Source organism: Dipteris shenzhenensis, chromosome 20 (assembly GCF_047967505.1).
Source record: "Dipteris shenzhenensis isolate YYH24624 ecotype China chromosome 20, Dip_SZ_1.0, whole genome shotgun sequence".
Classification (NCBI taxonomy): Eukaryota; Viridiplantae; Streptophyta; class Polypodiopsida; order Gleicheniales; family Dipteridaceae; genus Dipteris; species Dipteris shenzhenensis.
The window spans coordinates 39,571,699-39,643,787 of record NC_141615.1 but is presented as its reverse complement, the minus strand read 5'-3'; the positions used below and the strand labels follow the sequence as shown (position 1 = coordinate 39,643,787).

General features: G+C 39.8%; 1 pseudogene across 1 annotated transcript; it reads left to right on the top strand.

Annotated features, from left to right (window-relative positions):
* Positions 1 to 43,094: 43,094 nt before the first annotated feature.
* Positions 43,095 to 50,699, top strand: LOC147889647 (cysteine-rich receptor-like protein kinase 25; annotated as a pseudogene). The gene is made up of 11 exons (XR_015542864.1): positions 43,095 to 43,842; positions 44,711 to 44,929; positions 45,065 to 45,293; positions 45,563 to 45,708; positions 47,296 to 47,338; positions 47,577 to 47,674; positions 47,824 to 47,955; positions 48,060 to 48,270; positions 48,448 to 48,694; positions 49,014 to 49,152; positions 50,224 to 50,699. The product of XR_015542864.1 is annotated as a cysteine-rich receptor-like protein kinase 25 (transcript).
* The last annotated feature ends 21,390 nt before the right edge of the window (positions 50,700 to 72,089 follow it).

The window sequence follows — 72,089 nt, the reverse complement described above, 5'->3', positions numbered from 1 at the left end:
AGTCGATGAAATCCAACGGTCATAGGATTCTCTAGGGAAACCCATGAGTGTGGGAGGATGCTTAGGAAGATAAAAAAGAAGGATGTGGAAAAAGAAGGATGCTTGGGAAGATGAAAAAGAAGGATGTGAGAAATAGGAGCATGAACAATGAATGTGAAAATGACTTTTAGTAATGCACTTTATATAAAGGGGCCATTGCCCTAAAAATAAAAACAATAAAGATAAATTTCTCCCCTCTACTCTCTTCGCCTGGCCCCTTCCTTTCTCTTTTTGTCTCTCCCTCTCTCTCTCCCTTTGATTCTCCCTCTCCCCCTCTCCCTCTCTACCCCTCCCTTTCTGTCTCTCTCTATCCCACCCTCTTCCTCTTCCTCTCCCTCTCTTTCTGTCTCCCTCTCCCTCCCCCTCTACCTCTCTCTTTCTGTCTCCCTCTACCCCTCCCTCTTCCTCTCCCTCTACCTCTGCCTCTCCCTCTCCCTCTCTACCCATCTCTTTTTATCTCCCTCTACCCCACCCTCTTCCTCTCCTCTCTTTTTGTCTCCCTCTCCCTCTCTTTTTGTATCCCTCTACCCCTCCTCTCCATTCCAAAGGGAAAGGCGATCAGAAATGCAGCTCAACAAGTTCCATGTGGGGAAAGAAGAGCAAGGAGAGATAGACTTGTTTGGCACGTTAGACTTGGATGAAGCCATTGATGTAAATGCTCTTCATTGACTTTTTTCATCTCAAACTTGGACATGAATATATATATGAGCTTCAAAGGCTTGATGTACATGCTCTTGTACTTTTATTCTCTCAAAGGATCAAACATGTATGAAAAGGGAAAAAAAATTGTCATTGGGAAAAATTATCTTTTAAGGTCGGTATGAGAAAAAACACTCTCTGTAAAACGTTGCTATAGGAAATTGTCTCAGTGTCACTATATAATGACCATTGACAATTCTAATAAGTGTCACTATATAGCGACGCTTTTTGAACATCACTATATAGCGACGCTTGTATAAAGTTGCTATATAGCAACACTTAATGAATCCCACTTTGATTACCGCAATGATTAGTGCCCCGTGCCTGCTAAACATCAGTGCTTAAGCATCAGAATAGGACTCGTGTGTAGTAGTGTGTGTGAGCTTTCGAGCATTAATTCTCCCAATGTACCTTCCCCAAATAGAACATACAATTTTTTGATTGATTTAGCCCACGACCTCCACTATCGTGTCCGCAACCCTCGCCACCACCTCTTGGCATAGTAGATTGTGGATGCTCCTGATTTCCTTGTGTCTTGGCATAGTAGATTGTGGATGCTCCTGATTTCCTTGTGTAGTAGTGTGAGCTTCCGAGCATTCATTCTCCCAATGTCCCTTCCCCAAATAGAACATACAATTTTTTGATCGATTTAACCCACGACCTCCACTACCGTGTCCGCAACCATCGCCACCACCTCTTGGCATAGTAGATTGTCAATGCTCCTGATTTCCTTGTTCCTAGTCGGTGGATGCTTTTTCTCGAGCGGTTTATGAAAACTTTGAAGGGATTTGTAAGACAAAGAGCAAGACTAGAAGCAAGCATGGCAGAGGGATGGCTTGTGCAAGAGTCATTAGTATATATCACGGAGTTTCTTGCATTTACGGATCCTGATATGCCGCAAGCTTGGCATAACAAGGATGATGATTGCATCATTGGCGAGGTTTCTCAAGGAAAAGTGATTGAAAGAAAGATGAGCGAAGAGCAAATGGAAAAATTCAATAAGTTTTGTATCCTCAATAGCAAGGAGATGCAGAAGTGGATTGAGAGACATGAAGCGGCCAAAGCAGAAAGAATAAATGCAAGGACGAGATTTGGAGTAATGTACAGGCGATCACAACCATACTCCCCACTGACATGTCACATGTGCTACAACTGGCTCTACATAAAGCCGAACACGATGGAGAGACAATAAACGAGCGCGAGCAAGAGTTATCATCTGGATGTATGGTGCATGTAAGTTTCTTACCTCTTGACGTAATTAAGTAATTATTTGTGGCAATATACACTATAAAATAGATGCATCTTCATTGTTTTAATAATGCCCTTTTGCAATACAAAAAGTTCAATGCATTATGGTCATATGGACGACATTTTCACGTGGAACACATCGATTCAAAGAGAGTCACATATGATTGTGGAGTCATGGCTAACTTCACACAAGATAGCCGAGCAAGTGCTTCGGATACCAACAGTCTTTTTTAAAATTATACTTAATATAAAAATTTCAATCTTAGAAATGTTTTATCTATTTAGAGGAGGAGGAGAAGGAGGAGGATGAGGTGGGCATAGCTACAGTAGAGAAAATAGGAAGCTTATCTCAAGAAAACAAAGCTACTCTCGATGTCCATCGGACGAGGCAAGAAAATTATCATACCTTGCAGTGGATGGGAAAGTCATTTCATGTTAGGTTTCAAGTTTGAAAATAACCTCTTACTTTTTTATTGGATGAAGAGGAGATTTTAGTCCTCTTAAACCCCAATAAAGAGGTTAATGACAAATTCATAATAGCCATCCTCAAGTTTGACACAAACTTTAAAGAACCATTATTGACCACACACACAAATAACTTAGAAAACATATGGGTCATCACCCCTGTCAAGATTGACTTGGGTGGTGAAATCAGTGAGAGATTTAACATCCTTTGGCTCTTCTTCTTCTTCTTGCTCTGCTTCTTCCACAAGGTTTGCTAAATATTTATTCTTTGCATAGCACTCTTTCTCAAAATGTCCAGGTTTTCCACAAAAGTTGCACTTCTATTGGGATAAGTGTTATCAAGAGCTTGCTCTAAGTGCATGTGTGCATCTAGGGGAGTCACATGTGTGTGTGTGTGTGTGTGTGTGTTGTAGAAGCACATCTAGTGCTATGAGGTGTCTAGTGTGTGACCTAAGTGATGATGTAAGCACAAAGGCCCCCACATGGGAGGTTCCTTTGATTTAGGCTAGTTCCACTGATGTAGGGGCTATTTGCCACTGATATAGGGGAGGTGCCTACACCATCCTCTCACTCTATATAACAGAGAACGTTCCTTCATTCTAATACAATGGATTTTGCCTCACTTGATATTTCTCTCTTTGTGCCATGATGCATCTATTCTATTCCACTCTTTTCTACATTTGGTATCAGAGCTCGTAAGCTTTGGAGAACTCATTTTGGTAGTGTCACCTCATCATCTTCTCCATCACCTCTTTTTTAGCTTTCTTCTCCCTTCCTCTTTAGAAATGGCTTAGCTTTGTTCTCTTCATCTGTTGTGTCTTTTGCCAAGCCCTCCTAGCTGAAGACTCTACCCTATGGGGCGCACCTCTGGCTCAGAGCATTCCTCCAGAGATGGGGACTATATCACCCGTGCTGATCCAAAAAAAGTCAATTCTGCCTCTATGCTCATCTATTGCCAGAGCCCTTATAGCACAAGTTGGTCTATGTCTAGAGCTTGCTGCTGGTGAATTTTGAAGGCCAATGCATGCTCGAGCAAGGAGAAATCAAGGAAAAGATAGCCGAAGAAGGTGCAGCTCTCCCAGACAAGATGGCACACTATTTCACCTATGCTTTGTGTTGAATCTACCTTTGGTATTCAAGCTTTAGTTTTGCACAGAAAGCCCTCTCAAACTCTTCTCTAGTTGTGTGAATTCTGCCCTCCAAGATGAGCTAGTATTCTACAAATCTTTTTTGATAGTTTTGGAAATTTGATGCTAGAGTAAATGCTAAATTGATGTTTGAGGATTGAAATAATGCTAAAGTACAAATCAAAGAATGCAATTTCAAATTGAAATTCAGTTGGGACTGATCTCTTGTCAAAATGCCAAGCTCTGAAGGTTCTTCCAATGCTAAGCACTTGAAGAAGACTACAAGAAGGACAAAGTTCAAAGTGAAGAAGACCCCAGCCAAGAAACTTTGGGAGAAGCCAACTGGGTATGAATATGCTAAACAATTAGCCTTTTCTGAATTTATCTCTAGCAATCTACATTTGTATGGTGAGGGAGATTTCTTTGTTCAACAAGATTAGTCATTTTGTAAGAGAGTAGACACTCCCTGAAAAAGATAAGACCCTCTAACTCCTACTTCACCTCCTTTATGGTCTATTGTTTGACAACCCTATGTAGCCATTATGGCTACTTTATATCTTTCTCTATCAACTTTATTCCCTCCATGGCTTGTCTAAGAGATTGGTGCAACAGTCTTGACTACTTCATTTTTCTATTGGTCATAGCTCCTCATGTCTTTATGTTCTCTTTGCCCCCTATCGCATCTCCCCCTCTCCCCTTTGATTCCCTCATGACAGCTTTTGTTTGACTCTTGGGGTGGCACTACTAAGCAATCCTAGGTATCACATGTGTTCAAGGGGTATTTAAAAAACCCCTCAGCTAAAATGTTTCCATCAATAAAACTGCCCCTCTTTACTTATAAACTAACGAAATTTTCTCTAAATCTAAATTAAAAAACCCCTCCTATTATTGTATTCCTATTAATTTTTTTTCAAAAAGGGGATTAAAATACACCTTCGTTTGAAAGCATGTGGTACACTAAATGTTTTTGAGGTGAATGCCTCGAGGTTCGACTCTGCCTAAGTATACTATTACATTCGACCAAAGCTTTCTTAACACAATGGCAGCTTTGGTGGTTGTGTTTCCTTTACTTTGATCATGGTGATGCTCTTATACATTCCCTTCATGGCAATGCTCATAGACATGCACTTCTGGCAATAATAAGCTCTTTCCTTACCTTCTTCCTATTCGTAGCCAGTAATTTACTCTCTCTCTCTCTCTCTCTCTCTCTCTCTCTCTCTCTCTCTCTTGCTCGCTTTTACTCTCCCTCCTTCTTGATCCTAGTGCCTTACGCTCTCTCTCTCTCTCTCTCTCTCATATATACATATAATGTATAGTCCTACATGTACAACTACATATTTGATCATTTATTTATACTTATATCTTTTTTTGTATATATGTACATATACATACATACATACATACATACATATATATATATATATAAAAATACATTTATATTTATATAATATGCTCCACCCCCTTCTTAATTTATTTAACATGCTATCCCCCTCTCCTATTTCACTCTCTCTTTCTCTCATTTATCATATATAAGTACTTATATGCGGTTATTGGATTCTTATGTTTAATTTTCCTTCCTATATTTACTTAACACTTTTATGTTGATTTACATTCCCCATATTGTTGTACCTTCTCTATGGTTAGAAAGGGATTTTTTATCTTTTAAGTTGCTCAGGGGGGTCACTATGTATAAACCCTCTATATCACGTGCGTTCAAGGCCTATATTTAAAATCCCTTATCTGTAAATTTTTTCATTAATAAAATGTACCCCTTTTCTATACAAATCTATAAATTTTTTCCAAAACTATTTTAAATAGTCCCTTATGTATATTTATTTCTGTAAATTTTAGAAATAAAAAATATCCATCTGTTGAACTCACGTGATAGGGTTACATACGATGAGTGACCCCCCCGAGTTAAGTTGTTAAATGTCCTCCTTTTTCTTTCATCATCTAATGTGCTTCACCCTTCTACCCCCTAGCCATCTATCCAATTCAATTTAACCAATCAATTGTGTTTAATTTAATTACTTTATTTAATTTAAATTTAGTCATTCAATTGCTTTTATTAGATAAAATGCTTTACTCAAATTAATTTGATCGTAATGCTTTTCAATTGTTGTATTCAATTCCTTATGAATTGTTTTAGACTCATTTTTTGCATTTAAACTTTTACTATATCTCATTGATTTATATTCATATCAGCTTAATCGATTTTTTTGAGGCTGTGGAATAACCTCCTTCATTGATTCTCATGTAACGGTGTGGACTATCCCCTTTTAAATTCTTTTAAAAAATCCTAAGTAGGTTCTCACCATTGAGTTTAGACTACCCCCCACTTGGTATTTAGGAAGTCTCTTCAAAAAACCATATGCTTCAGAATCTAGATGGTTGTCTAGTTGTTAGGTTAATCAATAACAAGCTAGGGGAAACATGCATTACATGTCTACCCCAATGAAATTATGACGTTCTAACACCTAGTTTTGCTTGGATGGTGGCAAGTAAGTGGAATCTCACCTCAAAACCTCGACTACCTGATGCATTGGACATCCTTACACCAGTCTTAGATTTTCTTTTGCAAACTATATATTAAGAAAAGGTCTCAATTTTGTTACAATTTGTCAAAATATTTGTTTCAAATATTTTTGTTCATGTCTCATATATAACTTTCATATCCAAATGATGGAAAAATTAACGGTATGGATTCATTGAATTAAATCTAAACACACAAATGCATGCAAGCATGCATGCACACACATTAGACTATGTTTGCATGCATGTGTGTGTGTGTGTGTGTGTGTGTGTATGCACCCGCACGCCCGCCTGCATGTGTGCATGTGTGCCTGCATGATTGCACGCATGTGCATGCCTTTGTGCATGATATTATCCTAGTTTGTTAGCATGGATGGTTAGCATGGTTAGTGGTATTCTTCGTAGGGTAGAGGTGATCTACCACATGGCATGAATGCGTGCATGGGAGCTACGTGGAACTTGAGTTCTCAGCCTTTATTAAGGGTTGACTCCTCTCTCTTAGATTGGCTAGTGTCTCTCCATGAGAGTCAGAGTAGTTCTTGGCTCTTCCTTGGATCGTGGACCTAATAGCCAATAGCCTCTGGATCTCTCCATGACACCAGTACATGGCAGTGATTGGATGGCAAAGCTAGCAATACCTCAAGGCAATTTCTATGCAAGGTCTTTATAATCAATGATGTAGTTGACTCTACTGTGTCAAAGGGATTCTCATAGTTGTGTGTGCTTGGGGGGTCCACCTGGGAAATGTAAGTATACTATGAGAGTTCAAAAGAAGGGGTATTTTTATTCTTAAGACTTACAAAAATATATTTATAGAAGGGGTAATTTTATACATTGTTTTAAAATTAACAGGTAGGGTGTGTTTATTCTCATATCTAAAGTTAAAGTTATTTTTTAAATATTGTCTCATCTAGGATGAGGTGTAAGAGCACTCACATCTATTTCGCCCCCTCCCCCCCCCCCACCCTCGTTTTATATCAAAGGCAAGCACCTTTTAGAGGTGCGCCAGATGCGCCAAATCTCCCCCCAAGCTTGGGGAGCATCCCACCCTTGGAAGAAGGACACCCTTTTAATTAGCTCTAAAGCAGCAAGTAGCTCCATCACCGCACAATGAGTAGAATTGAAATCAAAGTCCTCCTAGTGTATCACTAGTTCTTCACCTTGAATCATCCACGGTGTATCATCCCACCCGTCGTCTCCTTGAGCAATGCACTGTACAATCAGTTGTTGAAGATCGACATGAAGATCAAGAAAGATATCTCGTCCATTGGTAGTTGTAAGGCACGGAGGACCAATTACCAAATCCTTAAACTTGTCGAGAAATGACATAAATATCCACCCTCCTCGTGTGGCGTGCATCCAAGGAGTGAACTTGAAAAATTTCTGAATCTGTGATTTAGTAGGAGATGTGAATAGAGCACATGAAATGAAATACTTTTTCTTTTTACAGCAAGAAGAAACTCCCCACGGTTAGAGAGTTACAGTTCTCAAGATTTCAATATATAAGCAAAAATCATTACATTTTCATCACTTCTTATCTGCTGGCCCAATGATAAGTTTCCCTTTTGTGAAGGGGGAGGTATTGGGTTCAAATCCCACTCTTTAATAAAAAGAGAGGAGAGGAGAGGAGAAGGAGAAGAGAAAGAGAAGAGAAGAGAGGGGGGGCGCAGGATCTGTTACAGTTTTGTAGAAGCCGAAAAAAATTATCCACGACCAGAAGACACAGGAGCCCAAAAAACCATCCCGATCTATCCGCGTGCGCACGGGTGTACACGGTATGCATGCGCAGGAACTCAAAGGGAGCACGAATGTTACAGTTTTGGAGCAGTTTTGCAGATGCGACTGGTACGAGCAGAAGATTTGCCAGCCAAAATACACGTAGGAACCACGAGTAGAAAGCAAGCAGACTGGAAGTGCAGAAGCAGGGAGGTTTTGCAGCCATAGAGATAAGGAAGGCATGCAATTTGGAGGTGTAAAAGTAGAGAATTGCACAAGAAGAGGCCACAAAGCTACACCCAGTCGTAGGAGTAACAGGTTTTATACCACTAGCCATGGAGATTTCGATCCTAGCAGCCACACCAGTTCTGTTAGCCAAAAAAGAAATCAAGACAAGAGGCTAGAGGATAGGTATGGCGATGCACGAGGGCCATAGAGGAATAGGGAACGTGAGGGGAGAAGCGTTAACCTAGGTGGGGAAAAGACACTAAGAGGGGAGGGAATGAAGGAGCGAGACTATGGCACAAGGGGAGAGAGAGAGGGGAAAGAAGAGCATGTACATGATGGGAGGAGGAATGTAAAGATGGAGACATCAAGGGAAGAGGGCCATGCTTTATTTGGAAGGAAGGGAAGGGGGAAATCAAAGTACTAGCTAGGTGGCTTTACAAGAATGAGCGTGTCCCCTCAAGGAATAGCCCCCTCCTTTTATAGTTGAGAGAGGGGGTCTCGCCCAATAAATGCATCCTCCCACATGCATGGTGTGTGTGGAAGAGTCTCCCATGTGGGCTAGGCGGTTATGCACTCTCAATTGTGTGCGATAACGCTTGGCCACAATTTTCCACATATATCAACTCCCATATCCCAAGTCTATGATACTCCCTTGGTCTCTTCCCAATTTTATAATACGTTCAAACATCTAGGAGGACAAGTGGAGGGTTGGCACAAGGAATCTTGCCACCTCATCCTACTTTCCCCATTATTTAACTTGCATTCTTGGACCTTCTATACCTCCCCCACATGGGCCTATCCTATATGGAGGGAATAACCCAATATAATATCCATATCCACCTATTTTATATTACTTCTCCCATGGACTTTGGGCCATATCTCACTAAATGCAGGCATGGGACCACCTAGGTGGAGGGGTGGCACATGGAGGAACCATGCCACCTTACATGTTATAATATTACTACCATGGATTATACCTCCCCACTTTCAAATCTCATCCTCTCATTGACTCCCTTTCTCATCTACTACACTTCACTTGCATCTCTTTTCACTTGTTCATCATCACCATGCCTCCTACGAAACCTAAAGCCCCCCTCATATTAACGTGATCCCCATCTTGTGTGCTTTCTCTTACAAGTTGATCATCTTGAAATCTATAGGAATTGACATGCCTATGGTTGTGCATAGCCTTTAGATTCTCCATTGGCTCCCCAAAAATATCCACATTGACACCTTGGATGGGACGTACATAGTTGGCCTTTATCTAGTTGTATTCTATGGATACCCTATAGATGTTGATGAAGGGATAAGGATTTTTTTCAAAGAGTTTTCTCATTTTTTGACTTTGGATTTTTCCCAGGGGGTCACTAAGAAATATGTAAGCATGTGTGATCAATTAAAGGGGTTTTGTATCTTTATGGAGTTACAAAAAATGTACATAAAAGAGAGCTTTTTAATTCCAAAAGTAAAAGAATTAATATAAAAGGGATACTTTAATCATATCAAAAGTTACAAAAGGGTTGTATATAGCCTATAAATTCGATAGGTAGGGGGTTTTCTAATACCCCTTGATAGCATGTGCCCCCTGGGGGATTTTGATGCCTGCAATTGTGCATGATCTTCAGCCTCTCCATTACATCCCCAAAAGTCTCCACATTTCCTCCATCTTCTCCCCAAGAATTTCCATGTGGAAAGTTGGTCTCTATGAATACGACAAATGACATTGTATTGTTGTCTCTACTATCAGTAAGACACTCAATGAGGCTCTGAGCAATGTTGGGTGTAATATCGTCTTTGGATGTAATATCTTTTGTTCAAATTTTGCTCAATGAGGCTCTCAACAATGGCTGAGTTGTTATCCTTAATGGATGTAATGACTTTTGTTTCAACTTTAATATAATACTATTAGGGAGAAAATTGTATTTGGATGTAATGTCTTTTGTTCAACTTGTTTTGAATGAGACTCTCAGCAATTGCTGAGTTGTTATCCTTGTCAGATGTAATATCTCTTATTTCAACTTTAATATACTACTATTATTGCAAAAAAACTATTTGGATGTAATCTCTTTTGTGTAACTTTTGCTCAATGAGGCTCTCAACAATGGCTAAGTTGTTATCCTCATTGAATGTAATCCTTTTTTTTTCAACCTTAATGTAATACTATTGTCGAAAAAACTATTACTTAATGAGTGAAAATGGTTTTAAAGAAGCACAAATTGTATACATTTGCCCTCGTTTAGGATTTATTACAACTAGTGTGATTGTTACGAGTCATAGTCATCACACAAGCAAAGTTACATAAGAAAGTATATTTATCGGATGCGTCAATTTTACGAGCAAAAACCTATGAGCAGGTTTATCTGAGCGTGTTTTTCAAGAGATTTAAAAAATAATATTTCTTTAGGAAACATGGTATTTTCACTTTTATTTTATACAAACTAGTCACTCATTCGTTTTTACATAACATAAATCTTCTTATTCATAGACATCCATTTGTACCCTTGTTATTACCTTAAAAAAGTGTTGAAAAATAATTCCTTTAAGAAACATCCCTCATAATCACTCTCAATGTAATAATATTATACATAAATAATTACTTATTAAACACATTTATATCATATGGCAATATCTTTTTTATAGTATTAATAACAAGATATTTATGGACATGTTTTTAAAGAAGTTTAAATTACTATAAACAAGTACTAACTTGGTCTTAAATATCACTTTCATAAAATACATGTAATATTTAATACTATATATGCAATTTTTTCCAAAATATAACTCCATAGATGTACTCAAATGGGGTTTTCCGATCAATTTGAGTGGCTGAATGACTATATTTGAACATTGGATGTGAAAGTTATGTCATTTTTAAAACTGCTGTCCAAGGTAGTTTCACCAACGAAACTACCTTGGAAGACTACTTGGCGAAACTACCTTGATGACTTGCTTCAATGACTTTAATTTGGAGAAGCCCTTTCATGAAAATAGGTTGAGAGAGATTTTTCAATGTCACCCCCTATTAAGTAAAAGTTGTAAGAAGGATCATAAGGGAATTTTCATGGAGAAGTCTACTCTACATGTGGGTTTCTTCAAAAGCCATCCCATTCTGTTCTCACCATTCCCAAAGATTCACATAAAGATTCGTGTATAAAATAGGTATTGCTATAATACTTTGCATATTTCTAAGTGAAACTATGTTTACTTCCGATCCATTTTTGCCATATTTTTGCATAGTTGGAAGCTTTTTTTTTCCTTCGCTCAGATGCTCGGAAGATTTTGCTCAGAAAATGCTCGTCCCCTATATTTATCTTAGTGTAGGATCAACTACAAGTAGCAGTAAAATAGCTCCAAGAACCTGTGTGGTAGTTGCTCAAGGAAATACATTTGGCTTAGGATTAACTATTAACCACTTATTCAAACTATTAATAAAGTATTATCCACTTGGTTTAAACTATTAATAAACCATGAATCACCACCACGGTTAATAGTTCATGCACCTGCCAGGTTAAGTAAAGAAGTAGAAATGGATGTGATCAGGTAGGCAATATGATATTTGGCTTGGAGAAGTATGGGCCCAAGTGCTTATAAAATGAGAGTGATAGAGGTGCAAGAGAGTAAAATGTTAGCTGTCCCTTCAAAAGGTGGAATGTATAAATGGCCAAAAGTTTGACATCAGTCTTCATTGTGTACTGGCAACTTTTGTAATACAAGCTCTCCCATTCTCTTTATCTCCTTGTGACTCATACTTCTTGCTTTCCATTGTATGTTGTTGATTATCCAAATAGTACTTTAGATATATTTTAGCATAGCTTAATGCATATAGATACGAAGGGTCATCACCAGTCAGGTGTACCTGTTCAATCCAAGATTGGGAATGTAAGAGAACCAAAATGTGATGGTTCGAGATGATGACGGTGGAGAGATTTTTTGGATCTATTGTAAGCATTTTGCATTCTGAAATGGATATCACTCCTCTTGTATTTGTTGATCTATTTTGAGCAATTCAAATGGTGTTGTGAGTTTGTGATTCTAATAAATGTATTCTCTACATTATTCATAATGATATCCTGCATTCCATATATGAACTGTGCATTGCACTTTGAGTTTTTGTCATGGATGATTTTTTCAAGTTAATTTCGTTAAGAAGCTAAAATTTTATATTGGCATCGAAAGTTTGTATGCCCTAATAAAAATGAACATTTGAAACATTCACCAGGATTTGAAACTTTTATGTTAAAAAAAGTAAAGTTTCAATAGTATTTACATTTTTTCCTTCAAAATTTAAAAGAAAATATAGGGAAAAGTACTAAATTCCACCGATATTGTGAAACTAAAAAAAAGGAGCTTGAAAACTTTCACCAAGATTTTATATTAGTCTATGAGCATAGCTTCAATAAAAACATCCCTAGTTTTTGTTATTCTGGAATACTTTGTGGGTTCCAGATGAACCCCAAAACATTGGCGATCTTGTTGTATGTGTACCTTGCCAACTTCAAGACCATAATGGCCTAAGAAAGAAAGGTTCTGGATAGATGAGGATGGGTAAATGAGGAAGGATAACATGCATAGTTCTATGGAAGAATCATATCTACTATGGAATTGATGAAGATTTGATATGGGAATAAGGAGAAGCATCTGTGAAAGGAAGTTTAGAATATAGGTTGAATGGAAAGTAATGAATGACGGTCTGCATGTTAGATTTCATAGATCAATTAGGACCCATTGTGTCATGTATGTAGTTGTAGCAGCGTTTGCAAGAACTAGATGCATAACCGCATGCTCTTAAAATAATAGTAAGAGAAGAATCCTCTAGGGTGGACGGTAACATCCTAACGGCATCTCAAGATGACGTTGGCATGGCTTCGCTGGATGAACGTTTGTGCAGCGGTCTCTAGTTTTGGTAATCAAAACTGTGGCATTGGCGCAGTGTCGAAAACCAACCGTTGCTTATGGTACGATCCACATCAAGTTGGAGGGACTAGACAAAGGAATCCGGCCACAAAATTTGAAGATGAGGAAATTTGTATGCCAATAGCAAAGGGATTGCAAACCATAGCCAAAGAAGAAGCCAAAGAATGCGATGATGATCAACAGTTTAGTAGCACTCACAACAGTCTGTAGTATTCGAATCTAGCATCAACCAAAGCAGCCACTAGAACCATCACCCTTCAAGAGGTACTAGATCGGACCAAACAAGGGAGAAAGGAGAGGCTAGCACAAGATAGTAGCATATGTAGTACTGGAAAACTTAGTACAACTGAGCACCAAATTGAAGCCATATAAGGAGTTCACTTTAAATTTTGCAAGTTTATCCAATCTAGACAAGTAGAAAGGTCCGGTAAGTCATTTCTTCTCATCAAAAGTTTTTAATCCTATACCACTAATCCTAATGGGCCAAGAAAACTCGGTTTCTCCATGGAATACAGAAGCTTACATAAATCCAAAAATACTAGTTAATCCAATCATCTGGCCACAGTGCTACTAGTGCTAGTAGTGCTAGCAGTGCCACAAGTGCTAGTACTGCCAACAATGCCACAAGTGCCAGTACTGCCAGTACTGCCACAAGTGCCAATAGTGCCAGCAGTGCCACAAGTGCTAGTAGTGCCAGTTTTGCCACAAGTGTCAGTTTTGCCACAAGTGCCAGTTTTGCCACAAGTGCGAGTAGTGCCAATAGTGCTTGCAGTGCCACAAGTGCCAATAGTGCCAGTAGTGCAATTTCACTGAGTTGAAGGGTCAAAAAAAGGACAAACCAGATAGCCACATAGCACAATTTGAGACTCGATGGTGGGTGAGAAGTTTTGACACAATGTTTGGGGATTTTAAGAAATTGCAATAGTTTGTAGGTACCTTGAGTGGCAGGGTGATGAGCTGGTTTATGCCGTATGGCCTTGCATAGTTTGCAAAATATTCAAAACTAAAGACAGCTTTTGTACATAGGTCTCCTGAACAAAAAACCTAAATGACATCTACAAAAAATTGCAAGAACTCTAACAGAAGAAATTGATGGTGGAAGATTATGCACAAAAATTTTGAAACCCTAGGTTGGATGTAGCGGAAAGACCCACAATCAAGACATTGGCAGAATATTTTCATAAAGGATCGAGACAAGAGATACATAGCACATCATTGGAATTCCAAGGAGCTACAGCTTTAATAATTTGATAGAAGCAACTAAAAGAGTAGAATAGAGATGCAAAACATTTAAAGGTCAGTCCAAGGGTGATGATTTAGACTGTGAGATTGATTTTGACACAGATGAATCCGGAAGTGATACGGATGAGGATACAGAATCCAGAAATCAAGACTCAGAAAGTGACTCAAAGGATGAGGATGAAAAGTCCAAGAAGAAGTGGAAACATGAGAAAAATAAGTCCAGCAAGAAAGAGACAAAGAATTCAAGAAAGTAGAAGAAGAAATTGAAAAAGAAAACAAGTGATATAGAGAAACTCTTGGATGAGAAACTAAAGGGTTTAGGATCACTGAAGTCAGTGGCTTAGCCACCACAGTGTGAGATATGCATGAATAATCATCCAACAAGGGTCTATTGGTATGACCCCAAATGCTCGAGTGAATCTCGAGTGAATCCAACACACCATGTACCTCGACTACCAGTAAGAAATTGGTGCTAATCAAGTGGCCATTAACCCAATAGTAGCCCAGAATGTGACCCATATTTAAAAAAGGAATAATTAGAGAGACACTTGGAGCTTAAGGGGGAATTGGAACCCGCAAGGGATCTAGGGCCAACAAAATTTTCGCATAGATAAAGACTGCAGGTACTATTTGGAGAACAAACATAGATAAGGCCTAGATTTCCCACTGTGGTGCAAACATAGAATAGAGTCAGGTTTGGAGATCACACCCAAGCCACTAAGGTAGGGACCGCTTCTAGAGGACCAACGATTGGCACAAACGAATGTAGTACTGATTGGAGAATGGGGGCACGTGAATCTAACTTTTGCCAAGCTAATGCAAATATCTCCACACTATCATGACTTCTTTGCTCATCACATCAAGGAGTATCCGAGCAACCCAAAGGAAGTGCAATCCTTAGACACTATGATTGTGATTTATACTCTAGTAGTTGATGAGGAAGTTTTGGTAAGAGTTTGGTAATTACTCTTAGGATTAAGAAGCAAACCATACTAGGTGTAATAGTGAATGGAGGATTAGGACTAAATATTATTCCTAAAGAGATTGCAGAGAGGTTGAAGTTTAAATCATATAAGTCATCACCTTTTGGAATGTGCATGGTAGGTCAATGATTGGTTGAGCCCAAAAGTATGTTGCAAGATGTAGTCATATCAATACGCAACATCTATTGTACAGTTAGTTTCATTGTGATTGCTATGGAACAACATGCTTACCCAATTTTATTGGGAGTCCAAAGGTACTCCATGATTGGGGTACATAAGAAATGACAATCAAGACAGATGGCCAAGATCTATGTATACTAACCAACTATGAGAAAGTCTCACATTATTGTTGACCTAAGAATTTGGAAGTCCAAGATCTATGTCTGTAGGATGTTAAGTCTTGGTTGATGAATTGCAAATTGTATCTATTGGTGAGGTAGAAATTTTCCAAGTGGCTACAAACATCAAGCATAATTTAAAAGATGAGAAAATTGCTAAGCAAAAGGATATTTTTTGAGCCATTTCATGGAGGACATTGAAGGAGAAAGTGAGATTGATGAGATACCATTGACTATCACTCGACTTGGTACTAAATAGTTCCAAAGTGTACACAACAATTGAATCTTGAAAGACAATATCACTTGGCTATGGTAGTGGTGAATGCTAATCTTTCTTTTGAGCAACTTGGAATGATAATATATTTACTTGTCAAAGGATGCTTTATTGAAGCCATTGACAAATGTATGGTTTGAAATCCATTTTATCTCATCGAGAAGAGTTTTGTTTTCTAGAATGGATTGTTGGGTTTTAAGATTGGGGAAATGAAAGAAAAATCTTTCCCAAAAATGGTGGGAGAGATTTGATTAGTAAGTGGTGTAATCCAAGTTGAGAGTGAGACAAACATCTTGGAAGGAAAGAGTAAGTGATTGAAGTGCAGCACAAGGATCTAAGGGGGTAATGGGAATGTGATTAAGGCCAAAATGAATGTGAGAACAAAAAAAGGGATGATGAAAGAAGTTGGGGTCAGAAGTGCAAATGTGCAATTGATCATCAAAAAGTTTGAAGAATGGTGTAAATATCTTGAGTGAGCTATAGTGACAACTAGAGTCAAAGGAATTAGCTAAGAAGGTGAGTTTGGGTTTGTAAAGTAAGGACTTAAGGGGTGGAGTGCATGCCCAACTAAAGGAGAAAGAGTCAAAAGTGTGGAGAATATCAGAATAAATTTTAAAGTGTAAAACAAGTGTATCTCTAAAAAGAGATTTAAAGGTAATTTTAGTTAAAATTTTATTAGAATAAAGAACATAAAACTACTTCAAACTTTTCTGTTTTGGAATCTACTGAAAATGTAATAACCCATTATTGAGTATTTTGGCGGTACGTACCTAAGGAGCATCAAAGGGAGTGATCTGCAAAAACCAACAAGTTAAGGATGATCAATGTTTATCACAGTCGATGGAGTAGTGTGATATATCATCATTCTCTAGTGTTTTTCTTTTGGGAGAAGAGGTGGTAGAGGAGTCCGGTTGGGAATATTTTAAATGGAAGGTGAGAGAGGGATTACTAAGTGGGAATGATGGGATACTTTTATGGAATTTAGGGGTGTATTTTGTGCGGGATCTATGTCTTATTTTGGGTGGAGGGGGGTTGATTTTAAGAGTAGATGAAAGGGAGAGAATGTTGAGGGCTAAAGAGGGACTTGGGACATTGAGGAATGCGGAGGGGAGGGAGTACTCAATTGAGGGGGAGAGAGACTTTGCTATTTTAAGGAGTAGGATCCTAAATTTATTAAAGGTGAAAAGGGAGAAAATTACCTCTTTAGGTAACTGTGACATCCAGTTTAAGAAGGCAAAGAATTTGGATAGCAAGGAACCAATAGGGAAGAAATTTTCTAAATAGCTGAGTATGTACCAGACAACATGATCAAACTAGAGGATAGAGGACTTGCAGGACATGTTTATCTTTTTAATGAGGCAAGTACATACTTGATATATGGCTTGAAGACATTCCAACAATTCTCAATATAATAATTTTCATCTTTATATTAAAAGTTAGCATCATTACAATTAGCATCTTTTGAGTGAAAGAGCACTTATTTCATGAAGCCACATTTTGAATGGTCAATAGAGTTCAGAATAAAGTGGGTGTTAAAGAAGTAGTTTGAGTTAAGATGTTGACTCCCTTGATAGGAATCTTCCTTGCATTGATCGACCTCTTTTGATGAGAGGTTGCAAATGAAGGCAAGGGACTAAATGGAAAAGGGTTCTAGAAACTGAGGTTATCAAGACACCAAATCTTATGATCAACAGAAGGAACTTTCATTTCAATGTGTCTGGAAGGAAGAAGGGGCACATAAGGACCAAATTTCTTGACTTTTCGGCTGTCAAGAGGCTTAGACGGTTGCAAGAGAGATTGGGAAAGGGTTACGAAGGAAGCCTTGTCTTCAAAGGATAAGAGATCAAGGTTAATAAAGCCGTGAACACTAGTATTGGAAGGGGCTAAACTAGTAGGGATAGGGAGTGCAAAGGCACCGTTGAGAACAAGGATGTCATTGGCAAGGCTAGGGATGATAGTATGATACTCATTCAAGGTACTAGTATCATTCAGATTAATAGCAACAAGGTTTGAGGCAGCTCTTTCAAGTTTGGCGAGGGTGCCATCACTTTCGCTACACGAGAATTTAAAAAGTTTGATCCAACTATTAAGGGAGATAGTTTTAACGAGTAGCGGCGAGATTTTTTAAAGGGCTTCATGGTCATGAGTTCTAATCAATGAAAAGAACTAATGTTGCTAGAAACATGAAAGCCCTGCTTGGGAGGTGGGAGAAGGAGTCAAAAGTGGGATGTTTAGAGACTTCGATTAGAGTGTAGCATCCCGAGAATACTTCTGAAAAGATAAGAAGAGGATTAATAAAATAATTAAAGTAAAATATAGGTAAAACAAGTTAAATGAAAGGATTCAAAAAGCAAAAGAAGGCCTTAACGACTTAAATGTACTATGTGCAACCATCCAGAGTTGTAGCGGAAAGGACATGTGTGTGGAAGACAAGACAAAACCCCTTTTGCATAGTGAATTGACAAAAAGAGAAGACAACAAAGGAAAAGAGAGAGAAACTTATAGAGTTAAGGAAGAGTTTCAAGTACATGTAGGTAAAAATCCTGCTAAATTTTATAAAAAGTACATAAGAGTTTTGGTAAGAAAGGACAAAATGTTTTTGCAAATAAATTGCAAAAAACATTTATCTTGTAGAAGTCCTGGCAAGCGTCACTTTTATTAAAGAGGAGAGTTTGCATACCTGCCACCATCCAACAAGGAAACATGATAAGAACTAGCTTAACTTTGGTTGGGAAGGCAGGTGTCATAAACACTCCTCCCTTATTATTAGGGTCACAATAAATTAGAAGCTTACCCAAACACTTAATTAGCTAGATGTAAAGTAGTAGATCTAAATAGATGTGTTTTCTCATCCTTGCATTTATTCTTTCTTCTTTGGCCGCTTCATATCTCTCAATCCACTTCTGCATCTCCTTGCTATTGAGGATACAAAACTTATTAAATTTCTCCATTTTCTCTTCACACATCTTTCTTTCAATCCCTTTTCCTTGGGAAACCTCGCCAATGATGCAATCATCATGCTTGTTATGCCAAGCCTGTGGCATATTGGGATCCATGGATGCAAGAAACTCGGTGATATATACTAATGACTCTTGCACAAGCCATCCCTCTGCCATGCTTGCTTCTGGTATTCTTCTCTGCCTTACAAATCCCTTTGAAGTTTTGATAAATTGTTCGAGAAAAAACATCCACCGAATATGAACGGTACTTGCAATGGCCACTTCATCAACTATGTGCATAAGCAAGTGAACTTGAGTTGTCATAATGCTCGAGGGAAAGTGCTTCTCAAGCAAGCACACGGCTTTGATGGAGTCCACCCTAGCCTTATTGATGCTCAATATGGAGATCTCTTTTTGAGATATTCACCTATTTTACGTGCCCATGTAAGATTCATAATCTTTCTATAGATTATTCAACTTAAATTGAAGAAAATGTAATCAATGTGAGTTAATAGTAAGCATACCTCACAATACCACTGACCTTGAATATAGCATTTCTAACATCTTCTTGTAAGCACCCTTTCACTGTAATTGGGAGGATGAACTATCCAAGCAACAAACAAGTCATGTCAATAATATAACATAATCATAATAACACTAATGCATCACAATTATCGGTACACTAATCCTACAACTTAGAATACCTATAAGACCTTGTGCCAATCATGGTACTTGAGCCCACTAAGATTATTGTCCTTTGAAAATGATCCTTTCAACAAGCAACACATGTATCCTATCAGTGTGCAAAAAGAGGCAATGTCCGCCTTGACCGCTGCCTTCTCTCTCTTGGAGAGGATCCATGTTGCTTTCGGCAGGACAACTTTATGACCACGCACTTGGGGCCACAAATGAGGCATCCTATCCATAGCGCACAAGTCTTCATGCACTCCTCTCAAGTCTTTGTCCACCAACCAAGTGTGCCCAAATAGTAGCTCCCAAACTCTTGAAGATATGCATGGGATCCAAGAGACGATTGATTTGTAACTGACCCCGATAAGGAAGCTCATGAAAGATGGATAGCCTCTTCATACCAGGAGGAGGCTCCTCTCCATTTTCTCTCCAAGCCTGAATCAAGTCACTTGCCTTCAAAGATGGTGGCAGTGGATCAAGATAGCCTTCATGTGCGAGATGGTCTAGCGGAAGGTATCGAGCATGACCTTCATAAACCATTTTCCTCATGTGTTTGGACTGTCGTGCAAGCGCACTCAAACCCTTCCCACAAACAGGACAAGCATGGTACCCACTTATTACAAGTCCTAAATGCATGCATGAATGTGTTAGTATAAGACATGCACTAGAAAGAGAGTCATAAAAGTATCATTATACACTTAAAGACACAACCAAGTACTAGCGCACTCTCCATATCCTAGGTAGTCATGCATGGTCCACATCAAAATTCCCCTGACCAATATTTCATTGGTATATGTAGGAGCTCTGGAAATTTCAAAGACTCGTATGCCTCTCCAGAAGATCTGTAACTCCTCTATCAAAGGTGCCATGTACACGCCCATATTTTTGGCCTTGTACTTCCCTGGCACAAGCAGTGCAAGCATGAGGTGTTCCTTCTTTATTGTTAGCCATGGTGGGATATTGTAATTCACCAAGGCTATAGACCATATCAACCAAGATGTCAAGCGTAACCCGAAAGGGCTCATGGCATCCATGGCAAGCCCAAGATGTAAGTTGCGTGGCTCCCTCACAAAGTCCGCCACTAATTGTCTATGTACTTCCAAGAAGCACAATCTGCAATAATCCTCAATGTATCATCAGTGGACAAATGTGTAGAATGCCAAGTCATCAACTCCGCTATGGATTCGCATCAGAACATGTGTTGTATTCTAGCAATGATGGGAGAGTGTCTCAAGACCTTTACTGGGATCTGCTCACCTTGCAAGTCATCTCTATATCATTGTTCCCCATACTCTGGACAACTAGCCAAATCTCCATGCTCACGATAAGAGAGAATACAATCATTATGACAAGCATGGATGGTATCATAATCCATACCCACCTTTGTCAGCATCTTCTTTTTTCATCTCTTGATGCGGGCATGGTATTTGGTGCAGGCAACATCTTTTAGAGCAACCTATCACAATTCAAACATACATATGATTCCAATAATGAGAAACTATGATGATTGTCAAAACAATCAAGATCCAAATTGAGATAAATTATGCACTAATCTCATTAAGGCCGAGACACTTGTATTGGACCACCCATACTTTTCTTATAGATTCAAGATTGAGAGACAAGCCCGTAGCCTAGCACCCTCATACAACTGTGTTGATTGCAACTCTCACACCACATGGCCTCAGACTCGAACATCACGTGTACATGTGATGTAGTGCCCCTAAAAATAGAATCCATCATGTCCACCATACCCTCCTCATTATCTAGCACATCCAGGAGAATATTCTTCTACTCAAAGTGTGAAGGTATACGTGCTCCCTCTCCACCCTCCTCATCCTCTGTCTCAAGGTTTCGTGTAAATACAATATCCTGTCTCAAGGTTTCATGTAAAGTACGCATGCAATATGAATCACATGAACTCAAATCGCATTGACTTATCGATGATCCATCACCACGTGCACCACCAATGGTCGGTATTGGTGTGAGCCCCTCCCCATACATCCGCATGTGGCACATGATAATATGGTCTCGCTTGCAACATTGAATGCAATGACAATACAACCTCTCGGTAAGCTACTCTATGCTCCCGGGCATTGGCACATCATCTGATGAGCTTCCAGTCGTCCCTTCCATCTACACACCTCCAAAATCACAACACAAAATGCAAGAAATCCACTCAAGATCCAAAAAATAGCCTATTGTTAGCTTTTATGCCTATTGCTAGCTTTTATGTCTTGTACCGTCGGTATATACCAACTTTATGTCCTATTCTGCCGGTATATACTGACCTTTAAAGGATACTTAGAGTTGGTATATATTGATGAAAAAGCGTCGATATATACTGACTCTGGGAGCTAAAACCTGCAACCCGCGTTGTTGCCCCTCACAATTTGCAGAAAAAGCAAAAACCTCTCCTCCTTCCTTACCTTCGGTGACCTCACCTTCCTCTAGCCTCTTCCCCACACTCCTCACCCCTACCCAGTCCCTCTCCCAACACCTGTGCTCCCTCTCCACCCTTTGCCCTCTCTACTCGCGTGAAAGGACATTTTCCAAGAAGGTGTGTCTATTTAAACAATGTAGGTTTTTTCATTTCCCAATTCCATTTTGTGAGTGTTGAAGCATGTTTCTCCTTGCATTGCTAAGCCCATGTGCTCATTTTCATGCTTGATTTTCAGAGTTGAAGGACAAAAAATGAGATTTGGTGAAGGAAAGAAGGCTCGCCTCTTCTTTTTTTGGTATTTCTCTACTTTCCCTTCCTCTAGTTTCACTTTCCCTTCCTTTTTCTAAAGTTTCTCTCCTCCTTCCCCTTCCTTTTTTTTCTTTAAAGGTAGAAACAATACACAAAAAACAATCATGAAAGAGAAGAGTATGAAAGCTATACCTCTTGTTTTCGTGCTTTCTCCTTGTTAGTAAGCTTCTCTTTGTCTCCTTAATCCATACCCTTTGGAATGTTGCTTCTCCAACCTCCTTATTTCACTAATTAGTTTTCTTAAAGTGGTATGTTTCCTCTGTTTTATAGGGCTAGGACAAGAAACACCTCCTCTTCCGAGCGGGATTATCCGGTGCCAGGACACATCATTTCCAAGTAAGAAAGTGCTTCCTCTCTTTTTCTATTTTACTTTTTGTGACTGCATTGGCTTGCAGCTAGCGCCTTAGGTGCTAGCTGCGATGATGGGTACGTGTAGGAACTCTTCTCCTCTCTTCTCCCATCTTCTCCTCTCTTCTCCCGTCTTATTTCCTTTCCTTCCTCTCTTTTCCTCCTCTTTTCTCCTCTCTCTTCTCCTCTCTTCTCTTCTCTCTTTTCCTCTCTTCTCCCCTCTTTCCCCCTCTTTTCTCCTCTCCTTCCTCTCTTTTCCTCTCTTTCATTCTCTTTTTCTCTCTTTTTCTCTCTTTCCTTCTCTCTTCTTCTTCTGTTTTCCTCTCTTTTCCTCCTCTTTTTCCTTCTCTATTTCCCTACTCTTTTCTCCTCTCCTTTCCTCTCTTTTCTCCTCTCTTTTCCTCCTCTCTTTTCTCCTCTTTTTTCCTTCTCTCTTTTCCCCTCCTCTTTTCCTCTCTTTCCTTCTCTCCTTTTCTCTCTTTTCTTCTCTTTTCCTCTATTTTCCTCCTCTCTTTCATTCTCCCTTATCCTCTCTTTCCTTCTCTCTTTTCCTTCTCTTTTCCTCTCTTTTCCTCCTCTCTTTCATTCAGACTCTCTTTTCCTTCTCTTTTATATATAGTGCACTTGCCCAAACCGCAACCCCCCTCCCCCCACCCATGCCACCCGCTTGAGAGTATAAATAATATGCATTAGCAGTTGCTACAAGTAAAGAGAAAAATTTTGATTCATTCACATCACAATGGTGGTCACTCGTTCTCCAACTCATTATGAGCCTCTCTAAAATTTGGGAATTTTAAACAATCCAATCCTAAACCTCTTGGCTTTTTTATTGACAAATTTTATGTTGTATGACGAATCTAAAGGCTAGTTTTGTGTGCAGATGTGGACATTATATCAAGGAAATCAACAATTTGAAGTGTCAGCAGACCCTAGATTAGGAAGAAACTTCTCTACACATGAGATCATTGAAGTGGTACATGTGCCACTCGTGTGTGTACAAATGCATGTAGAACTACAGCCTTCAGTATGTCACAGGTTGTCTATTTTCTCACAACTCAATCCATTCTGAGTGACAATATCCTAGACATTCCCACCAATCCAGCCTTTATTGGAATCAGTAGGACATTGCGACCACTTTGTAACATAGAGACGACTACTCAAATGTATGTGCTAGCAACTTCTATCATGTCTTCATCGACATCATCCTTAGATAGAGTTCAAAAATTACCTCTTCTAACCACCTCTGATGATGAAATCCCCAGTAGCGCAGTGGAACCTCTATGATAGCTAATCGTACATACACCACTTAGAGGAACATTGTCAATATCATTTCTTTATAGTTGGAAATATAGATTATATTTTCCCCATAAGGAATCATAAATGATGTGGGGGGCTTACTTTTTCTTATGCATTTCTAGTCCATGTCATTACTAGCTAATGATTTTTGCAAGGAGAATATGAGAGAGAGAGAGAGAGAGAGAGAGAGAGAGAGAGAGAGAGTAATAATCTTAAAATATGTTGTTTGCTCTAAAAAGAGATTTTTTGAGTATTTTTTGGTGCTTTCTCATTAGAATGAGGTATCTATACAAGACTAAGTGATGCATAACTTTTTATGCTTTATCATTAATGAGCTATCTATAGAATAAGGAATGTGTAATTTTTGCGCTTCCAAACTTGATATGCCTTAGCATCATGAAGACTAATCAAGATTCAATGCTTATGGAAAAGTGATCAATTATAACACTATTGTTTGGCACCTTAACCCATTTACAAATTTTAAACTAAACCAAGATTTTTTGGGATCAAAGCTTATGAAAAAGTGATCAAATATAAGACTATAGTTTTGCTGTGCCACAATTCCTTTATCACAAAGAAAGCCTTTAATTACGGGTTGAATTGTCAACTTATCTTCATCTCATGAATAGGCCCCCCAACGAGAAAAAAATGCTTATTAATTAATTTGTTAGGGACCACGATGGTTGATTAATGAAATTAAGCTAGGGGCCATGATGGTTGATTAATGCGATTAAGCTAGGGTCCATGATGGTTGTAGCATGAAGGAGGGTCTGGATTCTTCGAGAATCCTCTGACCTCTAAAAGGTTCTTGCCTTTGATATAAAACGAGGGTGGGGGGGGGGGGGAGGGGGGGGGCAATAGATGTAGCGGCTTTTCCAATCCAAGGAGGAAGAGAAGGGGAGAAAGGGGGAGAGGAGTGTGAAGGAGGAAAGAGGGAGGGGAGGAGGGAAGGAGGAAGGAGGAGGGGAGGAAGGAGGAGGCAGGAAGGAAGGACGAAGGGAAGGAAGGAGGGAGTGAAGGAGGGGAGGAAGGAGTTAGCGGGAATACTTGCCTGTCCTTATTTTTGACCTTACAATTTTATCTTGTAGGATCGAGAGCATGGATTACTTTGATATAGAAACCAGAGGGTTCCATTTCATGATTATTGTTTTTGCATATGGCCCAAGGAATTTTGGAGTTTTCGGTTACTCCCTTGGGAATTTTTATAGCATATTTCATGAACTTGTTGATAGCCAACCTCTGTTTACTTTTGGAATATTAAAATTCCAAGATTTGTTTATTGCTAATCTAGATAGAGTGACATGGATAACAACTATGTGCTGGCATTGACGCCTGGCTTCCACAACAAGAATGTATTGTTCTAACTTGCATTTTGTTGTGATGGCACCAGGTGAGTTGGCACACCTCTCCATCGGATTTGGAATAGGATCTTGGGCATGACATTGTGGGGACGGATGTTGGCAACCTTGAAGAATAAACTTGGGTGACTAATGATAAGAGACACAGTATTCTCAACCCTATTGTACATGCTTACATAATTGTATCGGTTTGCAATGAGAACTAGAAAGTGAACTACCAAGGAACTACCTCAAAGCTTACTCAGTTCAAAAATTATCTTAGGAATTTACCATAGGAGGAATTGATAGGAAATTGTTCCCTTGGATTCTCTAATGAAAATGCAGCTAGAATAATCAAATGGCTTTCTCTTTGCATGGTGATTCTCTTTGCTACCTAAGCATAAAATTAATTGTGAGCATAGTCTTGATAAAGCAATGGTTGCCAGTGGCCTTGCAAAGCTTTCACTAAGGATGTGGAATAGTTAAGATGTACATTCATTAAAGTAGTAGGTAACACACACACACACAACCCTTATTTCTTCCTATTCCATGTTATATCAAACGGTTAAGTAGAGACTCATAGAGGGTTTGCATTGAATTGATTGAGGGATATTAAGCACGTTAAAACTTTGAGACACCCATCAACAAATTATGAGTGCTCTTACACCTCATCCTAGATGAGACAATATTAAAAAAATAACTTTAACTTTAGATATGAGAATAAACACACCCTACCTGTTAATTTTAAAACAGTGTATAAAATTACCCCTTCTATAAATATATTTTTGTAAGTCTTAAGAATAAAAATACCCCTCCTTTTGAACTCTCATAGTATACTTACATTTCCCAGGTGGACCCCCCGAGCACACACAGCTATGAGAATCCCTTTGACACAGTAGAGTCAACTACATCACTGATTATAAAGACCTTGTATAGAAATTGCCTTGAGGTATTGCTAGCTTTGCCATCCAATCATTGCCATGTACGGGTGTCATGGAGAGATCCAGAGGCTATTGGCTATTAGGTCCACGATCCAAGGAAGAGCCAAGAACTACTATGACTCTCATGGAGAGACACTAGCCAATCTAAGAGAGAGGAGTCAACCCTTAATAAAGGCTGAGGACTCAAGTTCCACGTAGCTCCCATGCACGAATTCATGCCATGTGGTAGATTACCTCTGCCCTACGAAGAATACCACTAACCATGCTAACCATCCATGCTAACAAACTATGATAATAGCATGTACACAGGCATGCACATGCGTGCAGTCATGCAGGCACACATGCAGACAAAAGATATACATAAAAGAGGGCTTTTTAATTCCAAAAGTAAAAGAATTCATACGAAAGGGATACTTTAATCATATCAAAAGTTAAAAAAGGGGTGTATATAGCCTATAAAATTAGATAGTAGGGGGTTTTCTAATACCCCTTGATAGCATGTGCCCCCTGGGGGATTTTGATGCCTGAAATTGTGCATGATCTTCAGCCTCTCCATTAGATCCCCAAAAATCTCCACATTTCCTCCATCTTCTCCCCAAGAATTTCCATGTGGAAAGTTGGTCTCTATGAATACGACAAATGACATTGTATTGTTGTCTCTACTATCAGTAAGACACTCAATGAAGCTCTGAGAATGAATCCATATAGTTAATTTTCCCATCATTTGGATATGAAAGTTATATATGAGACATGAACAAAAATATTTGAAACAAATATTTTGACAAATTGTAACAAAATTGAGAGCTTTTCTTACTATATAGTTTGCAAAAGAAAATCCAAGATTGGTGAAAGGATGTCCAATGCATCAAGTAGTCGAGGTTTTGAGATGAGATTCCACTTACTTGCCACCATCCAAGCAAAACTAGGTGTTAGAACATCATAGTTTCATTGGGGTAGACATGTAATGCATGTTTCCCCTAGCTTGTTATTGATTAACCTAATAACTAGACAACCATCTAGATTCTGAAGCATATGGTTTTCTGAAGAGACTTCCAAAATACCAAGTGGGGGGTAGTCCAAACTCAATGGTGAGAACCTATTTAGGATTTTTTAAAAGAATTTAAAAGGGGATAGTCCACACCCTTACGTGAGAATCAATGAAGGAGGTTATTCCACACCCTCAAAAAAATCGATTAAGCTGATATGAATATAAATCAATCAGATATAGTAAAAGTTTAAATGCAAAAAATGAGTCTAAAACAATTCATAAGGAATTGAATACAAAAATTGAAAAGCATTACGATCAAATTAATTTGAGTAAAGCATTTTATCTAATAAAAGCAATTGAATGACTAAATTTAAATTAAATAAAGTAATTAAATTAAACGCAATTGATTGGTTAAATTGAATTGGGTAGATGGCTAGGGGGTAGAAGGGTGAAGCACATTAGATTATGAAAGAAAAAGGAGGCCATTTAACAACTTAAAAGATAAAAAAACCCCTTTCTAACCATAGAGAAGGTACAACAATATGGGGAATGTAAATCAACATAAAAGTGTTAAGTAAATAAAGGAAGGAAAATTAAACCTAAGAATCCAACAACCGCATATAAGTACTTATATATGATAAATGAGAGAAAGAGAGAGTGAAATAGGAGAGGGGGATAGCATGTTAAATAAATTAAGAAGGGGGTGGAGCATATTATATAAATATAAATGTATTTCCATATATATATATGTATGTATGTATGTATGTATGTATGTATGTATGTATTTATATACATATATACAAAAAAAGATATAAGTATAAATAAATGATCAAATATGTAATTGTACATGTAGGACTATACATTATATGTATATATGAGAGAGAGAGAGAGAGCGTAAGGCACTAGGATCAAGAAGGAGGGAGAGTAAAAGCAAGCGAGCGAGCGAGAGAGAGAGAGAGAGAGAGAGAGAGAGAGAGAGAGAGAGAGAGAGAGAGAGTAAATTACTGGCTACAAATAGGAAGAAGGTAAGGAAAGAGCTTATTGTTGCCAGAAGTGCATGTCTATGAGCATTGCCATGAAGGGAATGTATAAGAGCATCACCATGATCAAAGTAAAGGAAACACAACCACCAAAGCTACCATTGTGTTAAGAAAGCTTTGGTCGAATGTAATAGTATACTTAGGCAGAGTCGAACCTTGGGGCGTTCACCTCAAAAACATTTAATGTACCACGTGCTTTCAAACGAGGTGTATTTTAATCCCCTTTTTGAAAAAAAATTAATAGGAATACAATAATAGGAGGGGTTTTTTAATTTAGATTTAGAGAAAATTCCGTTAGTTTATAAGTAAAGAGGGGCAGTTTTATTGATGGAAACATTTTAGTTGATGGGTTTTTTAAATACCCTTTGAACACATGTGATACCTAGGATTGCTTAGTAGTGCCCCCCCAAGAGTCAAACAAAAGCTATCGTGAGGGAATGAAAGGGGAGAGGGGGAGATGCGATAGGGGGCAAAGAGAACATAGAGACATGAGGAGCTATGACCAATAGAAAAATGAAGTAGTCAAGGCTGTTGAACCAATCTCTTAGACAAGCCGTGGAGGGAATAAAGTTAATAGAGAAAGATATAAAGTAGCCATAAGGGCTACATAGGGTTGTCAAACAATAGACTATAAAGGAGGTGAAGTAGGAGTTATTGACCTGAGAGACTATCGTGTAGAGGGATTACAAGGGAGCAGAGGGCTGTGAGAGTGATGACTTCAGTGATAGCACTGAATCTCATTTAGAGTCATCGTATTCTTGTACTGCATTTGCATCTGACGGGTCAAGTCTAGCCAAGTGGTATTTAATAAAGAAATGGCTAGGATCAAGGATTGTGATACATTTTTCAACATCATAGCCATTCTTCTTTTTAAAACTTCTAGTCCTCAATTTGCAGCAATGAATAATGCTACTCACTTATACCTCTTTTAGGCCCTCTTTATTTGGAACCCATTCATGTTTCTTACGCAAGAAAGCCTCATAGAGTTGCTTTATTATATATCTTTTTGGGAGACCTCTCAATAGCTTTGATTCATACCATAAAGCTGTGAATATAGGAATTCTATTTTCATCCCTTACTATCTTAGTAGCCTTTGCCACCCAAATCGGTCCACCTTGGTCATCCAACTTTGGATCTGGATCAGACTCCCAAATTACAACAAACAACCCACATCAATCTCATCATATGGTACAAACTATTGTAAGAGTTTGTCACCCTTTCTGCCATAATATTTTTGAGGTCAAAGGCATTGCTCTGTTTCTTCCAAATCTATTCTTACATTTATGTCCAATGCGGATCCTAGTGACTCAGCTCATTTTGGAAAAAAAGACTCGAAGTATTCAATGCTCATTAGGATTTCTTAAATTTTTTAAAGATTTCACAATTGCCTTAATTGACTTGATTATCACCAAACTTTTACTTGACTTCTCATATATTTTTTCACATACTTTCAAGATTTTTAGGGTCATTGTTTGCTTGGGTGTATCCATTTTGGGTGAGGTTTAGGGACTTTTCCGTATATAGGTATCTTGCATGACCCATAACTTATGCATTGCTCAACAAAATTCGGCAAAATTTGTCTTCAATTTGTAGTACACATTCCAAACTTGAACATGAGAGCAAAAAATTATGGAATAAGGATCTGGAACAAGACTGTTAAAGCATTACAAGTGCTATGTTGCATATGAAGAATGCATCTTGAAGACTATAGAATATAGCAATTTATTCAAAAACATAAAACATTTGTTCTATAGATACATGCAACCAAGTAATCATTAAAAAGTACACTATGTGAGCTTCTGATCCTCAACCCAAGGAGACACCTAAATGAAAACATTAGGCATGGGTTAACGGGCGTCCCATGTTGTGCTAAAGTGATGCATGCCCATTTGAGGGCACGCTCCATAACTTCCTTTGACTAGTTGAAAACCAAAATGGATTAAAAATTTGGAATCCAAACTAGTGGGATTACTACATGATGGTCTTAAAACATTGATAGTTGTTAGTATTGGTATCTAGATTCACCCTAAAATGGAAGAAGTTGAAAAAGTGCAATTTGTGCATGTGCAAATATATTTTAATAAATCCAACACTATTTATAATTTTAAATTATTTCTTTTTCCATGCACTTGCTTGCTATATGGTTCATAAGCATGCCAAAGGTCATTGCATTTCATAATACATAGCATCAAAGCTGATAGCATGCCCTTTGGCCTATTTGTGTTTTGAAGCATTTTAGGCCACATTGCACTTGTTTGGGATATCCAATTCTGCAAACGTGTATCGTCGGAGGGGGGAAAACCAACGGCTGAAAATTTTGCTACTCCCACGAATTTCAAATTTTCACACCTCTCGCTCATCAAATCTTCGAAGATTAAGTACCTGCAACCTGCCCCGCCCTACATCCCGCACGCACCTCGACATGACCTTGCGCATACTTTGGTTTGCCATTTTCTTCTTTTGGGTAAGTTGTCTTCTATTCTTTGCTTTCTTCACCAGCTAAGTTCTCTAGGTCTATTCTTGTCTGATCGTGGCCATGGCATCAATAGTAACATGCAACTCGCCATGGCTTGCAAGAGAAGTAGACAAAGGCTATGAGATAGGAAAGTTGAAAAGCTAGGTCAAGGCACAAGGAACAGAATGCGGGTCGAGGAAAGCACTTGCACGGTATCGAAATGGCAACGAAAGGCACTTTTTCAATATCTGCTATTGCTACGAAGGGAGAAACAATGAGAAGAAAGAAGACTCCTTGTAGAGCAGCAAACAAGAAGTAGTTGCAGATGCACACTTTTGATCATTGCCATCAGAGCGAAGAACATGAGCTATGGTGTCACGATTGGTGGAAGCATTCAAGGCAACAACATCAGGCCATTCAAGTGATTACCAATCTCGAGTCTTCACAAGATTTAGCCTGCACCCTAAAGTTCATAGAGTAATAACCCTACCAACACCTTGGGAGATTTACTAGTATACTAGGAGGCACTTCCCACGCACATGTGCACTTTTGTTCCTCATATTTGTTTTGACCCATAATTACGCTAAGCTTGTGCATGACTAGTCTATTCCAGGCATGGGTTAAGCTTTTAGACCTATCTCTAAGAGGCTTTTATTTTTTGTTTTGAATTCACATTAGATGTTGAGGGAGGAGAGAACAAGGGTGCACATTTCTTCCCCCAAAGGTTTAGGAAACTAATGAACCCGTAACTTTAATTCCACACAAGCGCTATAATATACCTATAGGAAACCATACAATTTGTAAATGACCTCCCCCCCTCCCAAATTGAGTAACCCCTACCCCCCCCCCCCCCCCCCGCCCACCCCCTGCCTCTTTAATGCCCCTCTTTCCCTCCAATATTCCCTCTTTCCAGTAATTGGCACATGTCCCCTCCCCCCTTTATTCCACCTCCCCTTAGTTTAATCATGCATTTGCCCACTTCCTTTTCACCCATATTTTCTCCACTAGTTATCTCCTTTTCACTCAGCAGATATGTTTACAAAGGCACTTCTCGTCCCAAGTTTGAAGTCTTTCGAGAGGATTTACACTTGGTTCCCTTTGTTACATGATCTTGCTACCTTGTACATTCATAGGATGCCCAAGAGGCAATGCTCTCTAACCTGAGAAATGGCCTACAGAAAGTGAAAAGGATGCACAGATTAGATCAACTAGCTGCAAAGAGGGTGACATTATCTATGTTGGTGTCCCGTGAAACAAAGGAGAAATGACTTGGGCGCACAATATCGAAGATGTTGTCAATCAGAAGGACCAACATGGCTCCAGCAGTTTAACATAGAGTAGAAGCAATGCATGATCATCCCAATAACACAGGAAAAGGAGAGACAACCTAAGTGCGGAAGTCATTGCTACAGTGACGATGTTTTGGCACGAAAATATGAGAGTTTCTCCAAATAGAAAGGACATCTATGAAAAGCGGACGGGATGCAACCCAAATGGCAAATCCACTTACATCATCTAGTTTCTCACCACAAATAGCTATAATAGGAAGGCACAATTAATCTACCCATGACTTGGAAAGTGGTAAATGACAATGTCTACATCTTGAGGTTGCATCTACAAACACCCCAAAGCAAAACACATGCAAAGGGGGGCCACACTAGGGCCATTAGATCATGCAATCATCTATGTGTACCCATGGTAGACCAAACATGTGAAGAGGATACTCTTTCAATTCAAATATTGCAGCTGTCAATACTATAATCTGACCCTATACATGAGCAAGCTATTTCTTGATTTCTTACTGCCTCATCTTGAGGGTGTGGACATTCTCCTAAAACACCTCCACTTGCTTCTCACTCTCTACATAGCTCTATCTGATTCCATTAGCTCCTTTCAAGACATCGTTTAGTAGTGTCTTTGTAGGCCTATTTCAAGACATCCACTCTATGTTGGATTTCAATCAAGGTAGAAGATTGATTTTGAAAACTTTCAAGAGCCATGGCAAGCTTATGCATATCCCTATTGTAACTAAATTGCAAGAAATTGTACTTATCTTTCCAATATTGCATAGTCTTATTATATTCTCTACCCTTGCTACTCTTTGCTGGTTGCTCTCTACCCAATTTGTATCCTTCCTAGCCTCAAAGCTCTCTTCATCAATGTGATCATGATTTGAGGTCCAGTCCCTATAAACCTAGGCTGAAACCCATATTAATAGGAGAGCCATTTGTAGCTAAGTATATCAATGGTTAACTAGACCCTCACATGGCACATACTAGACCACATGGGTAGAGTTGAAAGATAAAGTGATTTATACAATTCATGGAAATTCATACAATCTTATATTACATGGAAGCACTATAAATGCAACAATAACATTAAAGAAAGTCCTCAAAGACCATGCATTGCCACAGCTTCATGTTCACCAAACAATGCCACATGGAAGTGTGGAATGCTAACAACATCTTCCTTTGGGAATAACAAAGAGGGTTGTCCTTGAAACTGTCAACAAAGAAGGTTGTCCTTGAAACTGTCAACAAAGAAGGTTGTCCTAGAGCATGATATCAAGGTGAACCATCAAATTAAAGGATGTCAAAATGTAAGACATGTGATGAATTGAAAAATGAAATTGACCATCGTAAATGTGAGCAACAATGTGAAAGATATATAAAATAGCAAAAAATCCATTCATGTCATGTGTAGGATGCTAGAATGCTATATACTTCTTGGAGGAGAGAGGAGGCTATTGCACATGTTGATAGTCCATGTGCATCACCATTGATGGCATGGATGAGCATACAACATCTTTGCCAAGATATAGATGTAGTCAACCTCCATTGGAGGATAAATGTAGACTACAAACACACTTGTGTGGAGTATTCGTACATGGATATTGAATCTTTTGCGATGTATGGATCGATACTTTGGATGAACACGGTAGCAACCAAGTGGCATCATCTGTCATGAAAGCAATACAAAAGGTTTGAGATGCATGTGGATGTTTACCTCAAACCTTGTGTATACAAGTTGATAATTACTAGAGAGAAAACACGAATAGATATATATTAAGCTCTATGCTAGTTGGTTTGAAAATATTTGAAGAAGTGGAAGTTGGTTTTCTTATTGTAACCATACACAAGAAGACATAGATCAAATATTTAGTGTTATCTCTTCCAACAAGTTGAAGTCAAAGGAGGTTTTGACAATGGATGATATGCTATTTCAAAGTGGAAAATAAATTGGAGGTTTGCAAAAAGAAGAATCAAAAGTGGAAATCTTAAAGAGGATGGTAGATTGGAGAGCATTCATAGAGCCGTATTTAAAACAAGGAGATGATGCACTAATAGGATACACAAATCCACACTATTTTTTATTTAGCATGCATAATAATGATGCAATGGAGGCACTACTTACTCAATGGAGACAATTTATGGAGTGAACCGTATGCTTTATTACAACGAATAATTCCATTGGAGGAAGCTAGATTTGTTGTCGCAAATAACAAAGCACTTTCCATAGATGAAATGAAAGACTTAGAAGCCTTTATTAAAGGGGTTCAATGTTTTCTTGGGTGTAGCCAATAGCGGAACTATTTTTGGGTCCACTTAGAGGCCATGACGCCATGAGCTCCTGGGTGAATATTTACCCGCACTCTCGCCAGAAATTTTCCCCACGTCATGATGCCGCACTAGCATAATAATGAGATGCAATCTATTTATTCTGAACACCGCGGAGCTCGATACATGATAGCTTTGCACTACAACGTGCATCTCTACACTGCTTCGCACAGTGCAGTCTCTAGCATGAGCCGCCTAACCACTTATCATCATGTAGTCTTTTACCACAACTTTGCCACCTATCCCAGGGCTTCGCACCCATATTGATTCTTAAAATTCAAGGTTGTCCTGGAGAGACCACAGTGTTGGTTCTTGTCTTAATATAATGAGATGTAATCTATCATTTTGAACACTGCCGCCGCAGCACTGACCACCTGTCATCGCGCAACCTTTTGCCATAGCTTTGCCCATGCAAATCATAGGTTGTCTCGTAGAGACCATTGTGCTAGTTTTTTGTGTAATATGAGATGCAATCTATCAAATTTTTGAGTATTGCCTCAGTGCAGTCTCTGGCCTGATGACCTGTCATCGCCCAAAATTCAAGGTTGTCTTGGAGAGACCACCGCGCTAGTTCTTGGAGTTCTAGTTCCATTACCAATTTTTACATATTATAGGAGAAGGTCTATGATGACGAGCATGCTAGAAAACAGAAGGAGATCTATGATAGCCACCGCGCTGGTGGTTCTTGGCATTATATATTTGTGTACCAAGAAAAATGTATTTCCTAGTGCAACCAAGCAAAATGCAATTGATGATATGGCCCTTGAGGGGTCCCCTTTAGGTGCAAGGGCCAAATCGACATGCCATTTCTATCTAGTGGCATCCTAGATATTGTATAATGCATGTTGATATGGCCCTTTTCCCTAGAGGGGACCCCTCAAGGTCCATATCGTCAATTGGCTTTTTTGAAAGTTTAATTGTATTTTTCTATATGTATCTCCATGCAACCATAACGATGGGTTGTTGGAGCTATTTTAGTGCTATTTTGGTCATAAACTAAGGAAATTGTAGTCCTTCTTTACTAGTATTTTAGTCCTTGTTATAGTAAATATAAATGAGATAAAAAATACAATTCATCGAGTGAAAATTGAGCAAAAGAGATTACAATATTCATCTACATCCAATAACAGGTTATATAAAAACTAACAAATTATACCGAGCAAAAATTGAACAGAGGATCTTACATTTATAAAAACTCAGCAATTGCTGAGAGCCTTAAAGGAAAAAAGATTACAGCTAGCGACCATAACCATTCAAATATAAAAGTTAACAATAGTGCATACTGAGAGCCTCAAATTGAACAAAAAGAGATCACATTAATGTAATAAAAACTCAGCAATTGCTGAGAGCCTTAGAGACCAAAATATGACATCCAGTGAGCCAAAAGATTGTTGAGAGCCTTAGAGGCCAAAAGATTGCATCCATCCATTGTTGAGTAGTTATGAGCCTTGTCTGAACAAGAGGGAATTTGTACAACTCAATATTTCCGCAAGTCTAGCTTGTTGCATTAAAATGTTTTAGGGAGCCAAAGGAGGAGACCATGGAGTGGCCTAAGACCATGCACATTGCCAAGACTTAGATTACGGCACCCCCAACAAGTTGATAGTACTTTGCTGTGAAAATATTGAGGCCTTCGTTGTCTCTAGGGGGAACCCATATAGAACAGCCATAAAGAGGTTGGAGGTGAGTATGTCATCTAAGGTGGTGACATATAGATATGGGGGGAATCGATTGTGGGAATGAAGGGTCTCCAGTATTGACATCATTTCTACTCCAGGTGAGTGCAATACAATCACCTTATATGAGAAGGTAGATAACATTGGGATCACAGTGCATCGAGGGGGGTGGTAGTAGGCATGGTGAAGATGAGTAGGTGAGCAACAGATGAGTAGGAGAGCATATGAGTGACTAGAGTTGGAGAAGGGAGCATGGATCAAAGTAGAGCAGGGGCAGAAAAGAGCTAGAGGAAGGGTGTGGAGCAAAGTAGCAAAGTGTGTGGAGCAAAGTAGTAGATCAGGGGCAGATGAGAGCAACATAGTAAAATGCCCACAAAAGTAAATCATGAAGCCTTATCACCTCCAATCACTCATTAGTACTCTACTAATCATGCAAGCCCAGTGACTGGTAATTTTTATTATTAGCACTCATAGTGTTAAGCCCGGTGGTGGGTGAGCAGGCCATTGTGATGGCTGGTAATTAATTGCGAGCCCAGTGGAATCATAGCCATGATAGACCTGGCTGATGAGAGCCACCACCACCGAGCAATAATTCCCACAAAAGTAAATCATGAAGCTTAATCACCTCTAACCACTCATTACGACATGCATTCTAGTACTTTACTGAGCATGTGAGCCGGATGACTATTAATTTTTACTACACTCGTAGTGATCATGCATGCTTAATCCTGGTGGTGGGTGAGCAAGCCACTGCGATTGGCTGGTAATTAACTGCTAGCCTGGTGGAATCGTAGCCATGAAAGATGTGATGGATGAGAGCCACCACCACTGGGTAGTAATTCCCACAAAAGTAAATCATGAATCTTTATCACCTCTAATAACTCATTACCATTCACTCTAGTACTCTCCTAAGCATGTAAGGCAGATGACTGGTAATTTACTAAACTCATAGTAATCATGCATGCAAGCCTAATGGTGGTAACTGGAAGGTGCGGTGGCTGGTAATTAATTGCCAGCCCGATGGGTCTTACCCACCACCACAGACATGGCTTGGAATCTTAAATGCCACCTCCTCTAATCACTCATTACCATGCAAGGTAGTACTGCCTTCTTGAATTAATCAAAATTTGGGCCAATCACCGCAGTGCTCTCACTTTGACAGTGTAGTTGGGCTACAAACTTAAGCCTCTGCTATTCTATTCCCTTACCTATTTTGTCTTCTATCCCTCTCAACCGTTTCTTTCTCCCTTGCACTTAGACTTCAAACTCAAGCCTCCACTATTCCATTTCCTTCATTGTTTCATCTTCTACCCCTCTCGACCATTTCTGTCTCCCTTGCACTCTTTCTGCAACTTCTATCCCGTCTAGTAATGGACCCTACACAGCAGTCTGGGAGCTCCTCACACAATCTTTCCTCCCCCTCTGCAGCACAGTGTGAGAGCCTCTACCCCCTGATCTTTCCTCCCCCTCTGTAGCACAGTGTGAGCCTCTCCTCCCGTGACATATGGGAGCTCCTCTCTTGCTCTTCAAAATCCCAATTTGGACGCTCTCAAAAACTTCATGAGGATGGTATAGGAGGTGAACATGAAAGAGGGGCAACTAGTCAATCAAGGTCAAAAGATTACCATCATTCAAAGCGTGATTGAAAATGCACTAGGCATTCCTAGAGGAAATTTGCAAGCACACTTCTTCGAGAAGCAGTGGAAGAGATAGGATATTCTAGATGTATACCCCAACACTCATATTAGTAAAGATGGTGGATTCAAGCTTTCTAGCTTGCCAACAGAGCTCCAAGATGTGCTAAATAAGACCATTCACTGCTTTCCTGATATGAGAAGAACCGTGAAGTTCTGGCAGGTTCAAGCAGCAGTAGAGCAACTAAAAGGATGTGATGTATCTTTCTCAAGGTCGATCTCCAATAGTGTGATAACCAACGTGAAGAATTGCATGGATGGCAAAACCCAATTGTCATCTTAGCTCACTGGAGTTGCAGTGCACCAGATGGCATCTACCCACAAAGGGATTTTTTAGCAATACGATAAGAAGGTGTCTCAAAAGGTGACTTTTCTACAAGAGAAAGCCACCGATGTAGCAAAGGCAATGCAACGTGAGAAAATTCTCAAGGAAGATGCAGAAGCCAAGGTAGAGGAGCCACAAGCAAGGGCCTTACAGGAACAAGAGCAAGCTGAGGCCGCTACAACAAGGGTCGGCATGGAAAGGCATAGAAGAGAAGTAGAGAAGCGTATCACGGAGCTCTAAGATAGGCTTGAAGAAGTGAGAAGTGTGCGGACATTGCATACAAGGAGCTAGCAATGATGTGAAAGGAACTTGAAGATCAGAGAGCCAAAAAGGAGGGTCTTAACTCGGTCTTAACAAACGGCTCTGCAACATGCAGAACACATTGAACATTGAAAAAGACCAGATGATGGAGGAGCTAAAAAGGGAGAATGCAGAAACGAGAAAGATGATGCAGGAACTGCAAGAGAGCTTCAAGGCTAGGAAGAATGGGGCAGAGAGAAGCCGGGGTGGAGAAGACAATGAGGTAGCTCTCCAGGCTAGAAAGGATGCACAGAGCAACCATAGTGGAGCAAGTTCTCAGGGGGGTCACTATGTATAAACCCTCTATATCATGTGCGTTCAAGGCCTATTTCTAAAATCCCTTATCTGTAAAATTTCCATTAATAAGATGTACCCTTTTTCTATACAAATCTGTAATTTTTTTCCAAATTTGTTTTAAATAACCCCTTCTGTAAATTAACTTTTGTAAAATGTAGAAATTAAAAATATCCTTCTGTTGAACTCACATGATAGGGTTACATATGATGAGCGACCCCCTCGAGAGTAAGTTGCACCAGCAGCCATGGTGGAGCAAGTTGCGACAGCCACAGTGAGGGTTTTATTTTTCAAAACACTGTTGGAAGTTCAAAGAGTAAGCTAAAAGACCCTGCAACAAGATTGTGATAGGGTTGTGCATGAGCTTACCATGCTTTTGATAGTTTTGAAAAGCAGTCTGTCATCCTGAGAGATTTCCAAACTAGAGTGGAAGTCTTTGAAATGGCCCATGTTGATGTTTTTGAGCAATTTAAGTAGCTTCAATAGATGTTGAGGGATTTAGATTAAGCCGTTGCACAGAGTGAGCAATAGTGGAGGAGATGAAGAAGAACATCCATAGCCTTAGGATGAGGGAGGAAGGAATCAAGAAGAAACATCATCATGTATAGAGAAAGACTATGGTATTGATGGTCACAATAGTTAAATCAGATGCCTATCCTGCTATGCAACAAGGTCCGAAATGCATGGTCTGCCATACCCCTATTATAAATGACTCCATGATCGGACGGCCTGCATGCTACCACCTTGTGCATGTTTTTTGCTTTGGGGTGTTTGTGCATGCAAGATTTCTATGTAGAGAATGCCATTTGACATTTCCCAGGTCATGGACAGATCAAATGTGCTTGCCTACTATAGCTATCTATGATAAGAAAGTAGATGATGCAACTTAATTTGCCATTTGGGCAAAAAATGCAAAAGACAAGGAGCTCAAATTGAAGAAGGCCAAGACCGACTGCGAGGAAAAGAAGCCTGAAGGGAAAAACTAGCCCCATTCAGGAAAGGAGAAAGAAGAGCCAAGCAGTGTGTGAGCCATTTGGATTGGTGGCATGTGATTAATTTGAACCTCAAATTTTTATACTTGTATGTGGCTCATGATTATTTGGATGGCGCCACCAGGATTTCATGCAATTCATTACCGTAGTTAATGACCAATCTCGACTTTTGGCAGATCCTTCATGATGATTTGGGCGGGCTTGCATGTGATTTTATGTGCCCATTGAGAAGTGATATTTTTTAATTATTTCTAGGGCAATTAATTACCTATCACCATGGTGGCATATGAATAAATAGCATCGCATGATTCTATAATTGGATGGCCTTGCATGCCAGTCATCGGGGTACCCCCAAAGTTTTTGGAGCAGGGGGTGTTGAATCATGGGAGGTCCAATTTGTAAGTATCGATCTCAAATTATATTGTTTATGTAGTTTATTAGGAGGTTGTTTCTTTGTACTAACCCCTCCGCAAATTGTGTCATCTTACAGCTTGATATCGTGGGCAGATACCCTACTCCTGTCGAGACAGCCTACCACTGCCACCATCGCAGAGGAGATACATGGAAGCACTTTTATAATGATGGGTTGATTACTGAGGAGCAGTATATCCGAGCTACTGGAGCGTCCCCCGAGGTATTTGAAAGTAATTAAATAATGTCAATATTATAAGTAAAGATTTGATTTTTCATACATTGATATATGTTGTCCCTTGTTTACATGCCCCTGCACAAGAAGACGAGGAAGAAGACGAGGAAGGAGGCAGAGAAGGGAGTGCAGAAGGGAGCATAGAAGGGAGCGAGGACGTGGAGAACTTAGATTAGTCGTAGAAGTAGTGCTAGCTACTCTTTTTTGTACTTAAAGCCACTGGCTTGGCTTCGTGCCTCTTGTTTATACACTCCTCTTATTTTTTGTACTTGAAGCCATAGGACATGGCTTAGCTTCGTGCTATATGTACATACAAGCACTTTTTGAGCTTTCAATTTTCTTGTGCAACGTTCTATCAATTAATTCCTTGTGAACTAAATGTTTTGGAGTTGTAATGTTTCATTTGGAATTGTAATTGTCGGCTATAGACGTGCTTGCAAGAGTGCTAATTAAAATGCGGTTGGCTGTAAGAATTGAATTACACAATGTGAAAATGGGATTCCTGTAGCTACATAGCATACACAACATACATAGCATTCTGTAAATTTAAAAAATATTATGTAGCGCGTCTATCAAACCGTCTATAAATGCATCTATATACGCGTCTATCTGTTCGAGGAGCATCTATTTGCACGTCTATAAAAGCATCTATAGGACCGTTTATAAATGCATCTATACAAGCGTTTAACGATGCGTTTGTCTGTTTTTTAAATTTTCTAGCAGAGCGTCTATTTATGCGTCTCTATGGGCATCTATATGCGCGTCTGTCTGCTATATAAATGCGCTGTTAGATGCGGGTCTCTAGATGCGGCCCGTGACTTGTAGTGACTCAAGCACATTATAGTCAAAAAGCAACAATAAATTCTTACATCCAATAATTGGCAATTTAAGAGCAAATGCTCATGGATAGTGTCCTTTTATCATAGGGCATTATAAGTCTAGCATGCTATATCAATAACAGATGGCAATGCATTGCATTCAATAGACTGCAACAAACACAATCATAATCATCATGGTAATTGACCAAAAAAATGATTCATAAGAGAACTAATATGCAAAAACTCTTTGGGAAAGTTAAAATTGATTACAACGGTTTATTTGAAATAATTGCCACATCACATTCCTTTATTTTGATAAGCTTAGGAACATCTTACACAATTATGAGAAAATCTCCATGCTAAGAAGTGCTGAAGGTATAGGAGTAACATTTCAAGAGATCCTTATCAAGGAAACTTGAATTTGCACAACTTTTGGTATTATATATTAAAAGGATGCATTTTGCATGAAAAACATAAATGTGACAAGCCACGAGGACAAGCCCTATTGAAGGAGAAAAATCATGCTTAGCATAGAAGTGCTAGTGAGAAGGTCCAAATGAGAGAAATGGTAAGGAAGTGATAGTCCCTTTGGAGGTTAACTTTGGAGTCAAGGAGTTGTTCTTTGACTAGGGAGGCTTGCAATTGAACTACCAACTCTTTGCATGCACATAATAGGCCCACATTGAAGGTTGCTCTCCATAGCAATCGGTGAGGGGACAGTTGTCTTAACTTCTATTGTATGCCTTTTAGTGGAGTGTGATTGAGCGCAACTCCTTCATTACCTAGGTTTGCATGCAAAAGAGGGTTGAGTGTAACTCCGAGCATGATCAACATATCTTTCATTTTGGTTTTCTTCAGTTGCTAGTGGAAGCAAAGGGTGAGCCCATACTATATTGATTTCTTTTCCTTCTTCCTAGAATGAATTGGTGGTTTTATGGAAGCTAGTGATTCATGTTGCTAAATGTGCGCGTGACCAACTATTCTGGATGGAGACCATTGCATCATGGTGCATAGAGATCTCTGAATAAGTGTGACAATTTGATTTTATATGAATCTTACTAAACTATGATTCATATCCACAAGATTGTCATTCATTTTGATCCATGTCTTAGGGCTCACTTGATTGTTGTGCTCAAACTATCTGCTATATAAAACAAGTATGTCACTATCATCTACTTTCAAATGCAACCCATGGGTCTATTGACTAGTAAGAATCTCCATTGGAAGTTGTGGCTACATTTTTTCAAGTAACATGCACGTGCACATCCCACATCTACAAGCCATTAGAAGTTGTGGTAGCCTTGGATATAATCTACCCAATGGTAGTTCTTGGGGTGGAAGTAAGGAAAACATGAGTGTAAATAAGTAGCCTTGAACAATGAGCTTGATGACTAGCACATTGAGAGTATAAAGGCAATTGTTTAGAGCCTGTTTAGAGTCTACACCAAATGTCTCTCATAAGGACTAGGGTTGAGGAGAAGAGAGCCTGCAAATTGGTTGGTTGGATTGCTACTCAATAGAAAACCAGCCTATTAGAATTTTTGACTTTTCAATCATATTGCAAGTGAATATTCTATCAGAATTTTAAACTTACCGTTTAACTCCCATTGGAGAGGCAAAGGGGGGGGGAATCGCCATTGATTCAGAGGAAACTACTTATTTAAGCTCCGCCCACCCCACCCATGAAAATTGTAAAGGCAAGAGGGTGAAACGAGAGAAGTGTAGTGGTGACTTACGTAAAGGGCGAAAGGGAAAGGTGGGAAAATTAACATTTTTTTCTATGGGGTACGTACAAACTTTTGGGCAATCAAACTTTTCTTCTAAGGGGTACGTACAAACTTTTTGAAATGTGGTGGTGAGCCTGGGCTACTCGTACACCAAATGGTCCAAAAAGGGAAAGTGAGGAAGTCTACATTTGCTTTCAAACTACTCGAAAGATGTTTTCAATTTGAGCAAAATTCATCCCATCCACGATCCACACCCACCCATCTAGCTATCGATTTTGTTGCCTTCAATTGCTTCATCAGCTTCAATTGCTTCAATGGCTTCAATTCCTAGCAGCTTCAATTGCTTCAATGACTTCGATTCCTAGCATTGCTTGAACCTTGCAATTGCAAATTCATCACTTCAACTAACTGTCGAAAATGATCACGTTCGTTAATGGCTTCGCCTTGCTTCTTCTCTTTCCCTTGCCTTGCATCTCCTCTGCTGTTGCTCAGATTCCCACCACTAACCTACGTTACTTCCTTTGCAATGGCTACAGCTTTCACAACAATAGCCTTTTCCAACAGAACTTGCGCACCCTCCTCGGCAGCCTGCACAACCAATCTTCCTTTTCCCTCTACAACATCACGTCTTCCGGCACCGGTGTCAACCGAGTTTATGGAATGTTTCAATGTCGCGGCGACCTCAGCTTGCCTGACTCTGACTGTTTATCGCAGCTTGTGAGCACTGATATCTCAGAGAATTGTCCGAGTGGAATGGGCTTGCGGATCTGGTTAGATGGCTGCTACTTACGGTATGAGAACTTCACTTTAATCTCAGATGTGCCCGATTTCACTTTGGTTTGGGACCTTCCGACCTCCGAGAACAATACCGATGAGACATTCAGACAGAATCGGGACTCCGTGTTGAACACGGCTCCTATCAATAATGGCTACAATTCCTCGTCCGCAGGGACGAATGTTTCTAATAGAGTGTATGCTCTTGCCCAGTGTTATGGGTATCTTTCCCAATCGGACTGTGCTCAATGTCTCGGCCGTGTTATCGGTGATGCTAAGCGTCTAATGAATCTCAATAACGGAGGGGAACTGACCTATGCGAGTTGTTACTCTCGTTATGAAGTCTATGATTTCATCGTACCTCCACCTCCACCTCCACTTCCACAACAAGGTATCATTTGAACCTTTTTTACGCACTCTTGCTGTCTTGAGCGCTGGTATTTCTGAAGGCCTAGTCGTATGTTTGCTGCTTCAAAACGAACATGGGTGATTTGTCTTGTCATTAATGTGCGCCTTGAACTTGAGATTCGGTCGGCTTCACAAATGAGCACATTAGGCTCAAAGGCAGTAGAGCGCTTGACAACTATTGCATCACGCTTGGAATGTAGAGATCGTAGGACAGATAAGTGAAGTCTGGCTGATAGCCTTTCTTCACATGCGAAGGGAATATCGGAGTTTGTGGACCGTACCACCAAGAGTAGAGAGTCGGAGACTAATATTTTCTTTCGTGCCTTGCTTTTCCATCAATGTGGAGAGGTATCAGATCATAAAAAAGAAAACGAAACTTTAGTAGTGATTGGAGCTGTATTGGGTTGTTTGATGGCTATCTGCTTTGTGGCATTGACATGTCTAATTTGGACACGACGTCGGATACATTCGAAGAAGAGTACCGTTTGTTCAAACGTAGGGTTGATATGCTGCTAAATTCCATGAACATTCTAACACTTTGACCTGACAGCCCACCAGACCGTGGGAGATAACCCAGAAAACGAAGAAGCTGGTATAGTGCAGGAAATAGAAGCTGGCCTCCATAGAGGGCCTCGCAGATGACTTTCATCATGTAAACAAACTTGGAGAGGGGGGGTTTGGCCCTGTTTACAAGGTAATGATGTGAATAAATCTTTGCAACGTTGCGTTAGAGTTTTCTGTTGGTGGATACTTTAGGCAATACGGTTAAGCACTAGTAATTTCATCTATGCGCAAGCTCTTTCATCAGTTCCGTCTCAAATTCTCAATCATTAACTTTGATCTGTCTGTAGGGAACATTGGAACATTGGAAGATGGGACAGATGTTGCAATAAAGAAGCTTTCATCTACAAGCCGCCAGGGAACACGACAGTTCTTAAATGAGGTCAGGCTCATTAGCACAGTACAGCATCGCAATCTCGTACAACTGTTGGGATGCTGTGCTGAGGGATCTGAGAGGCTACTTGCATACGAGTACTTGCCAAGGAAAAGTTTGGATAAGCATCTGTTCGGTGAGACAGACTTACAAACTGCTGCAATGTTAAGCTAGTTCAGGTGCCTTGCATTAACAATCAGGTTCATAGACATAGTTTTTTTTTAATGGACGAAAATAACTCATTTGTTTCGGTTATGTTGGGAAAGCTCAGGCTCTTCTATGATTCTGGATTGGAATACTAGGCGAGAAATCCTTGTGGGCACAGCCAAAGGGCTTGCGTATTTGCATGAGGGCTCTAAAGTCCGCATAGTGCACAGAGACATCAAAGCTAGCAACATCCTCTTAGATAATGAGATGAACCCAAAGATTGCACATTTCGGTTTGGCAAGGCTATTGGCCGAAGATATTTCGCATGTCACCACAGGAGTTGCAGGGACAATGTGAGTGATTGGTATGGAGTGATGTATATGTGCAAATTAGAATTTTTATTTATGTGATTAGCAACGAATAATGTATCCGAACAAATTAGCATTCTTATTTGTGTGATATGAAACTATGCAACTATCTGCCATTAGTTTTCATATGGACTTGAAGGGGCTCCCTTGCACCTATATGCCATACATGGACACTCAACACCTAGCATTCATATTTGTGTGATGTGAAACCATGCCACTTTTTGCCACTAACATGTTTTCATATGGTGTTGAAGGGGCTATGCTGCACCTCAGTATGCCGTACATGGAAAATTAACAGAAAAGGCACACTTTTAGCTTTGGCCTACTTGCCCTTGAAATTGTGAGTGGACGCAAAAACACTGATCCCCAGCTTTCAGAAGAGCAACTCCTTCTCCAATGGGTAAGCATACATGCATACCTTCTTTTCCATATGACATGTATATGGCTACATATCTTATTGCCCTTATGTCATGCCCCTAAATTTATCTTATTATTTGGCTAGAGACCTTCTTCTCAAAAGCTTTCAGTTCTCCTTCAAAGGATACAACCCATATGCCCTTCATATTCAGTGGTAGTAATATTAAAATGTGTCTTTAAACTTCTACAAAGTTTCGTATACCCTCTCCTTTGTTATTTGCACCTCAACCCTATTGGTTTTGGTGCTAGGAATTAATGGTTTAAAAAGACCTTCACTTTGTTTCATCTCCACACCCAATGGTTAAATTCACTTAAATCAATGTTGGTTCTCTACTTGGTATTTATTTAAGGATGTTTCTCCTTTTGGGTTCTCTTATGTGAGAAGCAAGAATGAAGCAATGGGGAGGGAAGGCAGCCAGGGGGGGGCGGGGAGGCACAAAATATCATTTTGTTTATAGAATAAGCTCTATAGGCTATTGCATCAACCACAATGAATACATCACAATATAACGTATCAGATATAATACATCAAAGAAATCTAGGCTCGTGATGCTGAATAAGGTGTAATGACATGAAACCTGCGAAAAGGTTCTATCAGTGGTTTGTGTGTGTGACTCACTATGGCCTCCTAGCAATAGCTCTGTGTCTAACAAGGTCCACTATAACCCCAGCCATGCCCCTGATCTAGTGAACATGGAGTGAAGATCTCCAAGCATGACCTGTGCATCAACCTACTATCAAGTTTGTCATGTCATTGGCTTTGGATCTCATCCTCATTGATCACCCTTGATCTACTAGTCGTACCCAGTGTACTATGTGGAAGGAGAAAAGGTTTTAATACCCCTCTATGCGAATCAAGTTCGGCCTAACACATATCGAGCGCCAATCAAGTGGTATGGTTGTGGAGAGAATCATCGAATCACATAGTGCCCTTATCATGGTAGTCCCATTAATTTCCAACCACTCTACAGAGATGGTGGCATTGGCCATGCCTATATGGATTTTCCCATGCCTGAAGGTGCTATACTCTCTTGCATTCTAAGTTGCCATGTGTCAATTCCTACTGGAATCCTCTTATAGAATTGTCCCAATCTCTGGGAGAGTTTCAAAGGATGGATTGAATTAGCAAATCCCCGTCCACTTATGGAAGACATAGAAGATATCTCTGTGCGGATGGGTGAGAGATGACATACCCAACATCAATGTGTCTTTGATCCATAAAGCATATGATGAAGTTCAAGCCATAGGGGATGGTGGAGTAGGTGTACATGTCCTATCCAAGAAGCTCTATGATGAATTGGGTCTCCCACCAATGCAAAAGGCTAATTTCAACATATGCCTTGATTAACCTATTGGAGTTGCTACTCTCGCTACGAGATCTATGATTTCATCATTCCTTCAGCTCCAGCTCCACCATCACCTCCACTTCCACTGCCAACACCATAGCAAGGTTACCTTCAAGCCTTTCTCTTGCACTTCATGTCTTCAATTATCGTATATCTGAAGGGCTAGAAGTTCACTTAATGGGTAATCTTTTGTTCTATCATAGGCTTGATGTTCTCGTTTATAGACTTTCAAGCCGAAACGAGCAACGATGACTTCCCTCATCATCGGTCTGCATCCCACTAACCTGAGGTTCCGTGGTTTCTTAAATGCAAAGGATGTACTAGACAACCAGTACAATAAGATTAAAATTTGTAGAGCATGGCACAAGATAATGAAGTGTTTCCAAATTAATCCCTCATTAATCCTTCTTCACATGCAAGGGAGTATCGAAGCTTGTAGGCGTTACCACTGAGATATATATCTGAGCGCTAAAAGCTAATATATCTTTTCATGACTTACTTTCAGCTCAGAAAAAAAAAGCCAAAACGTCAATCGTGGTTGGAGCTGTATTGGGTTGTTCTATGGCCATTATCATTCTGGCCGCGTTCATATATCTAATTTGGGTAAGACGTCGGAGACATTCGAAGAAAAGTCGAAGCAGAGGTATGTTAACATACATGTGTTCAAACGTAAGGTAGATATGATGGTTTCAATTTAAGTTCTAACACCTTAACGTGACAGCCCACTCGAGCGTGGGAGATGAATCTCAAAGGGTGTAATTGAGGTAGAAACTAGACTCCTAAGAGGGCCTCGATTATTTTCTTTCCAAGAACTGAAAAGAGCTAGAAATGATTTCCATCATGAAAACAAACTTGGACAGGGAGGATTTGGTCCCGTTTACAAGGTACATGTACGTTGTGTTCAAGTTTTCATATTGGATACTTTGGGCAATAAGCTCAAGCATTTTCTTCATCTATCCCTCAATCGTAAGCTTTGATATCTCTTTAGGGAACATTGGGAGATGGGACAAATGTTGCAATAAAGAAGTTGTCGTCTACAAGCCTCTAGGGAGCACAATAGTTTTTAAATGAAGTCAAGCTCATTACCACGGTACAACATCACAATCTTGCAAGATTGTTGGGATGTTGTCTTGAGGGGTCTGAGAGGCTACTTGTATACGAGTACTTGCCCAAGAAAAGCTTGGATAAGCACCTATTCGGTAAGACTAACTTACTCTAACTATTGTGATGTTAAGCTGGTCTAGGAGCTTTACTCTAACTGTTGTGATGTTAAGCTCGTCTAGGAGATTTACATTATAATAATCATGCTCATAGACATGGTAATCTTGAATGGAGTAAAATAACTAATTCGCTTCAATTACCTTCGGTAAAACTAGGCTCTCTTGTGGTTCTAGAGTGGCATACTCGACGAGAGATCCTAGTGGGCATAGCCAAAGGGCTTGCATATCTACATGACGACTCTAAAGTCTGCATAGTGCATAGAGACATCAAAGCAAGCAACATCCTCTTAGATGATGAGATGAACCCAAAAATTGCAGATTTTGGATTGGCAAGGCTATTCGACGAAGACATTTCACATATCACCACAGGAGTTGTAGGAACACTATGAGTGATTTGTGTTGAGTGATACACCTGTAGCAAATGGGATTCTTCTCACTAGTCTGATGTGACACTATGCAAAGCGTTATTTCTATGTTTATGCTTATGTTTAGAGAGACAGTGTCTGTATATATTCCTAGAACACAAGTTTCTATAAATGCTTTAAGAAACCAATATGTTTAGTATATCGAGATGAAGTAGCTATGTTGAATGATTTACTTTTTGCTGGCAAGATTCATTTGTATATTTAATGATTTACCTTTTGCAAACAAGGTTCATATTTATGTTCTATGCAACGAAGTAATTAAAATCACTGACTACTTGTTTTCATGTTGTGGTGAAGGGGCTACCTTGCACCTGAGTATGCCATGCATGGACAGTTGACAGAAAAGGATGACACATTTAGCTTCGGGCTAGTTGCCCTTGAAATTCTAAGTGGACGCAAAAACTTGGATCCTGAGCAAGAACCCCTTCTCGAATGGGTATGGCTGCCAACTATATCCTTAATATATCTTCTTTTCTATATGACATGTATTGTGTTACTGTGGGTATATTGTGTCATACTATTGTTAGGATGTAATATAATAATTTAGTCATATGTCTTTGATAAAGCATCTAAACAAGATACTAACATTATGAGATAAAAGAAATAGGTCATTTGCTTATAAAATTTGAGAGAGCGTATGCTTCTCGGGGGGTCACTCATCATATGTAACCCTATCACGTGAGTTCAATATAAGTATATTTTTTATTTCTAAAATTTACATTAATAAATATACATAAGGGACTATTTGAAACAGTTTTGGAAAAAAATTACAGATTTGTATAGAAAAGGGATACATTTTATTAATTAAAAATTTACAGATAAGGGATTTTAAAAATAGGCCTTGAATGCACGTGATATAGAGGGCTTATACATAGTGACCCCCCCTGAGGTATGCTTATAAAGAGTAGGGTCATTTGCTTATGTACCCCAAGTTGATTTTTATCAAAACAATCATCCTTAAGCTTATAGCTTAGTGCTTTGCATAACTACTATGGTGCTTGAATGTGTGCTTGTTCTTTATTCACCATTCATATTCTAAAGCTTAGTTTTACAAGGGGATAGGAAATGTGGTTTGCTAAGCATCCCATCATGATTTGGTGCTACAAACCTTCGATTTATTGCATCTCCATAAAGTTCATGTATGTCATGGAAGTGGTCTAGTGAAGGGATGTTGTGTCCCTAATTGGAAATTTTTTGGATGGTGGTACACCAAGGGTACAACCTTCATCTACTACTTGGAAGATTCTCTTATTAAGTGATCTGATTTGAGAAGCAAAAATATAAGAAGGGGTAGGGAGGAGGTAGAATATCATTAGCATAAAGCCTATATATTAGGGTTGGTAAAAGTAAAGGGTAAGATTACATGATTCATTCACATAAAATGTTGGTTAGATTGTGCTCTAACACACAATGGAAATTTTAAACAACCATTGACAAATTCACTCCTAAACCTCTTTGCTTCTAAATTGGTAAGAGTGAAGACTCTAAAAGTTGGTTTTGTGTATAGGTGTGGACATTATATCAAGAACACCAACAATTAGAAGTGGTTGACACTCGATTAGGAAGCAACTTCTCTACACATGAGATCATTCGAGTGGTACATGTGGCACTCTTGTGTGTACAAATGCATGTAGGGCTACGACCTTCCATGTCACGAGTTGTCCATCTTCTCACAAGTCAATCTGATATTCTAGACATTCCCACCACACCAGCCTTTGTTGGAATGAGTAGGACTTTGCAGCCTCTTTGTACCACAGAGAGGACTCCTCAAATGTATGTGCCACCAGCAATTATCACATCTACATCAACATCTATCACATCTTCCTCAATCTCCTCCTTTGATAAAAGTCCAGAATTTCCTCTTCTACCCACCTCTCATGATGAACTCCCCATTAGCTTAGTGGAGCCTCAATGATAGTTAATCATTACTCACACCACCTATAAGAGCCTTGTCATTTTCTTACATTGGGAATATAGCATATATCTTCCACATGAAGAATCATCAACTACTCAAAGAAGTTGCATTTCCCCATGGCATTACTAGAAAAATTTATGATCAACGAGAATACAAGAGAGAGAGAGAGAGAGGGAGAGAGAGAGAGAGAGAGAGAGAGAGAGAGAGAGAGTACTAATCATAAAATATGTTGTTTTCTATAAAGGGTAAACTATGGAGTATTGTTAAAGTTTTTTTCTACTTGTATGTGTATTAACACACACGTGTGTGCACACACACATGTGCATGTGATACCGCCCACACATGCACATGCATGCATGCACACATATTCACTCGTGCATGCACACACACACACACACACATCGTTCCATGTGTGTGTGTGTGTTTAAAAAATAGAAACCTATTAACAACATGGCACACGATGCTTAGATAAAGGTGGATAAATTTATTATTATTATTATATGGATGCTCATAACATGAGTACAACTGGTATAAAAAGTGTCAAATCCATTCAATAGCCTAGGCTCCGAGGTCAAGGTCCACTTACTTGTCACCATCCACAGAAAACCATGTGTTAGAGCAAATTTTGGCATCATGTAGGAAGATAGGTAATGCATGTGCTCCCCATCTTGTTATCACTTATACCAAATAGACTTAGAACTACTGAAAGATTCTAAATGTATTTAAAAAAATGAGCTCGATGCCAAAAGTTATCTAATGTTTCACACATTTTGCTTTTCGATACAAAAATGGTTGAGTCCTATTCTCTTGTCCAATAGTTTCCATTTCCCTTTGTGCATCCTCCATCTTTTGAGAAATAAAGGCCATTTTGGCAAGGTCTGTGATTGCAGAAATCCTAGCAGTCCTACAGAATTTGTTTGAGTTCTTCACTGGAATTTCCTATCAAATTCAATTATCAACCAAATTAGGGGGGGGGGGGGGGGGGGGTCCATCACCAAGGTAAAAAAGATTATTAAAAAGAGTGGTTTAGTTCATAATCAAGATTCAGAAACCAAAAGATTATGTATGAGTTTGTGTAAGATGGGGGTTCAAAAAGAGTAAATCAATTCGAGAAGGGGGTTCGTCGACACCCTTGTGAAAAAAATACAGTTAGACATTTCCCCTTGAATCTAAGTGAAGCAAATATCTTGGGGGGTACTGTGTGCCAATGTAAAAAAAGAAACAATCTTAGGGGGGTAATCCACTCCCTTATTTGAGAAAATGTTTTTAGAAATGGGTGGTATTCCACACCCATGCACTAAACACGAAATTTACAACGTTGAAAATCAATCATTAGCAACAAAAATATATTACAAATTTCCTTTGAGCATGGGGGGTATTCCACACCCATATGCTCTAAATATTTTACACAAGGTAAATAGCAATTAAATTAAGTTAAAAGAGCATCATGTAAAGCTTTTCTTTTAATTGTTTTATTTTTTTTAAAACTAAAAGGGATCATTACAGCATAATAGGGGACAAATCTAAGTATGAGCACAATTGTGTGTGTGTTGCAATTCATTAATTGAATAAAAGCCAATAATTTAATAAGGAAAAAGCAAATGAATGAAGAAATTAAAAAACACTATGATAGATTAGGAATTGATTTAATAAAAGAGAATTATAACTTAAAAAGAAGAACATGATTAAACAAATTACTATGAATAAAAGACTTTGAAAAGTTTTTTAGCCAAATGGAGAGGGGGAAATGGGTAGAAAAGTTAGAATAATCAAATAATTTTTCTTAAAATATAGAAAAAGGAATAAAAGAGATTAAGTAGACAGTCGATGTGTTAAAAAGAGTGTAACTAACTAAATAAATATATAAATAGCTAATTAAAAGAATATGTCAAAGAAAAAAGTAATACGATAATGAAGAAAGGGGAAAGTGACAATGATACATAAATACATATATGTACATGAATTATATATATATATATAATATATATAGAAGAGTTTATGGAGGGGCATGGAAATCTCTCTCTCTCTCTCTCTCTCTCTCTCTATATATATATATATATATATATATAAAAGAGTCTATGGAGGGGTAAGGAGCTGGTTATTCCGCGGATTAGGGGTAATAACAAAGTGAAATGCTAGCGAAAAGAGTCGTGATATGTAACATAATCGACATAGACGTCTAAAAAGTCTTCCATATACATTTAAGTACAAAATACGTCAAGCAACCGAAGCTACACTAGTTCATCGGTGTAGCATCATAATACAGCATAGACACTGTGGGGAAATAAGAACAAACAAACAACGCATCATCTAGTGGAAAATACAAAGAACACAACAAGATGATCACCACAAAACTGTGTAACTCTGTGTATATCTTGGGAGCAATAGCTCATATATCATAGAAAGAACAGAGATGGAATGCTAGTAATAGCATGCATACAAGAACCGACTATCAGGTCAATCATAGCCTTGGAAATCATTAATGTAAGCATTTATATCATCCTCCTCATTAGGAGATTGTGTTCTTGGCCAAAACTCTCTGTACACTCCTATCTCTGAGATGTTTTCTTGTTTGAGCTCACCGATCATGGTTTTCCAATAGTCTATCACTGTCCTAATGTAGGACTCATACGATGCATTCTTTCCACTTGCACATCTCTCCCAAAACTTAATGTAATCCTTTATCCCTGATATTACTTACAAGTGATCTCTCACAAATGCAGCCATTGGCAGTATATCCGGACAACCTGTTGGCAACAATGGTCCACCCTCACTATCTTTCTTCCATAGCTCAATTCCCCCTTCAATGCCAATTCGGAAATTTTGGATGCACTTTGTACTGCATCATTGGTCTGTCACCTTGCCTGTAAAATCAAAATTGTAATGGATTTGCATGACCAACTAGCATTTCTTGCCCATCACATAGGTAGCCATGCACATAATCCTTAAAATTAGGAACCCGTTTAGAATAAATGGTGCCAGTGAAGATGATGTACATTTTTTGAATGTATCCATCAGATGCAGGAAAGTGAATGTTTGTCCCACTTGCAAGCTCTCAGAGAACCTGCTGAACATTGCATCAATGTCCTCATGTGTGTGCCCTACCATCAAGAAGCCCAATCGAACTGGCTTGAAAATGCCCCTTGCTACAAGAAGAGAAACGTATGCAAACAAGTATCTATTTTTGTTCTCAGACCCACAATTATCTAGTTGGAGTAGCAAGTTCTCTAGCAACTTTTGGAATGGTGGCTTAACAACAACACTTCCTTGTGAAGAGGGTGGGTTTTCTCTTGTTTTTGAAGGCAAAAATTTCATACATGTGTCTGCAACCCTTGCAATGGAAGTTATCATGGCCTACGTGATAAACTTCGGGTCACTTACCGATACAGTTTCTAGATTTGCATTTGTGATCCTAACATCTACATTTTCACACAAGCTAGCTCCCCTTGTGGAAAGATGTGCACCTTTAGAACTGTAATGGGAGTCCAAAGCATTTCTTGAGCATAGAGCATTCAAAAGGCAGGCACTGCTTCTTGGAATCCCATTGGTAGTAAGGTCTCCAAGGTCATGCATTCCATCCTCTTGAGGTTGCACAAACAAATTGAGAGTGATCCAATCATCAGGTTGGGATCAGATGGCCACAAACCATTAAGGGTGCAAGTGTCCATAATGACCATGTCCATGCCCATGGGTAATCATTCCAATGAGTGAAACCTATAATTTTACCATGCAGAATCGGTGTCCTTCAACCTCACCCAAAGTCTTGGAATTGCTGTCTTTTTTTGGTCCATCTTATCATGGATTATGCATACTTACTTTTTTGGATCCATCTCGGAGTACTTGCGCCATGCATAGGATAAGGTCCTACAACTTTGTTGCTATATCATATGCATCTTTCTCTCCTCCATCAACAAATTGTGCTCATCTTGACATTTTGTGGCTACCAATTGAGCCTTGATCTGACTGCACAAGCTACATTTACAGAATTCACTCGTCTTAGCAAGGGCTACATTTTTTAAGTTTGATTTCCAAATCCTGCCAAATAAGGATGTGGATAGGCTTTGATAACCACGTTGATTAAGTGAGTTGTTGACCTCAAGCAGGACATCTATCTTCTTATACACTTTAGGTATTACTTGCTGTGTCTCTCTAGAACCATCCTACATGGTTCTACTCTTGTGAGGCATATGCTCTGTGCTATTATCCACAAAGTGTTGAATGAGACCCCTTCCCATACCTGTGTGCTCCCTACTCCTCCTCACAATCCCTGAATTGCCATGCACATATCGCTGCAGACCAGTCTCAAATTGCTCCCTCTATCGATAAAATAATGTCGTTGGAATTCCATGCATCTCATACCATGCTCTGCAATAGACATCCCGACCGTTTACCGTGAAGTTGAAGCGTATCCGCCCTGTGTAGTCATGATGCCAAGCCATTGACAACACATCGTATATAAAGTTTGTACGAGACTCCAAGGAGCTGCCCCAAAAGTTCTTCCTTAGATTCATTAAGATATCTCGCTCTACATGTTGGCAACACCTACTCCCACAATAGTCGATGGAAGAAACCTGCTGCACTGAATCTAGTGACATTTTGTACATTGGTGTTGGAGGCCCTCTTTGTTTAGGCACCCTGTTAATGAAAGTGTACCTTTTTTTCTTTGACGTTGGATCATCCCTTTTCAACATTTGATCATTGACTAACTCATCTATGCCAGCAACGTGGTCCATGGGCACATATTGTTGCAATGGGCTTCCTTCAAGTAAGGTAATATGCTTGATGGGCCACTTTACTAGGATGAGAGAGCTGACACCTTGCATAGAAGACCCTAAGTCATTTCTTGTACTTTGTTCTTTTCTTTTTAATACCCACACCAATTCAATTGTTACCGAATAGGTCAAATTTTATAGAGTCCCCCGAGAAACCATATGAGATCACACCTTCCCCATGGTCTTTGTTTTGCTCTCATCCCACAAGACAACCTTTTTCTCTTTCCAAGATTCACGAATGAAATTGTCAATTTCCAATGAAGAAACTGGAATTGCCTCAATATAAGGTCGCTCAGGCTCACTTGGTGCAGCTTCTTCAGTTACCACATCATCTAAAGAATCACCAACATGTTTTAGAGAGCCCTTAGGCCACTTGACAATGCTCCAAAATGCCTCACCAACAAGCACTGCATCCATAGTGGGAAATGGCAAGAGCCTTTCATTATTGATAGACTTCTCCACTATCACCGATACATTTTCTGCCCCAATCTTCACACCACTATAGTAGGCCTCCAGATCTATTGCACACACTGCACCAATTCCAACCACTTCATTCCCCACCATCATCATGACCTTTTCCCCACGTCTGATAGCCACCATCCCCTATCATTACGATTATGGAGAATTAATCATGAACAAATTACAACCAAATAATTTCATAAGGCCATCAAATATGTCCTCCTAGGGGGGAAGAATGGCATTGGTGCCAATCTCTAGAATGCATGAATGAGTCTATACAAAATTTTCATGAAAGCATGAATTATTTCCCTAAAATTTTAGCAATTTAATAAAACTTTTTCTAAAGCATGAATTATTTTCACCATCGTCATGACCTTATTCATGCATCTGATAGTAGCCATCCCCTCTCATTAAGATGATAGGAAATTAATTATGACAAACTACAACCAAAGAATTTCATAAGACCAATAAAGTTGTCCTTGTAACGGAGGATCCATGTGGGATTGTGGAGAATGGCACTAGTGCCATTCTCCATGTGAATCCGGCTTTCTTATGGAGAATTGCATATCCCATCTCCACTATCACTGATACATTACCTACCCCAATCTTCACACCACTATATCACCCATTTGATTTGATTACACAAATTGAACTTGTTGTAACTACTTCATTCCCCACCAACATCTTAACCCTATCTCCACATCTAGTAGCCATTCCCTGTCATTTCAATTACGAAAAATAGGAAAGCGAGCATATTACAGCCAAAGGGATTCACAAGCCTAGTCTAATGACGTTCAAGTGTGCAAATTCTAGCTTCATAATTTTTACAATGGGAGAATGGAACCAGGTGCCATTCTCCCATTACAAAGCTCTCAAATTTTCAAATTTGTAAAGGGAGAGTGCCATTCACCTGTTACAATGTCCTAAATTTTTGCTTTGCAACCACAGAATGGCACTAGTGCCATTCTCCCACCGCAATGTCATGCTTCAAAATTTGGGCTTTGAGATGGGAGAATCGCATGCGTGCCATTCTAGCATTGCAATGTCCTAATTCAAAAAAATTTCTTTGCAAAGGGGAATGGCACCAGTGCCATTCTCCCCATGCATTGACTTGAGAAAAAAAATTGGCTTCATAAGGGAAGAACAGACTGGTGTCATTCTTCCTTTGTGAAGACAAAATTTTGACTCAGGAATTTGCCTTGGGATAATGCCACTGGTGCCATGCTCCCTTTGCAAAGTGAACATTTTATATTAGGACATTGCAATGGGAGAATGGCACTGGTGCCATTCTCCCTTTGTGAAGCCAAAATTTTGAATCAAGACATTGCATTGGGAGACTGGCACTCCTGCCATTTTCCCTTTGCAAAGTCAAGATTTTGAATCATGGCATTGCAATGGGAGAATGGCACTAGTGCCATATTGTCTTTGTGAAGCAGAAATTTTGAATCACGACATTGCATGGGGAGGATGGCACTGGTGCCATTCTCCCTTTGCAAAACCAATGTTTTGAATTGGGACATACGAGAGAATGGCAGTGGTGCAAATGTAAAATTTTAAATTTTTTGGCTTTGTAATAGGAGAATGGAGAATGGCACCTTCCTTGTCTCAAAATTCATACATTGGGTGGCAATGTGTATCAATTGCATCCTGCTTGTTTTGATCATGCGAGGATGAATGCTACCGGGGAGGACACAATGAAATCTAGGGGTAGGAATAATGAGCCATAAAATTATATCAACCAACAGATATTAGAAGGCTTTGATTTGGTAACAAAAGGGATAAATCAAGATAAGAAAAAGAATAGAAAAGTTTTGAAAAGAACCACGAAAAGCGATGTTGAGGGATCAAGCTCTCAAGTGTCTCAGAACACAGTGAAAGAGAAGGATAGAGAGACCGGTGAGGAGGAAAGAACAAGTGAAAAGGAAATAAGGTCAGATGGAACAACAAGCATTGGGGATAAACTAGATGAAGAAGCTAAAGATAAAGATACAACTTTAGGCGGAAAACAGGGAGGTACGGGAATAGTCACTGATGGAACAGGCAGTGGAGGTGATGCAACGGGGAGTGGTTAGACACATACAACAGGACATAGTGAGAAGTCATATGAAGCAACTATCATCCCATATAAGAAAATCCACCCAGATGTTGACTTTAAGGCACTACAAAAGAAATTGGAAAGGAAGGACACAAGTATGACAGGCTTGATGGAGTACGGAGAGTACTTTCCATTTGGTTTGGAGTTTGAGGTTTTGATCCCAGTGATGAATTGCTTTAGAGCACCAAGCCAATATGTGTATAGGACATTGACCCTCAGCTATGTCAGTGACGGTCAAGAGTTTTGCAATGAATGCACGACCTCCTGCAACATGTGCATATCTTATGCCTTACTACATAGGCACAAATACTCCTATGCGCAAGGAAGAGATAAAGGTGGAAAAGTTAAAGGAATATAATTATTGGATTCTCGTAGGGCAGCATTTGATTTATGCTACAAGGACGTTTATAACTAAAGCACATTTAGAAGCCTTCAATCAATGAAATGTTTTCTATACACGGAGGAAGGCAAGAATTGTTGTCAATGCACCAGTTGAAGCAAGCTGTAAGATATCATCAATGGCCAACATGGAGGCACAAACCATTTTGAAAAATTAGCCATATATCAATATCTTGCAACACCTAAGGGCACAGTGGGTTGCATTCGAACGACCAAAGAAACCAACCCAAGGCCTTGTCAAAGGGCATAAAGATTGACAAAGTTGGGATGTGAGTAATAAACTTTTTTTTGTATGCATTATTTATTTCAAGAATGTTTATGGCTTTGTAAAAGAAGTGATAGTAGTGTCAATTCCCAGATGTGAGAATGGCACTAGTGCCATTCTTCTAGTTACCAAGTCATGCTTTTGACATGGTAATGGGAGAATCGAACTAGTGCCATTATTATCTCTATTACATGATTTGGATTAGAAGAGGGTCTTAGCATGGGAAGGTGACACAAAAAGCACTGTCCGGGACATTTACTGCTTTTAGTGGTATAGGACACCTATTTCAAACCTTTAAAAATTATTGCAATGATAAAATGTGCTTTTTGACTCTTACAATATTGTAAGTTCATTAAAGAACATTGATATTTAAAAAAATTCATATATTAAGGTACATAATTTGTGCTATAAGTAATGTGCTATGTGCTTTCATAAAGCACAAAAAGCATGTCACCTAACCATGCTTAGACCCAAGAATGTCTAAGATGATTTTAGTTTTTTTATAGAAATTTGTAGGAGTCACAAGTGTATCGATGGGCATGAACTTTGCTATTGAGGACACACACATGGTCACATACAATGATAACATCTATGAACAATGGATTAGGATTTTGACATTGGTGAAGCAGGGTGATCTTGAGGGTCGAAATCCCACAATAACATATATGAGGTGTCTGGTAGGATTGGAAGACGACGAGGTACGTGCACTTCAAGCAGAGATTGAGTCTAAAGAAATTGTCTTGGTCAAGTTAAGAAAAGACAGGGACTCCATTGAAATGTCTCAACGGGTGACGGAGATTAAGCATGATAGAGCCCTGAAAGAAGCGCTCATGAAGGAGTTCAACTCACGTCACCCTTCTCCCCAACATCAAACATGGGACGCCATTGCAACTTACTTCAAAATTGATTCAATTATTTATAAGAGCTTCAAGGGTTCATGTGAGTCATAGGGCAAAGAGAAGTTGTAAGTTGGCAAGTCCACACCTGTGATTTCCCAGAAGCTGTGTCAATCTATGTTGATTGGGTGATTAATTCAATAGAGGGTAACAAGTCGACATCGCAGTCTTGTTTTCCTTGGACAGTTATTCAAGTGAACATGGAGATGGAGGGGGGGAGCTTTCTAACACATGACTCCAAGGGACGACTTCCAATCATTTTGTGTGTGCTTGAGACCTTAGAGGGATCTACCAAAGGCATGTGTTGGGATAAGGCTGCCTTCAGGAAGTTGCTCTATGGTTTGATGGAGACCGTTGCCACTCCATCACAATATGTATTGCTATCATTTATGACAATGACAGAGATGGTAAATATCAAGGAAGCAATGGTAGAGGCTCGATTTTGGCATAGAAGGTTTGTGGTTGCTATCCATGAATCGGAGAGTGCACAAAAGGGTTTGTCTGAGACCTTCTATTTTTTGTCATTTGTAATCTCACATGATGGGTTTGATGGGATTCGAGCACCTATTAGAAAACACAAGGCCATACACAATAATTGAGGACAATAGAATTTATTCTGATGAGGACGATGAGTATGAAAAAGAGGTGGCTGTGAAGCATGGCATCATCAAGGATTGCATTAGGTGTTATTGTAGCAGTGAACATCAAGTTGTTGTTGATGGGTTTATTAACATCAATATAAATACCAATGCAAAGCCAAATGTTTGTTATGTATTTTCCCCTAAGGTTCCACCTTGGTATGACCCCATGATGGCTTTGTTCTTAGTGGGCAATCCATGCAAGCATGGCCAACTCCGCATTCCCTGCACACAGGTTGGAATGTAATAGGGTTACCCTTGTGTGGGCATTCTGCTATGCAGTGGTTTTCTCCACAACCAAAACACTTGATGGGTGTTCGATATGTGGTGGGCCTTATTTGATTAGCATACACCAGGATGAGTCCTTCGGCACCATCCATGTAGTACATGTGGTATTCTATTTCATACTCATAGTGAGGTTCCAGCTCTTCAGGTTGGAGTTGTTGTACCGGAACTACTGGAGCAAGATTGGGAGCCCGTGGGTATTGTGGAGGATTGGGATTCCTCATTAGTTGAGTCACTTGTGTTCTCACTGGGAGTGGGTTGAGACGTGGCACTTCTGCATTAGGTGCCAGTGCCAGTTGTCTGTACACTGGGATTGGCGACTATTGGTATTGTGGGGCTAGGGTTGTGCTACCCTCATATTGTAGAAACAAGTATTTACATCATGCCCTGCAACATTGCAAATGGGACACCATAATTGTGGGGGTTGAGCCACTTCTGGTGGGTTTAGTATGTTCCTTAAGATTGGGCATTCATTGGCTGTATGGTTGGCCATACAGTGTAGGCACCAAACATTTTCTCTCCATGGGTACTGTGGTGGCTGAGAGACACGTAGCTTTTGATCAATGGCATGCATCATTTCATCTTCTACTCTTAGGGCCATGGCTTCCACTCTATCCTCGGTGGTGTGATCTTTGTTGGGAAGTGCTTACCTTCTTCAAAGATTTCTTGTTGCACTGATTTGATTTATAGCCATCACTGTCGCTGTCAGAATCTGTCATGCCGTCCTCAATGTCAATTGTAGCTTTATGAGCGTCGCTGAAATGTGCATTGCTAACTTTTTTCATGTCCTTGTGAATGAATTTTTTCAGGCCAGAGATGAACCATGCTATGGGGTACTTGTCATCCGGACTAGGATCACACTTTGCTATTAATCTTTTCATTCTTCCTAAGTATGTTCTGACCTTTTCCTTCTTGCGCATATCTATATTGCCTAGTTGTAATGCAGGATCATCTTGCAGCCTTTCTTTTTGGAATCTTCTTTTGAACTGCTCAGATAGCAATGCCCATGTGGCTCTTTCCTCTATGGGAAGGTCGAGGTACCATTCCAAAGCCTCATCGGTTAGGGCCATCGGGAACCAGGGGGCTTTGGTTTCATTTGATTGATCACTCCACCACAACTTGCTTCGTCGAACAGTTGAAGGAACCTGGTGGGATCCCCTCATCCATTGTACTTTGGCATTTCCAATTTACCAAATTGTTGTCTGCCATTGTTGTTTTGGTTGCGGTTGTGTTGTTCTCCAAGGGGATCTGCAAGATGCAGATTATCATTACCTATTTCTTCTTCAATTGTTAGGTCCTCCATGCTGCTTGTCGAGGGCCGAAGAAAGCTTGCGAATGGACAATGGTTTAGAGCCTTAAACCCTGAGGAGAAAATAAATTGTGACACATTGTGTAAATCTTTCATTGTGGGGTTCGTCCCCAGTGGTCCCAAGTGGAGCCCGATTAACTAGCTTTATGAGGTGAAGCAAGAGGAGAATGAGTCCTTAAGAGACCATATCACTGGGATTAAACATTTGAATTTGCAATGTGAACCCCATGAGAGGATGAGTGATGTGCACCTTCTTCCACATTTGCTCATAGGGCTAGGGGATGCTAAGCTACATGATCATATGTTCCTATGAATCCCACCTCATTCGAGATATGTAGAAAGACGGTGATACACCTAGGGGATAACATGATGGAGAAGCCCCAAAAGGACAAATCCTTAGCTTCCTCTAATATGTCCCAAATAGCACAGGCTTTAACCTCAGAAGAAACAAAGGATGCAAGCATGACGTCCAAGGTGCTAAACATGGAAGAGTTGGCCACAGATATATTAAACAGGTTGAGCCAACGATGGAACATAGAGGCACCAAAATATGCTCCTATCAACTCCCATATATTTCCACAAAGAGATAACATATGGTGTGGGGTATGCAATGGAAATCATCCCACTAATGAGTGCCCTTATCTTAGAGCCAGGCCAACACTCTACTCTACCCATTGTGTTCGTTGGGGAAATCATGATACATCTCAATTCGTTATCCTAGGGTCATTCTGCAACCCATGTATGAACCAGGGATGCATCTACCATTTCCTGTACTACCCAATCCATCCAATCAAGCATAATTGGCAATACTAGGAGCCACATCATCCAATCAAGGGCAATTTAGGGCTCAAAATATTCCATTACCCCCATCAATATTGGGAGCTCAACCACCACCACCACGAATTACTCCCCTGAATCAAGTATCGATGGAAGAGCTACCTAACCTACCTTTAATGGAAATAACTATCCCCAACATGGTGACAATGCAAATCGATCCAACATTATCATGTCACTACATTATACAAGATATCCAATACATTATGGTCTACCAAACGGCACTAATTTCTCAAAAAATGGGAGATAGGAACAACTTCACCAAGACACAACCAATTCGATGCCATATTATGTGTCAAGGGCCACACCCAGCCAATGAGTGTCCATATAAGGGGCAATCTAAGCAGCCAATCACATGTGCACCATCATCTACTATACCACTACCATTGTGCACTGGGTGTGGTGCCACAGTGATGTCTTAGTGATTCTATTTTCGAAGTGATTATAAGACTAACATGAGGTCCCAAATAGCTATACAATTCATATTCCTCTAGTGGCCTGCAAAATGATGTCCTTGCTACGTCTGAGGTTGCAATTAGTCAATATGTCACTGCACTCACCTTCTAATGTACTCATAGGTACTAAGGCCATTTTGGTGAATAGGAACTCAGTTCCAAGTGCTAGGTCTAGATGTGTCCATAAAGATCAATAAAGTTATAACATGTGAAAGTCCTACCTCTCTGCGCACATGTGGAAGTCCTAGGTGAAAATAGGACTAGGTGAAAATAGGCGGCCAGTCCTCTTCATGTCCTTAGCACTGCACACTTAGCAAATCACAACTACATCAGTCCAAGGGCTCCTTGATCGAGAAGATAAGCTACAAACACTACGGAAAGTCAATACACCAATCAACATCAACAACAAATCCCATCAGCAGAGCCAAAATAGAACAGGGCATTGAGTTATCCCTAAGTCATCAGGGTCTTGAATTTGAGTTCCCACATGGAATGACAAGTGGTTCTCCACAATCAGCTCTCAAGGATGCATTCAAATCCAGGGTGAAGATGATTACAATATGGTTTTGGATGAGTTTCTTGTGATCCTCCAAGCTTTTTTCACATTCCTTTGTAACTAACATCACCACCTCACCTCTTTTCCTTATTTTTCTTTTCTTTCATCTGTAGCTCAGAAGCCTTTCCTAGAATCCCCCTTCTATAAACCTCTTCAACAATATTCCTCATTTTAGGGGTTTGTATGGTGTATTATCAGACCCCTCTTAATTTGATGACTCAGACAAATAAAGCTCCAGATGATGCCACAACCTTATTGGGCTCAAATACCTTTAAGCAAAGCCCTCAATGAAATATAATCCATAAAATGGACTTTTAATGAACTTCAATGTAGAGAAGCAAGACAAAATGTCATGCACAACTCTAGATGTTCAAACATGGCATGTTAAAGACATAGTCTGATGAGAATCCATTAGAAGTCCAACTAAAATCAAATATGGGACTTAACAGGAGCATGAGAGTGCACTTTACTTAATTTTCTAACACTAACACCACTAGGATCTTATATCAATCCGTACTAACACCTTCTTCCTAATAATTTACCCCTTAGATTTTTCTTTTTCCTTTTCTTATTCCTTCTTTGCATGGTCACAAATACTCTACTTGGCTCACTCAAACCCTGAGGTGCTAGTTCCAGTAGAATCACTCATCCATACTTCCAGTAATCATTCTATAACAAGGAGCCACTACATCCCTCTGCTACAATGGACCAAAAGAAGATTCAACCAGTGCACAAGAAAGACTACTTTGCATGATCCTCATTGACAACAATCCAACAACCATGAATGTTGCATGATCCAGAGGACTGGATCAAGATTAGTAAGGGGGGCATGTTAACCGATTGTGGTTAACTATATGCCACCACTGGTTAGTGATGTGATTTGATGGACGAAGGTGAGTCCGTAGAGCAAAGATTGTGTCTTGGAGCTAGATGGGCCCAAGAGGATGGTAAAAGAATGTGAAGAGAGAGTGGTGTAAAGAGATTAGGGTTGACACTCCCTTCAAAAAGTGACATGGATAAAAGGCCAAGTGGTTGACTTTGGTCTTCATTGTTGTATGCACAAGTTTTGAATAGAAGCTCCCTCTTCTCTTCCAAGAGTGTCTTAGGGTGTTCTCTTGTTTCCCTTGTAGTGCCTTTGTGTTTGCCACTCCATCCCCCTTCATTCCTCCCTTCCCCTCTCCCTCTCCCTCCATTCTCCCATCTCCCCTTCTCCCTCTCTTCTCCCTTCTCCCCCTTCCCTCTTTCTCTCATGGAAACACATTGCAACAATCCGAGACCCACTTGAGTGACACTTGTGGATGGCTCATGCTTTGTCTTGCTCTCACAAGGAGTAGCTTGGATTGGAGGCTCCATCAACATTCCTTCAAGATCCCCACGACACATGAGTCACCATTGAGACTACACATCTTTGAATTTGTAGCTATCTCTAACTCTCACATCAATCACTCTAAGACTAATGCTGTCTACTTGGATTGAGAACCTTTACTACCTTAGCTTGCCTAGTTTTAGTCCTAGATGATCTCTCCAGGCTTGGTGCCTCACTATTTGGGCTACCCAATTGGTTTTTTCTCAAGCAATGTGTGGATTTCTGTATAGAAAATATCTATGGCAAGTTTGACAAATGGAGAGAGAAAGATTTATCCTTGCTCAATAGGGTGATGGTCCTAAATCATGTTTTGGCTCCCTGAATGATCTTTGTTTCTATATCTTGTGAATACAAAAGTATACTTATGTCCCAAGTGAAAGGGAGGTGGGGACTATTCTTTTAATGGCTTTTCATGTTAGATTTACTAAGTTTTGTTCCCATAAATTATGAAAAAAAATGCTATGCTAAGGTCTTTCAAACCATGGAATAAACTTCATCTCTCCATAGGCTATTATAAAGTTCATTATCCATATTTAAGGTTACATTTCGTAAATTGGTTACATTTGTGGTTATATTTCCTAAATTGGCGAGATTTATTTTTTATCACACCCGTTTAGAGCGGGTACACCATGCTTGCATAACGAGTCCACTCTTACTTGGTCAGTTGCCTTAATTGTAATTTTCTCACCATATACTCTTCAAAATTATCAAGTGTGGCTTCTTTGAATGTGAATTCTATATGTTGCTTTCATTGTTACTTTATCATCAAGGATCAACCTACTTCTAGTTCTAGATCAATCACATTCCACATTAATTGCTTTACTCTCTCAACTAGGATTAATTCCTTGAGTAAAGCATCGAAATCTAATGTTTGGCCTCTTGGAATAATAATTGATAACTTGATTTGTCATTTAATAATTGAGTCATTTATTGGTCCATGTATTTGTATCGCCTTTATCACTCTGCATTAGGCCATATCAATTAGTTATAGGTGCGGATGTGGATAGAAAGTAAGTTTGCAATTCGATACTTGGACATAATACTCAAATTTCAATGCCATTATTAGGAATCCTTCCTCTTGTTTTAAAATTAGCTTGGCACTTGGTTGTATCATTTGGCTCTATGTGTTTGTTGTTCATCAACCTTATAAGGGTAATAGGATTCAACACTTGGTCATTTAATTGGATTTTGATATTGTGTCTGAGATCTATATTTTACAAAATAACTAGGCTTCAACTCTTGGTCATTCATTCGACTTTTCGTCTCATCATAGCTTATGTTGTAGGATAATTTTTTAGGCTTCAACATGTGGTCATCTATTTGACTATTGGTGTCATTGTAGCTTGTCATACAATATAATATTCTAGGATTTGACACTAATCAATCATTTATTTTTCTTTTGGTGTCATTGTAGTTTGCATATAAATGGTTGCATATCTCACATATGTGATCTAGCTTACAATTCTTATCTATTATAATTAGAATGTAATTAGAATAATTAAAATTCTTATCTAGTATAATTAGAATGTATGTGTTGTGGTTTGTACATTTCAATCACAAATAAATGTCAAATTAATTTCACTCAGATGTAAAACATGAAGCTCTCGATTGGACATCAATACATGTATTATGATGCACTTAATTGCATGATGATGTTGCACTTCATTGTTATAAGCAAGGGGATTGGGTAGATTAGTAGGAGGAGTAAGTAGAAATTAGAATTAGAATTAGGAGTAGTAGGCAGAAATTAGAATTAGTAGAAGGAAGTGGGGAGGGTGGAGAGAGAGAGAGAGAGAGAGAGAGAGAGAGAGAGAGAGAGAGAGAGAGAGGAATCACACACACCTCTCTCTCTCTCTCTCTCTCTCTCTCTCTCTCTCTCTCTTTGTCTGTTTGTCTATCTGTCTCTCTCTCTCTCTCTCTCTCTCTCTCTTGTGCACGTGCACACACACACACACACACTCTCTCTCTCTCTCTCTCTCTCTCTCTCTCTCTCTCTCTCTCTCTCTCTCTCTCTCTCTCTCTCTCTCTCTCTCTCTCTCTCTCTCTTGCACGTGCATGCTTGTGTTGTTGATTGCGGAGGTGAGCTACACGTTATGAGTGGAAGGGGAGGTGGTGGAGGAAGCAAGGAGGGCTAGAGAGAGAGAGAGAGAGAGAGAGAGAGAGAGAGAGAGAGAGAGAGAGAAGGGGGGGGGGGGGTTGAGGTGTGGAGAAAGCTACCCCTATTCATGCTAATTAAATGACACCCTGCTCCCCCCCCCCCCCTCCCTCCCCCAACCTATGGTGTACGGAATAGGTTGGGGGGGGGGAGCATGTGTCACACACACACACACACACACACACACAGAGTCATTGATCCCCCTCCCCCCCCTCAACCTATTGCACATGCAACAGGCAACAGGTTGCGGGGAGGGGGGGCGGGAACAATGAAAAATGAGGAATCTCACCCATGATCTCTTTGTTGGCAAAATTCTACTTTACCACTAGGCTATGAAGCATTACTTGTAATTGGATGGGAAGACATTAATTTTACAGGGAGGGCAACAAGTTTTTTCGAGAGGGAGGGTCTTGGGGGACGGGGGGACATTGGCCTCCTCCGCTCACACTAGCCTTCTCCCACCTCTCGACCTCGTCCTCACAAGTCTCTACCCACCTAGACCTCCTCCACTACCGTGGCTTTGCCATTGCAATCATGTCCATTGGTCCGGAACTCCTCTTGCCTCTCAGCCTCACTTGTCTCGGCCTCTGTCCGTCGCTCTAGCCTGAGTCTCTTCTACCCCGCCAAGAAAACAAATAAATAAATAAATGTTAATTATTTTAGAAATAATAATTAAATTATTATTTTTTAAATAAAGCTATTTGAAGATTGTAGGAGGAGATTTGCGAGGCGGGACTAGTGAATGGTCGAAGGCTGGCAGTTTTCTTTTCATCTGGGTAAGCAGGTGAAGCGTCCGTGGGTGAATGTGGACACGGATTTGGTACGTAGAGGTACATTCAAATGAGTGAAGGGAAGGGCAAGGGATTGGGTGAGGAGAGCGGTGGGTTGCAAGCGGTGCAGGAGAATACTGGTCTGGGAGATGGAGGCCTTCGTTCGTTGAGGTTCTATCAAAGAAATTGGCTAGTGGGTTTTCTTTGATGGACGATGAAGAAGCGAGTAAATTGGTGCTTGCAGAGGTTGGTAGAAGGGCTCGTGAAGTTTCCCGTAAGCCATGGTTTGAAAACATCAAAAGACATGGAGCTGTTTGTAAGCTTGGACTTAGATGTCGTCAAGCCTGAGCTGGCTTGGCTAGCAAGAGGTGGGGTGTAGTTTTTCTTTACAGGGTGCGTTTCATTGTTTAGGGAGGTGGAGGATCTCGTCTTTTCAGTGCGATATCCCTCCTCTGGGGCTCTTGGCCACGTTCTTGGGGAAGGGTTTTTTTCTAGTCAAGTTTGCTTCTAAAGCTTTATAGCATGAGGTGGTTGGTAAGAATTCCCAGGTATATGGTGTTGGTCATCCCCTGGACCCCGTATTTCAGTGTGGACAAATTCTTGTACCATGAGTGCCCTATGTGGATTGACTTCCCCAATCTTCCTGCTATGTTATTGGAGTCTGTTGAGCAGATTGCAGCATCATTGGGTCGATTGCTTCTAGTTCCCCCTCTATCAAAATCTGGCTTCAGACGTGCTTGGATCCTTTGGGATCGTAGTTTCAAAACCCCAGACTTTGTGGATGGTGGAACTGGGTGATGGAATGGTATTTTCTCTTCAGGTTAGGTTCGTTCCCTGTGTGAATGCATGTTTTATCTACAAAAGCACCTCACATTGTGCTATGAACTGTCCGAGACGCTTGGCGAATGTCCGTGTGGATCAAGGTGATGCTAGATCAGAGGAGAGAAATGGTTCGAAAGATAAGGCAGAGCATGAAGGCAAAGATGGACCTGTTGAAGTGGTGTCTGTCAGGCAGTTGACATAAGGAGGAGTCACAAGAGGAGTTGCCTCGCAAAGATGATGAGGGTGATGCATGGAAGGTGGTTGGTAAGATTAAGGGGTCTGTTTTGGAGAGGAAGCCGATGCCTAATGGTGACCTTGGTTTGTCAAATATGCATCAGAGTGCCCTGAAGCGCGGGGCATCGAGAAAAGTGATAATTAGTTCATCTACGAAGGTTATCTCTTAGAAGGAGGCCTACCATCAATGGATCCTATGTCAGGGTCAGATGTTCTGGAGGGTGCGAGTGGCCAAAAATGAGTTTTGGGGGAGAAACCAAATGGGAAGGCGGTGCTGGGGAGTGCTGATCAAAATGGGATGTAGCGTGGGAATAGGTCTATGGCCAAAAGGCTCAAGGATGTTGCGAGAGGCTCTGCTCGTGGCAAAGAAAACAAGTTTAGTTTCCTTCAGGATGCGTATAAGGTCCTTTCCAACCCTTGATTCCATGCCAGTTCAAAGGGGTCCTAAGGTATATTTGTGCTCCGTGCTTTTGTGGAATATCAGAGGCGGTTGTGGCCTGGGGAAACAACGAGATTGCTTGGATTTTTTTAGAATATAGCTAAGGCAGATGTATTTTTACTTCAAGAAATGAAGTGTGGGGAAGTTGATGCATTCTGGTCTAACTTGATAAATTTTGGATTTTCGGTGCTGGTAAATGCTCCATGATGCAAAATCCCAATATAATATGCAAGAATACTTACAAGACAAGGCTGGTTGGTTTATTGCTACGCAGTTGAAGGTTGATGGCTTTGTCTTTAGAGTGGTAAGTTTGTATTCCCCGAGCACTAGCGCTGAGAGGAGTTCATGCTGGAGTATCCTAAGCTCCTGTTTGGTGGGGGACAAATGGATTGTTGCAGGTGATTGGAATTTTACTGAAGCTGTTTGGGATAGATCACATGTTTCAAGTAGCACCTCTACATCAATTTTTGATGGTTGGGAGGAGTTGTGTGTAAATCATGGGTTAATTGATTATATTGAGCTTGACCTGACAGGGCTGCAAAGCTTCTCTTGGACTAATTACCAGAAAGGGAATGATTTCAGATCGGCTAGACTTGATTGCTTTTATGTGAGTGGAGGGGTTAAGAGATCGTATGAAGGGTGAATATCTCATCAATACTACCGTGTCGGATCACTGGCCTATTGTTTGGAAATTTGCAATCCCCTCATCATTGGGTAGATCAAATGATATCCCCTTTATGCTGAATAGAAAGTATTTACAGTCACCTTAATTTATAAGGCTAATCTGGAATGTATGGGAGAATGAGAGAACAAGGTTCGAGGAGCCATGTGTTAGATGGGATGCTTGTATCACAGAAGTGTGATTAGGGCGACCAGAAATTGGGATAAGGTGGCGAGAAAGAAGCAAGGGAATCTGAGGGATCTGAGGTTCGATTATGAGGGAGGCCTTGATGCTAGCTTCTCAGGATCCCGTAGTGACAACACTTGTCTCGGAACTAAGAGAGGCTATTCATGGTAGGGAATATGAGGAGGCAGAACGAGCTAGAATTAGAAGTAGGATAACTTTGTTGTCGTTAGGGGACTGCCCAGCAGTTAAACGAAATCATGAGAGGGAGATGATTGATAGCGTACTAGACAAGCATGGCAATGTTGAAATGGAGATTTGGCACATCACTGATATTTTTCGAAATCATTTTTTTTGCAACATGGTAGGGTAGCTTGTGCAAGATCAAGTGTGGGCAAAGGCGGTGGATGATGTTTTGGCTGGAATTGATGGCCGAGTCTCTGATGCTCAGAGGGTGATGCTAAACAAACATGTTTCCTTATAGGAGCTGTGGGATGCTTTGAGGTTAATGAAAAAGGAAAAGTCTCCTAGTCTAGATGGGCTTCCTTCATAATTTTACATTGCCTTTTGGGATGTGATTAAGCATGATCTTCTAGAAATGTTGAATGCTTATGTCAATCGAGGGTTTCTTTCTCAAGATGTGAATGTTGGACTTCTTAAACTCTTCCCAAAGAGGCAGACAAGAATAGTGGGTGATTGGAGGCCCATCACGGTGTTGAATACATCATATAAAGTGATGGCCAAGGTGCTAGCTCTCAGGATCAAAAACATTTGTGCTCAAATTGTTGATGGAGAGCAGTGCGGGTTTGTAAGATCCCAACACATATTTGAGAATATTTTAAATGTTTCTTGTGCCTTGGATTTTTTTGGTCAAAAGTGTATATTCTACGGCCTTGATTTAGACAAGGCGTATGATCGAGTCCAATGGGACTTCATCATAGCGGTCCTCAAGAGGTTGGGTTTTGGGGATCTCTTTGTCAGAATGATCTAGACGTTATTTGGTAATTCCTCTCCAGTTCTATGCATTAATGGAGGGATAGTGGAAGCTTTAGATCTAAAATGTTCAATTCACCAGGGTTGTCCCATTGCCCCATTGCTCTTTGCTCTCTGTAATCTCTATGCTTAAGAAGGACATGGTGGAGGGCAAATTTCAAGGTTTGAGGTGCCCTTGGGGAGGCTACTTGGACCTCAGATATTTTCTGATGAAACTTTTATCCTCTCTCAAGAAAATCAGAGCTATGCTACAGTACTGATGGAAATAATGGATGTCTTTTGTAAAGCCTCAGTCTCGGTTTGCAACGGCAGAAATCTTTTGCCTTGAGGACTAGTTTGGACCTTGTATCGGATTGGGCATGTGATTTGGGAATATCATGGATTAGACTGTAAGAAATCCTAGATTTACTATATTTAGAAATGTGCTAAGGAACAGAAAGGAGACTGAGATAGCAGAGAACAAGGAATAATTGTATTGCTTGAATGTCTGTAGATAAGATGTAATGTGTGTCATCCATACAATTGGGCCTCTCTTATATAGAGAGTGAAGAGTCACACATGAAAAGGTGTGTACTCCAAAGTGTGTGTGCATGAAGAGGTGTGTACCCCTTATGAAGGGTGTGACCCTTGATGAGAGGGTACATTACAATAGGAATGTCTCTTCAATAGAGTGTCTCTTGTGAAGGGTTGTGCCTCATAGGAAGTGTCCCGTCGAAAGGGCAAGGGTTGTGCCTCATAGGAAGTGTCCCGTCGAAAGGGCATACCCTTCCACAAGTGTCCATTCATCAAACCATCCATAAGTCTAGAAATAGAGAAAGGAATACGTCACAGATCGTGACATCCCCTCCCACTCAAAATAAGACCTTGGTGGA